At 37.1% G+C, this 72,089-nt stretch overlaps 1 non-coding gene across 1 annotated transcript; it reads right to left on the bottom strand.

The window, feature by feature from the left end:
- Positions 1-36,098: 36,098 nt before the first annotated feature.
- LOC131177058 (small nucleolar RNA R71) lies at positions 36,099-36,203 on the bottom strand. The gene has a single exon (XR_009146778.1). It is a non-coding gene; the product is annotated as a small nucleolar RNA R71 (small nucleolar RNA).
- Between the last annotated feature and the right edge of the window lie 35,886 nt (positions 36,204-72,089).

The raw sequence follows: 72,089 nt of genomic DNA, 5'->3' as shown, positions 1-72,089 counted from the left end.
ATACTGAAACATTGTAAAATTGTGTGTTTTAGTTGAAAAAAATATCAGGAAGGAACCCGAGGAACCGAGTCGAGGCTAAGGGACGACTCGCTTGAGGTTTGTGCACAATAAACCCTATTTAAGCATTTTATCCTTGAAAAATTGATTTAGTACGCATTATGAATTTATGAACTTTTGTGTTGCCACCTTGTGATCAAATTGTAACTTTGGAAATTGATTTGATTTTTGTATGCAATAGTTGAATGAAATGTTTGAAATGGATTCTTGATTCACACTTAGCATGACAGTTACTTATTATTCCTCGTCCATTTATGGGGTTGAGATCGTTTATTTTCCTCCCTCTCTGGCTTGCCAGTTGAGGTTGTAGATCGGATGAGTACTCATTAGCTAGCTAGCCACCTCCCTCATTGATTTCGATTAATGGGGTTGAGATTGCTTTGTCGTGGTGTACAACACGGCATTGATCGGAAATTTTGTGTCATTGCTTAAGTTGTGTATGACTTTGGCAACACTGTGTTTATGAAATTGTTTGACTAAACTGTGTTTAATAGATTATTTGACAAAATGATGTTATTATGAACTTTAATATTTATGAAATGTGATTGAGAAACATTTAAATTGTGTTTGGCAATGAATGATTTATTTATTGCATTTTAATTTTTTTTTTATTGTGCACCACTGAGTATTTTTATACTCAGCGATAGCTTATTTTGCTGTCGCAGATAAGAGCAAGGAGAAAGCAGCAGAGTGAGCTGCTGTTAAATCGAGGACTACTCTGATCATTTTGTACGGGTATTATTTTATACCCTTGTAGATAATCTTGATGTAAATATAGAAATGTTATTTGTATCAATGTAAGTTGAGCAGTTGTAAATAAATTGTAACAATATTATTTTGGATTCTCTTCTGTAAATTTAATATCTGTTCATATGAATTTTCTGCTTTATGCTTTGTGAATGGAAATATTAAATATTTTGAGATGATTGAGTCATTGAAGGTTGGGAGTTATGAAATATTTTTGAAAGTGCTTTTTACAGGTCTTTGAAGAACTGGTTTCTCAAAATACAGAGGGAACTCTGTCAAAATTTTTATAAAATTTGCGGCAAAATTAAAATGGACAAAAATTTTTATTAGTATTTAAACTTGAATAAATGATTTTAAATTCTTATCAAAATGCTCACCACTTCCAAAATGTAAGAAAATTGTTTTAAAATCCCTTGTAAGGTACTTAATGAGTTATCGGTAGGTGAAGTTCGATAGTTCATTAATATCATGTTATGCCTTACAGAGGGGTAAGGTGTGACATCCACCACGTCGTACTCACTTTGCTTCATTATTTGAAGCAATAGTTCCTCCTCTTCTTTTGGACTGGCAGGTTCTTCCTTCTCCGCTTTTTTAGCCTCTTCTTCCGTATTTTCCCGTGGCTCTCCCATTTTTACTTTCCCTCTCTTCTTTTCCTTTTCCTCATTCCCATAACACCTCCCACTTTGGGTTATAAACTCAACTTCCTGCTCATGTGGGGAGAACTTTGTGGTAGTGATTGGTGAGGTTAGATTGGGGAGTAGCACCGCTAGAAGGTCTAGCGTAAATCATCTTGAAGTACTCGTGAGGAGCGAAGCACGGTTTAGGAGGTATTGAAGGTGAGGCAAGGCTAGGAGCTGGTGTACTGCTTGATGCTCCTTGGGTGAAGACTTGGAAATTATAATTCCAAGGTATGGCATGGGTGTTCGTGACGGGAAGCTGAGGCGGGGTTCGGATAATTGTTACTGGTGTGACGATGCTGGGGCTGAGAAGGTGATTCTGTGTTTAGAGGTGGAGGCATTTTGGCCGAATCGGGCCGTGTTTACTCCTCCTCCATCTTCGACCTGGTTTGGCATGTTATGACTTTGAGGACAAGAACTTCAACCTCTTGCTTAAATTCTTCACAATTTTGTAGCTCGTGGTTGTCGCCCTTCCATGTTAGGGGCATTCTCGCCTTATCCTCGAGTTACGGTGCTTGAGGGTAGAGGTAACCTTCCTTCACTGCCATTCTAAAAATTTCCTCAAAGTGAGGAATCAGTTCATCTACCTCCGGGGTTGACCCTTCTCCTTCTGACTCTATTATGTTCACACCGTTGCCCGTACCATGATTGGGCAATGGGTTTGAGGTAACATTGGGGAGGGAACCATTCCCTTCAATCTTTAACCACCCATTCTCGACAGGGCGTGCACTCTCCTCCGAGTGCCCGCAATTGTCGGTCGAGTGTCCCTGTGCCCCTCCATGATACTCACACCGAGCAGTGGCATCATACCACCTGGGGTACGGCGACTGAATTGGGTCAAGGGGAATCAGCACTATTTGGTTTATACCGACGAGGTATCAGTATATTTCGCTAAGTGGCAGGGGGAGAGATGGATCAGGATTTCTTAGTGGTCTCGGGTTATTTTGAGGTGGTGCTGGTTGAGTAGGTGGAGGAGGTGGTCCGGTTGGTAGTTTATCGGTGGTGGATACTGTGGGCGTGGGTGAGGATAATTTGGGAAAGGGGGTGGAATGTTTGCAATGGTTTGGCCATGAGGGGGAGGATATGGCCGGTAGTTATTCTGATGAAGTGGGGAGTGATTGTTCTGCCGGGTGATGGAATGCACATCACCCTCCTTTTTTTTTTGCCAAAGCTGGCACTTTTCTTGGCAGGGTTCTCAGTCAACTCCTGCAGTCGTCCCATTCTTAAGTTGGCTTCTATTCTCTCACCAGCTTGGATGATGTCCGAGAAACTATTGGAAGTGTTTCCAATCATCAAATTGAAGTATGGAGCCTTCAATGTCTCAATGAACAGGGAGCAAAGCTCGTTATCGATGAATAGGAGGATATACGCCGCTTTCTCTCCATCTCTGGGCATATTCTTTGAAGCTTTCCCTGTCCCTCTGCACCAAGTTTTGGAGATCTCTCCTTATGGGGGCCACGTCGCAGTTGAACTTGTATTGCTTCAGGAAAGCATCTGCCAAATCTTTCTAGGAGCGCAATTTGCTCCTGTCCAACTGAATACACCATCTCAGGCCGGCTCCGAAGAGACTCTCATGAAAGAAGTGAACTAGGAGTCGATCGTCCTCTGTCAGGGCAGACATTTTGGCAATATAAGTGGCCAAGTGAATGCGAAGGTCTGAATTCCCAGTGTATTTGTCGAAGTCCGGGACCTTGAACTTAGGCGGCACCACCAAATCAGGCACCAATCTCAGCGACGCCACATCAACTGAACCATACATGTTCAGTCCCTCTATTACTCTTAGTCTCTCTTCTAGAGCGGATAGCTTCTCATTTTCTCTCGTCTTATTTTCTCCTCCCACTGTAAGAGATACTCCCCCAGTTGGGAAATGAGGGGTGGAATGAATTGGAGGGATCAAGACTGAAGGGTATGGTTCGGCATTCGAGATAGCCGGATAATAGGGGAAAGATGGGTCATTGTTCAGTGGGGCCGGATTGACGGTGATTATCGGATCCGGGATCGATGGCTGGAAGGTGAAAGAGGTTGAAGCATGATGAGAATCAATCATTTTAGGAGGTGGAGGAGGTAGCGGTAAGTTAGGCTCTGAAGCAGGCTTATTATGGGACATTTCCCTCATTAGTCTCATGAGCTCCGAGACTTGGTCTTTTAATTCGAAAACCTGTCCTTGTAGGTTCTGGACTTGTTCCTGGTTCCTGGTCTTCCATTAGCCTTCTTATTCGTGATCTTGTTAAGTACACTCGTCTGGGTTGAACTGCGTGTCTGGTCAGGCTTGCTTTGTTTGAAGCAATGTTGATTTTCTGCAGGAAGTAAAAAAAGGAAATTTTTCAATGAATTTTAAATTAAAAATTAAAAGGGTCCTGGTGTGGACAAAGGATACGGTGGCATCTGAGAGCCAAGAGTGAAATCTACAGAAGAATAATTGCATCAGTTTTATCATGGCATCGTTCCATAGTCCGACGGTGAATGACTGGATTGAATGCGCATTTATGGTACTTGTCCATATGGCGCATCCAATTTTTCGCATAACCCTAGCGAGGGGGTTCCTACGGGAGTCATACTATTCATTCACAATTTTGCTAAACAATGGGCCAAAGTTGTTCCATTAATCGAATAATTCATACATGGCATACTTTACATTGGCCTAGGCTCAAGAAGGTTCTTTATAATGTAATGACACTTCCTTAGATATTCATAGAGCCTTTCTTCTTGTCTGGCGAGGTCGAATATTTTCAGGGCATATTCGGATTCAGGCAAGAGTTCTTGTTTCCCTTGTGCTATCATTTTCTCCAGCTGGTTAACATTCTCTTTTAGCTCTTGATAGAGAGCGGCTTGTCTTTCTTTTTCCTTTCTTTCTTTAGCACATTCTTTCAGAATATTGTTGATAAGCTGTGCCTGCTCCTTCAGTTCAAGCTTCTTCTTTTTGCTTTCTTGTTTATACTCTTCCATGAGTATTTCCTGATATTTCATTTTCTCCTGAAGCTTGCTATTCTGTACTTCTGCTTCCTTCACTGTAGCCTGGAGAGAGCTCTTTTCCCTTTCCCATCGTATTTCTTGCTCTTCAAACCCTATCTTTTCGGTCTTTGCCTCTTCCCTGAGCCTTCTCACTTTTCTTTTGAGGATCTGCTGTTGGTCCTCTAACTGTTTTATTTGCTCTTGTAATTGCGAGTTTTCGGTATTCACCTTTTGTAGAGAATCAGCCAAATGATCACCAGCTTCTTCTGAAAGGACGTTTTGACGAGGGTTGTTGCCTTCGAATTTGGTTGGATCTGCAGTTAAGTGTTCTTGATCCCTGCCAGCCCTCCATTTAAGATAATCGCCAGTGGCACTCGGACCCTTAGGTGACCTTTCCATCATAGTGATATTTTCCCAGGATCTGCGAGCTATTTTCAGTCCTTCCTCATCATTGAGCTCATGGTAGAAATGACCTCGGTGGTATTTTTCAATGTTGATTCTGAACTGTGTTGAGCCGAACTGTCTCATTACTAATGCCGGAGTGTAACTTGTGTATCCAGTCACTCCGATTAGGGATACTGATTGATTACCCCCCGTGCTGACCAAAATGGATTGACCCGACGTCCACAATTTCCTTCAACAATAGTCATGGCTATTGAAGCTCAAAATTCGTTATTGCCACTGCGGCTCATCCTTTGGGCTGATTACTAATCTGGTCATCTTCTCGATGAGAGGCTGGTCAAGGTACCAAGTCAATCCCTTTGTCTCTATAGGACACATGTGACTGATGATCCAGAGGTATAATAATTGAGAACAGCACTTAACGGATCCTTTGCCTTGTCGTTTGCAATAGGTAAGGGTTAACAAAGTCTCTGCAAGAATTGCAAGTACCAGGTTGACTTTCTGTTTTTCTACTGCCCAGAATATTTCCGCAACGCCGCAGGTTATGATTCCCGAAGGTCCGGGGAACAAGATCAGGCCGTATATCCCCAAAGCAAGTGCCAAGGAAGCCTGCTCCCATTGTTCCTCCTGGATGTAATGATTCAACCACTTCTTGAGGTAAGTCTAATACCAACCATGAGTGTTTCCCTTGTCTTTGCTTCTTAGGAGGGATCCTAAAATATGTGCGAATTGCTTCAGTGTCCTGCCTATGCTCCGGTGTAGGTAAATCCGATTCTGTGCCGCATAAAGAATTTCGAGCAATGCCTGATATTCTTCCATAGTGGGAGTTGTATCGATGTCGTTGGAAGAGAACACCGCATACTTAGGATTCCAAACTAACAGCATGGCCTTTATTGCTGGGACTTGGACTTTGACTCGTATCAAGGTTGCAATCCTCCCATATTTCTTCTCAAATCGTGCTTTGACTTGATCTGGAAATGACTTTCAACCATTAGCGGACTCGAGATCGTTCATTCGACCTCAACTTTGCTCAGTCCAATGGAGGTAATAAGCAAGATATCCTCGATGACATTGCTTTGTGGGGGCAATCGAACTATGAGGTGGTTCGCCACGGTTTAGCATTCTGCTCGGTCTAAGAACTTCTTCTCACGATCGACTCGAGGATGCCATGTTAAAAATGATGCTTATCCTTTTACAGACCTTAATTTGGTAATGCCTGTAGGAAAAACTTATTAGCAGGGTAAATTTAGGTAATTTTGAATTATACTATTGGCTGAGCAACACCTACACATTTATCAAAGTAGGAAAGTGTGTAGGTTTTCCTAACAGTATGATTCAAGATTACCCTAAAAAATAAGAACAAAATAAAACAAACAGAATAGGGTAAGAGTAAGTATGCCCCTTTTGTCCTAAAATAGGGAGAGTCCTAGTACCGAATGGGTGCTGCCTAATTGGATAGTTCTATCTTATAAGGTAGCTTGCTACGGCTTTCAGCTATCGTGATAGTTTAGCTCAAGGTCTAATTTTCTAAAAGCCACAGGTTCCCAAATTGCCCCTACTGTAAACAGTAGAGCCCCATTCTATCACCATGATACTGATGGGAGAATTCCACGGGTATCACAGTGAATAGAACGAGTTTCAATTTGAGCAGAAGCCTTCACGGATAATAACGGGGTAAAATCCACGGGTACCGCTACATGACTCCCTCCTACTTCTTAAAAGGGTAAGAAAGCCCGGGTATAGGGCTGGAGTATGTGAGGACATCGTGTGAGTGTTCCGTGTGTGAAAGGACACCTTTACCTCTTCCCAATATGGGGGAGTTTTTCTTTTCCTTTTTTTTGTTTTTTTTTTTTTGATGAAAAATGCTGTAGGATATAAAACAAAAATAAACAAAGTGGTTAGCGAAAATAACAAACATCAATAGATTAAGGTTTTCGAATTTTGTAAATTGAACCTATCTAACTATAATTCTAGTTTATAGGAGCATAAAATTAAATCTGCTTTGGACCTCTGGGCCGGGGTTGAAGGAAAAATGATAATCCCCAGTGGAGTCGCCAAGCTGTCGCAAGGTGTTTTGCGGTCGCCTGGACGAACCCTCACCGAAGTGGGAAGGAATGAGGAGTCGCCACTTTAATTTTGAGGGAAATTAAAGGAAACCATTTATGAAAGCAAACTAACGTAAAACCACTTCAAAAACAGAGATTCTAGGTTCGGGGTCTGTAAACGGGTGGGTAAGGTGTTAGGCACCCCACCTCATCCCTCAATGAGGGTGAGCGGATTTAACTTTAAGCTCTTTATAAATTAAAATCGATAGTTAGGGGGTTCGAACGAAGATGTTAATCCTTTTGATAAAAGGGAATACTTGATTTTTCACTAATTCGGGTTACCCAGATACATAAATAAATGAGACGACCCTTAGTGAGTTGGTGTTGCTTGTCGCTTTATTTAGGGGTTATTTTGCATATTTGTTAAAATTCGATTTGAGAATCGGATAAAAACTCTCCTCCGATCTCTTTTAGATTAAAATTTCGGTTGGAGATCGAATAAGAACTCTCCTCCGATCTTTTAGATATTTATGAGAATTTTGATTGAGAATCGGATAAGGACTCTCCTCTGATCTCTTTTAAATATTTATTAGAATTTTTGATTGAGAATCGGATAAGAACTCTCCTTCGATCTCTTTTAAATATTTATTAAAATTTTGGTTAAGAATCGGATAAGAACTCTCCTCCAATCTCTTTTAAATATTTATTAAAGTTTTTTGGATTGAGAATCGGATAAGAACTCTCCTCCGATCTCTTTTAAATATTTATTAAAATTTTTGGTTGAGAATCGGATAAGAACTCTCCTTCGATTTCTTTTAGATATTTATTAAAATTTTGATAAGAACTCTCCTCCGATCTCTTTTAAATATTTATTAAAATTTCAGGTGAGAATTGGATAAGAACTCTCCTCCGATCTCTTTTAAATATTTATGAGAGTTTTTGGATTGAGAATCGGATAAGAACTCTCCTCTGATCTCTTTTACTTGAATGGGAGTTGGATAAGGACCTTTCCGACCTCTTGAAATGTAACACCCCTAAGTTCGATAGTGCGTTCAACTGTTCTGGTGACCAATGTTGTCCGGATAGCTAGAATGCCTAGAACTACACTTCGATATGAGTAAGGAGACATAAAATAATGAAATACAAGAAAAGAAAATACAATAAAAATAAAGGAAAAATAGTAGCAAAGAAATGTAACCAAGTTAAGCGGCGAGAACCCTAGCGATGGGTGACCGCACCGGGAAGTCACGGCGTGGACCGTTGACTAGCCTTGGACCGCGGGGAACCCTGAAAAATATTTTTAGGACTTAAATAGACCCCTATTGAAGTATAAATACCATTAGAAATATCAAAGAAAAATTAATTAATTAATACAAAGAAAAACGGAAAATCGAGAAAACAACAAAAATCGGTGTTACCGAAAAATTTGAAATGCAAACCAAAAAGGGGCATTTTGATCATTTGACACCTAGAGTGGACTTTTGACCTAAATGTCTATGAAAAATAAGTGGTATTACATTTTGAAAATTTAATGAAAAATGAAATTGAAGATAAAATGTAATTTAAGGAAAGTTGAGGGCAAAAGTGCAATTAAAAGAAATCTTAAATTAAACCAATTTTTAATTAACTTAATGGAGCACCACGTGGGACATTTAGTGGCCATATAAAGCCACCTTTGGACTGCACAAACTGAATCTTCTTCTTCATTTTTTTCATTAGCCGTATTACTCTCCCATAGAAACCTCCATTGATGTCCCTAAACCAAGCTCCATGCATCCATTTTCAAGCCATTTTCCACATGATTTCCTTCATTAGATTTAGTCTACACAGCTTGGGAAATGTTATGGCAGCAAAAAGAAGCACGATTGGTGAGGTTTTAGCAAGCTCCAATAAGAGGTAAGTGTCCATTTTCTTCCCTTGCCTAATTAAAACTTGTGTTGAGGTTGTGGGTAGTATTTTGGTTGAAAAATTGAAAGAATTACTTGAATAATTATTGGGTGTAACTTTTGGCAGCCATGGAAAGGAAAGGTGAGCAGATTATTCTCACTTGTAATTGATGTTAATTGATAAGAATTAGTGGGGATTAAAGAGCTTAAATGTAAAAGAGCTTAATTACCATGTGTATGTGTGAATTGTGCATTGAAATTGAGGTTAGGAAGTCAATATGGGAGATTGAAGTATATGTGTAAATTGGGCAGCCTTGATGTGCTTAGGAAGGCCTTAAATTCATGTATTTTCAATGTTGATTTAAGAACAATGAGATGTATGCTATTGATCTTGGTTAGTTGGATTAAGTTTGAGCAATTAAATTGTTGTTAGACATGGATTTGATCAATTGAGTGTGATGGAGAATTACTTGAGTTGAATTTGTATTTGGACATTGATTTAATTGCTGGATATTTGATCACATATATTGTGGCTGGATATTGGTTGTAGTATATTGATATTGGACAATTGACCTAAGTATAAAGTGCATAATGTCTATTAGAATTGCAAAAATTTGCAATGCAAAGTGTGTTAGTAAAAACAGTGTGTATTTTAGGCTCTAAATGGAATTGTGTGACTCTAATTAGTATGAGACCAATTGGAGGTGAAACTAGGCACAAAATGTGCCAACTTTCATGAAGGAAGCTTACCAAAATTCTGCTTGTAAGGTAACTTGAAAAGTGACCAAATCCGGATTAGTGCAATTGAGGTTTGAAAATTTACCATTTGGGCAGCAGTTAGTGTTTAGGCAATAACTCACTCGAAACAGGTCTAATTGACCTGAAATTTTAACCATGAATAGTTAAGACCCATATATACAAGTCTTATGAAGACACCAAAGCCCAGAAATGACCATAAGCAAGTCAAACAGCTTGCACAAATTCGGGTCCAAAAACTGGCCAAACCTAAAATGACCTAAAGTGACCTAAAATGACTAATTTTGGTGCAATTTGACCACCAATAGTAAAATGACCATAACTTGGTCTACATAACTCAGAATGACCTGAAATTTTTTCCCGCGTGCAATAAGACATACATCTACAAGTTTGTAGTTTTGACCAAAACCCAAAAACCGAGGGAACTAGGTTGTCCGGCTAGGTCAAACTAGTATCCCTAATCCAAAGAAATTGCAAGAAAATGCAGTATACACGGAACTGAAATTGGTAACATGTACCAACCCTAAAAGACTATCGAATGTGACATATTAGTAACACTAAAACCTAATTTACCTAAAACGCATCGAGAGTCGATATATTAGGTTGATTAAGCAAATAATAACATTCAGTGAATTACTTATCAAGCATTTTCGTTAGAGACAGTTTAATTAAGTACTAAAACACTTCAAATTGTTTTTCTCGATTAGCAAAGACTCGTGGAAAGGGAAGGAAACACCGAGTCAAGACCAGAGACGATTATCGAGGTTTGTGCACAATGATTATTTCTTTTGAATTTTTCAATTGAAATAAATTATGACTTTTTGTATATTATTGTTTTCAATTATGGAAATGTGTTTGAATGGATACTTATTGCTTGAAAAGCACTGTAAATGGTTTGAAACTGTGGAAAAATTGATTTAGTGTGATTTGTGAAAATTTGAAGTTAATTATGAATTGTGTTGCCATTTTGTGAATGAATTTATGACTTTAGAAATTTATTGGATTCTCACGAATCATTTGAATAAAATGTTTGGAATTGATTTTGTGTTCACACTTAGCATGACAGTATCATATCATTCCTTCTCCATTTATGGGGTTGTGATCATTTATTTTCCTTCTCCATTTACAGAGTCATGATCGTTTATTTTTCTCCCTCTCTGGTTTACCAGTTGAGGTGATCGGATGAGTACTCATTATATAGCTAGCTCCCTTCCTCATTGATTTCGATTAGTGGGGTTGTGATTGATTTGCTGTGGTGTACAACGCGGCATTGATTGGAAATTTTGTGTCATGGCTTAAGTTGTGTATGAATTGGCAACATTGTGTTCGTAAATTATTTGACTAAATTGTGTTATTATGCGATTTGATAATTTGTGAAATGGAGTTTAAATTCTTATTGACATTCACTGTCTTTTGAATTTAACTACGTTTTGATTACTGAGATTTATTGTGATATTGTATTAAATTCCTTATGACATTCATTGTCTCGAATTTAACTATGGTTTTATGTATCCATCATTTATATGATTTATGAATTGTGATTTAAAGTTGTATTTGGTTAATGTTGTGCACCACTGAGACATTGTCTTAGCGATAGCTTTCCATTGCTGTCGCAAGTAGACAGATTGACAGGGCAGCAGACTAGGCTGCTAGTACATTCAGCGAGAGATCATCGGGTATATTGAGTATACCATATTTTGCATTTTGTACTGTAATGTATGTTCACTGTATGTATATAGTGTTCTTGGTTTTGAGCAGTTGTAAATTAAAATTGTACATTGAAGTTGTAAAGTAAAGTATGAGTTATTTTGACTTGTAAAATTTGTATTATATTTCTTTTATCTTAGTCTTTGAAAAATTATTGTGGATTTGACTTGAGAAAAATATTGTGTAGTTTAACTGTTGGAGTCGAGATTGGGAAATCTATTTGAAGTGCTTTTTACAGGTTTTCTGAAGAACTGTTTTGTTCAAAATACAGATGGTACTCCGCCAAAATTTTTACAGAAATTCCTAATAATTCAAATGTGTTATCTCTTTCACTTAAGTTTAAAAAAAAATTTTAACACCTGTAAATAGTGCTCACCATTATAAAAAGAAGTAAGAAAAGTTTTAAAATCCCTTGTAGTGTATTTAATGAGTTATCAGTAGACAAAGTTAGTAATTCATTAGGTATACTACGGGATCATGTTATGCCTTACAGAGGGGTAGGGTGTGACATGAAATCTGATTACATCTACACATCATAAGAGCCTAAGACTAAGGGTTCTGGCATGCAAAGATGCCGGGGACATGAATAAGGCCTCTTTTAACTCATTGGTACCTCGTGACTAGATAGAGGATACCAGACTGAATTTTACCGACCTCCTATGTGACCGCCTTACCAATACCTTTCAGCAGGCAACATTTGTTCTATTTCATTTGCTATTCCGAAACTCAATTTTACTCCGACCTCCCCCACCTTTACCCAGTCATATTCTCGAGCTAGTCTAGTGGTGCGACTTCATAACTCTCTGATTTATTATATGATCATTTATTTAAAAAAAAAAAAACTCTTATGTAAGATACTGCTACCAATATTTTATCAAACTACCTATACGTTACCCGTAAACAGAACACCTACATTAGGAGATAATAAAAGGCCAAGAACAAATAAATAACATGAACTGACATCAAAGATAAACTCGAGAATAACCACCCACGTGGGACCTTCTAACATAAAATAAACTTTAATGAAAATTACGAGCGTAAAAAGAAGATAAAAGCGAACACTGGATAAGGCAACGGTTCAGACACTCACCTACAGGAAGTTGAACCTATTGAACTAGCGTGAGTCAAGAATGTTGCGAGTTTGGGCTAATAGTCCGAGACTGATGCTTGCCTTGAAATGACGAATGCCTAGTTAGCATGTAATCAAACCAGAATGATAATAAATGAGATTGAGCTTCAGAAAATAAAAGTGGATATAAAGGTGGTGAAAACAGAACTGAAACTTAAGAAAGGGTATCACAGGGCAATGAACAAACTGAAAATCAGAAGTTCCAGTGTCCAACACTTCTTCAAAGAAAATACTTTAGAAAACTGGTTTCTAAAGTCTTTCTAGCTTAAAAATAGCAGAGTAGCAAAACTGAATTAATTTTCAGAGCCTTTCCACTATAATCACCACCCTTTTTCTTCGTCCTCCCTTCAACTGTTTTCATGCAGGTATTTATAGGGAACGGATGTTCCTAATGAAGGGTCAGGATTCCCTTTGAAGGAAATGGAAGGTTTGGATTTTAAAGGACACGATCTAATGGTTGGGAATTAAAGAGAATCAAAACGAACGACCGAGACCCTTTTCTACATATTTGTCCTTTCTCCTTTCTAATCTGACGGCTCAGAATTTTCTTGTCAAGGGCGATCCGAAGGTTGAGAATAAAGAGCGCCGATCTTGTCGTATTGTTCTTTGATCCAAGGGCTCTAGACTTGTCCTTATAAGTAAGATCAACGGTGGAGATTGGGATGTACAGCACTGTCATGACATACTCTGGCACCTGTCAGTAATGTGGGCGATTCTGAGGCGTGCGGTGGAGATTTCGTCTGCAACGCTTTAACTACCTCGGCTCTGATTATGACGACAGTTAGCGGAAGTTGTCTTATTCTCTTTGTTTTCTGACCTCCCCTCCCTTCCGATCTTTCTAACACGATCCTTTTCCGATCTCTCATGCCGGGCTCCCCTCTTCCGACCTCTCCTACTCCGGTCTTCTCCTTTATCCGGTCCGATTCAGTCAAAGCATTTATTCCTTCGATTTCCGAGGCATCCGCTTCGTTTTCTGCTCGCAATAAATGCTCAGACTTTCCCTATATATATACCTTCAACGGGAAACCCCTCCGCATTTGATTTTCTCCTCTTTCCTTCTCACATTTCCTGTTCTAACCGCTCCGGCAATAATCCCGGCCATGATAGTTGCTTTTGATCTTTTTCCGATTGTCCTCTTTATTCCTCGACTGAAAATTTATGATCCCGGTGATCGGAGAATTATGATAACCTCATTTGATGACAGTGAGAGAACCGGACTAATTTGCCGACCTGGATCGAGGACCTCGATCGTGTCGATCTCGAATCGTTCGACCGATATAATCGGCGAACTGATTTCGGGCGAGAAGACTGCTAATATTCCTCTTAACATCGGTGACTGCCCCTTGAAGTTCATTTGGCTCCTCACCACATTGGGCGTCCCGACTACAGCTCGGTTCTGGTCGATGACAGTGGAGATGACTCTCCATCCTCATGAGAGTCATAATCACCCCATCTGAGCTGTACGTCTATCCGTTGTCTATGGCCGGACAAATCTTTTGATTCAGCCACGAGACTAGGCTTTGACATAGGCCTTTATTAGATAGGATGTTCCACCGATCTCTAAAGATCGCCCCTATGATGTAATCAGACCTTTAATGTAATCCGATCTCTAGAGATCGCCCAAATGATGTAATCCGACTTTTAATGTAATCCGATCTCTAGAGATCGCCCAAATGATGTAATCCGACTTTTCGGAAATAAAATTTTATTTTGACAACTATCATTTTATTATTATTGCATTGATTATTTTTCGATCTCTGATGTGTTTATCCGATCCGGTTCCTAACTGAACAGCCCTTAACCGATCCGCACTTCTAAACATCCGCCTTAATTCACCGATCTCTAACTAGCCGATCTCTCCTTATTATGGAATTTCTGGAATATTCGTGAGACGTGTCAGAAAAAGCTGGCGAATCCCGCGAACCGATGCGCCGCTTGGGACACCGTGAGCATTAAATGCTCAGACTAGTATAAATAGGGGATGAGTCCGCCAGTCGTCCCCTTATGTCATTTTCAGCCTTTCGCGAGCGATTCCAAAATCCTCTCATTTTTTCAAGTTCTTCCGACACCGATCACACTCCGGTAAGGATTTTGATCTTTCTTTCAGTTTAAATTTTCTCTTTTCTTTGAAAATGAGCGGCGCCGAGGGTCAGAGAGCGGCAAGCCCCCTTTCCGTTCAGATCTCGTGGTCGTCAGATGAGGTAGAAGTAGTCGGAACAAGCGGGCGATCTGAACCTCTTAGGACCTCTATTCCAGCCCGCAGTCAAGCAGCACCCTCGAGGCAAACACATTCTTCAGGGAGAGAAAACCTCCCCATGGACGAGCTGCCATCAATTCTTCAAGAAACCGACACAATGCTCACCAAGAGTATAACATTCAGCCCGATTCATACTGTCGACACCATATTTTGGCCGATCCCTGAAATCAATAAACTTTGAAGCCGATCCCCAACACATAGTCTCCCTTTGCCAACTAACCACATTTCCGATCTCTCCTCAGAAGGAATCGAATCAATACTAAGTCCCCATATCATTTAAAGCCTCACCAATCTCTCAAACCAATTGTCAAGTCCCCTGATCAGTCAATTATATTTTCGATCTTTCTTGTCAAACGAGATTGAACCAACATTAGGCCTTCGTGCCACTAGTCTTATTGCCGATCTCTCTTTTATCCGTTTCTCAACCAAAATTTTAACAAATATTTAAAAGAGATCAGAGGATAAGTCCTTATCTGATCCTCAATCCATAATTTTAATGAATATTTAAAAGAGATCATAAGAGAGTTCTTATCCGATTCTCAATCTAAAAAAAACTCTAATTTTAACCTAAAAGAGATCGGAGGAGAGTTCTTATCCGATCTCCAATCAAAATTTTAATTTAAAAGAGATCGGAGGAGAGTTCTTATTCGATTCTCAAATCAAATTCTAACAAATATGCAAAATGACCCCTTAAACTAAACTGATACGCAACAGTAACTCACTAAGGGTCGACTCATTTATTTATGTATCTGGGTAACCCGAATTGGTGAAAAATCAAATATTCCCTTTGACCAAGAGGATTAACATCTCCGTTCGAACCTCCTAACTATCAATTCTAGTTTATAAAGAGCTTGAAGTTAAATCGCTACCCTCATTGAGGGACGAGGTGGGTGCCTAACACCTTCCCCGCTACTTTTGACCCCAAACTTATAATCTGCTTTTGAAGTGGTTTCATTTTAATTTACTGCAAATGGTTTTCTTTAATTTCCTCAAAATTAAAGTGGCGACTCTCACTCTTTTCCACTTCAGTGAGTGTTCGTCCAGGCGACCGCAAAACCCCTTGCGACACATATGAACTCATTAAGTGTCACGGCGATCTTCAAGCCGATCACTTCTTCGAAGAGAATGACATGATCATGGTATACGAAGAGCAATTAAAAGCCAGGCTACGATTCCCTCTTGACGACTTCTTCAAGGAAGTTTTAAAATTTCACCAAGTGTGCATAGCCCAAGTTCACCCGAATTCATGGCGGATCCTAGTAGCCTTTAGAGGCCTTTGCCGAGCCAAAGGACTCAGTCCTACAGCTAAGGTGTTCGCCGAACTGTATAGGATAACTCGTCGAAAGGACGATGAGTATTGGTTCTTCCAGGCGAAGCCACAATGTGGGCTTTTTACCGATCTGCCCTCCTCCTTGAAGAATTGGAAGAATCATTTTTTTATTCTGAGGAGCAAAATTCTGAACGACTTTGAGGGTTTCCCACACAGCTGGCTGCATCAAGGTCCGTTAATTCTGAAGCACATCACCCTGAATAGGGAAGAAGGTCTAATGGTGATGGAATTGAAAGATCAGGGGCCCGACAGAAGTTCTCTTGTTTAGATCACCCTGAATAGGGAAGAAGGTCTAATGGTGATGGAATTGAAAGATCAGGCAGCCCAACAGAAGTTCTCTTGTTTAGATGCAGTGACGGCTGAACTGCATCATTGGACAATGGAGTTGATTACTGGCGAAGAACGCGGGCTTCAGCTCTCTAACCTCGGCCTCGGTACTTTCTATATCTCTGATCTTTGGGCCTTAACGATCTCACTGACCTTTTCTTTATGCAGGTATGGCGAGCGGCGAGGCTTCCAAGGAGAGCCGGAAGCGAAAAAGAGAGGTCTCCCAGAAAGTGCGGGAGATGAAGCGAGCCGAGGCCCTTCAGACGCCCAAGCATGATCCCGGGGAAATTCAAGGAGGCTCGTCTCAACCCTCGAGACAGCCAATCCCTGACACAGAAGTGGTCCGGTCCCCTCCTCGTCAAGAAGAGCCGCCACCACCTCCTCCGGTTGCTTCAAGCGCAGAAGGGGGTCCTTCCCAACCACCTGTGAGGACCCTTTCCCGCGACGCTCAAATCCTGATCCACTCGCTGGAGAAGAACCGCACGGTTCGAGAGAATCTGGGCTTTGCTAAGGTCTTGGGGTCCTCCATCTGCCTTCGGGAGGATCAGGATAGGCTAACCCCGAACAACCTCGATGATATCCTGACCCAAACTATGAGCCTGAGCGTGGAGAGTTTGGTGAACCAACACATTGTTCAGGAGAAGGCTCACCGCTTGAGGCAAAAGGTCGAGAAGGTGGGTTAGGAAGCTACTTCCCTCCGATCTCAACTTTCGTCCGCTCAAAACTACATATCTGAAATTGAGGGGCGGATGAAATTCTATGAGGATAAGCTGGCCGAGCAGGCTCATGTTCTTGAAGAGGTTCGGGCGCTCCGAGCTGCTGAAGTCGCTCGCTTCACTGAGGAGCTCAAAGCAAAAGAAGAAGAGGCAGTGACCAAGGAGGCTGGTGCTTATGTGAACGCTCATGGGGATTTCTTGGCCGAGCTCAGGAAGTGGTATCCCGAGGAGGACTTCTCCTGGATGGTGGATCTGGCTCCCCAAGACAAAGAGGATAGCGAGGAGGAGGCCGAAGGTGATAGAGGGGGTGAACAAAATGTAGAACAGGCTGAAGGTGATCCTCCAACCGAATGACTTGTATATATTTGAAATGAAATGAAATTCCTTTTTTTTGTTCAATGCTTGGATGAGATCGGAAAGTATCTAAGTTACATAAGCACTTGATTGTCTGAACATATTAGAACAACAGCTAAAAGTAATTATTAATCAAAGTGTAAGAGGTCGGAAAACATTGTAAGCAAGAGATCGGCAAACGCCAAATGGGACTTCATTAAAATTGGAAACTTGATTTGAACACTTAAGATCGGAATCATCCTTAAACCGGATTGGAACCTTAACTTTATCAGACGATTATCCCCAAACTTTTAAAAGGGAGATCAGCAATCAGACTGGTGGCATGAAGACCTGACGTTGGTTTGGTTTTGCTAGACAAGAGATCGGAAATGTAATTGACTGGTCAGGAGACTTGACAATTGGTTTGAGAGATCGGTGAGGCTTTAAATGATATGGGGACTTAGTATTGATTCGATTCTTTTTGAGGAGAGATCGGAAATGTGATTGGCTGGCAAAGGGAGATTCAGTGCTGGGGATCGGTTTCAAAGTTTATTGATTTCAGGGATCGACCAAAATATGGTGTCGACGCTCTTTAAAAATAATCTCTTGAATAGCAGTATCAATGATGGGAGTGGATTTCGATGTAGCAGGGACGCTCGAACCGCCTCATATTCTGATCAAAGAGCCGTTAGAACTTGATTGAGATGAAGATGATCTTCACTGATTTTGGCCTAAGATATTTGATTCCAAATGGGTTGGACCTGGGCAAGAAAATCATTCACAGATTGACCTGCCTCTTGTTTCAAATTATGAAGAGTAGTCCACAACTGATAATTGTGGGCAAGTCCAGTGGTCTGATATCGATTAGCTAAAAAATCCCAGATTTCTTTTGCAGCGTCATAATTAGCAAATTAGATGTGGATGGACGAGACAAAGGTATTGCGAAACCAGGTGATGATCTGATGATTTTTACTATCTCAATCCTCAAGACGGTCAGCAAATTTTGCATCAGTTTCATCATTCTCTCTTGTCGGTGTAGTGATATCTCCGGTAACAATACGCCAAAGCTTGCGACCTATCAAAATGTTAGTAGTATGCCCTAGAGCATATCATTTAGTATGTATCTTGTACATATTTTTAATAATAAAAGGCATTTCCACTTTTCCGTTTACATAATATATTTATGTGTAATAGAAAAGGTCCATTGATATTTTGTTAGAAATATTATTCTTAAGTTGTTAAGAATATGAGTGACAATATTTCTAGCACAAAGTATCATAAATAGGTTCACAATCGAGGATACTTCATAATAAGGACATGACTTATCCAGAAAGATTGTATTCATGTTTGTTCCCAAGTTATTTATATGAGATATAAATAAGATGGAATGGTGAGTCTCATGCCATATAACAAACATGATAGGCACTTATAAATGATAAGTAGGCCGAACCAGTGACACTTATGACAAGCACATGGAGTTTACTCTTGTCAATGTTTTGTCATAAATCATATCGCATATAATCTTTAGACTGAGATAGCACGCTTATCTTGTATATAGGTAGTTTGAGTTTGATCTGCTTTCATACTTGTACTATGTATGGGTATATGGGCATGTGTTGGCTCCGCTAGTTATATATGGAGGTAGGTGTTGATCAAGAAGGAATCTGTTCCTCTAAGTAAATAGAGATAAAATCCTATGTTCATTTAATTGTTCTTGATGTTTCAAGTTCTGGCCAGACAAATAGATTTATTCAGAAAAGAGTTTACGATGAGAAAATCTTTTAATCAAGAACTGGAATTAAAAGAGAACATAATATTCATAGCAAATGGAGTTTGACATAAACCATGACTCACTTTGAGTTGGGATTTTGTAATGTGAGAGATTCTAGTGCATGGTAACATATGATTATAGGTTCATTTAAGGTAAATCTTATTACTAATTGGGTGGCCATGGCATGCTATGCTAGGTGTTAACCATGGTCTATGAGGTTCATAAAATGATTTAGAGAAATCATTTATGGTAAGAAAGAGTTCGATGATATTAAGAGTTGATATCATGTCTCATTGCCAATTAGTGATGAGCCTAGTAAGTCACACACATACACAAGTTATCACCTATTTAAATATGATTTAATTAATTAATTAAAGAGTTTAATTGATTAATTAAATAGATTTGGTTTGCAATAAAATTGCAAAGTCCCTAGCATGACTTGAAACCAAATCTAGATTATTGGATGTGTAGTATAAATTAAATTTATATTTAAAGTGTTTAAATATGAATTTAATTGATGAGAAATTAATTAATAGAGATTAATTAATTAATTTATATTTGATATAAATTAATTAGAAGAAGAAAATAATTATTTTGGGTTAAGAACTCAAAATTAAGACACAGGGGCTTTTTGGTCATTTTTCAGTGTGACACGTGGCACCATGAGATGGTGACACATGGCATAACACATAAGCTTGCCAAATATTTTTAATCATGTAAGATGATTAAAATCAAGATTAAATATAGGTTTGACACTTGGCACAATGTGATTGGGTCACTTAAACCTAGAGCTAATCAAAAGGTGACATGTGGCTAGGGTTTAATGTGTTAACCTAGCTATTTAAGTGGGGTTATGAAAAGAAAACACAACCAGCAGCCTCTCCTCTCATATGTCACGCCACTTTGAGCCTCTCCAGCTATTTCTCTTCATCTCTCATCAATTCAAAGAGATTAGCCATCAATCTCTTGAATTAAGAACACTAGAAATTGTTTCTAGTGTCTGCTTTGCATCTCTAATCTCTTAAAAGGCAGAACTTGAATTTCTAATTAATAGAAAAGGCTTTAGAAGCTGTTCAAGGGCTGCCATAGGTGTTCTTGGTGTGGACAAGCTAGAGGGACAACATCCGGTGTCCTCAAGACGAATCTCAAAGGCGCAGACACTGCAGTTGCATCAAGAGGTTAGTGTAATCGTTCTTGATTTAATCTAGGTTCTAAAATTAATCTGATTAATTTTAAAATCTTAAATGGCAAATACAGATCCAAAAACATATTAAAAGAGTTTTAATATGTTGTTTATCATTGAAATCAAATAGATAAAAATAAATCTTGCATGGTGCTTGTGACCCTAGGTGAAAATTTTTGAATTCAATGGTATAATCTTGTGTTTTTCACGCCTGCCTCCTTCAATTGGTATCAGAGCCACTATATTTGCCATTTAGATTGTTGATTATATAATTTAATTGTGTGTTTGATCATGAGATCAAGAGATTCATTGCTGGTTGGATCATGAGATGTGGCGTCACACATGGAGAAGCCACCATTGGTGGCAGCAACAATGGTTCCATGGGTGATTCAAGGTTTGGCTTTTAATTCTGCAATTGTTGTATGATCTAAGGCCTATTCTTTGACTAATTAAAGTGTTTAATTAGTTGTTTTAATCACACAATTAAATTATGATTCAAATCAGAATTTTAAAAAAATGTTTGAATGTGATTGAAATCTGAATTTTAAAAGTTGTTTGAATGAGATTCAAATCTGAATTTTTAAAGTTGTTTGAATCATATTTAAATCTGATTTTTTAAAATTGATTCAATAAAATTCAGATCTGATTTTTTAAAAATATTTGAATGTGATTCAAATCTGATTTTTTAAAAAATGTTTGAATGTGATTCAAATCTGAATTTTTGAAGTTGTTTGAATGTGATTCAAATCTGAATTTTTAAATTTGTTTGAATGAGATTCAAATCTGAATTTTTAAATTTATTTGAATCATATTCAAATCTGGAATTTTAAGTTGAATATGAGATATTCAATTTAATTTAAGAATGTATGTTTTATTTAATTGTTAAATAGTGATATGCATGATGGATGATCATGGACTATAAAAGACCAATGTGATTGGATTTATTTCTTTTATGTTTCTTTGGGATTGTAAATTAATTAATTTATTTTAATTTATTTTGGGCATGTATTATTAAGTTTGTAATATTTTTGGGTTGTAATTTCATTTATTTAAGTTCTTGTAAATTCGCCTTGGTATGCCAAGGATTACTATGTAATATTGGATTGCAAGAAGTTCAAGGAGGTCAAGAGCATTGGTGGGACCAGTGGGAGGAATTCAATATCAAGTGTTGATTATGTACTCCTTCAGCAACTCTTGTAAAATGAATGAATGAAATGCACCTAGGAATGCCCGATTCAATTCTTGGTGGCTCGAATTGAATCCCTTAGAAAGTCCATGATCATACCATATTTATTGCTTATCCATGAATGCATGAGATGTATGGGAATGTATGCAATTATATGATATATGCATGCTAAATGGATAATGTGCAAAGTGAGACCTTAATAGTAATTAGGATGGCTATAAAATCTTCCAAACAAATGATTAAGTTGGAAATGCTATAATTAAAGTAATTATAACATAAGCCCTCCATTGGGGCAATTATTTTAAGAAATTTTAAATAGTTGCATGAGATGCAATTAATTTAAGAGATTTTCTTAAGAATAATTGTTAAGCATGAGATGTTGTAAATATGTAAATGGTTTGGTGGCCAATATTGGATGTACCTGAGGACATTAAAATTATTTGCATAATTATCGCTCAATGGGATCAACTTAACTAATGCAAGATAAGTCAATATTGGATGTACTGAGATTTTGAGCATTAGGGGCTAGTAAAGGATTGAACCTCACATGAGATGTGATGGGCAAGGAGTTGCTCACTTATAGTTTATTGTAATTCCAATAATGGATGTACTGAGGATGATCAATAGAATTATAAGAATTCAATCACCCACTAGAAATCCATCCAACTAGGATTTCCGTTTTTCTACTTTGGAAGTGTAGGATTCGCTAAGTTAGTGGGAGGACCAATTTGATTAAAAGACCATAATCATTTTGGTTAATTACATGATACATTTACTAATTAATCTGGTTATTTTCTCAGCTTAATTTTACGATAAAAATGAGCACAAAACAACCACCACCATCCAATATCCTTGCAAGCATACTTGATCACAACAGTTGACAGGACCTAACTGTCTGATTGGCTAAGAAATTTGAAACTTGTCTCGAACCTTGAACATATAGGATATGTTCTATATTCAAATGTTCCTGGTCCCTTACCTCCAGAGGCCACACAAGAGGAACATGATACTTTGGACAAGTGGAAGGAGCATGATATGAGAGCTAAGTTACATGCTTGCTTCCATGAGTAATGAGTTCTGAAGCAACATGAGAACATGCAGAGTGCTAGTGAGATCCTCCTTCACCTACAAGAGTTGTATGGTGAGCACAGCAGAATGCTAGGTATGAGATATCTAAACAGCTTATTCCGTATGAGGATGTCCGAGGGATGTAATGTTGGGGATCATGTCCACAAGATGATTCACTGATTGAGCAGCTTGGAACATCTTGACTTCAACATGGATTTCCAACTACAAACGGATTTGATCCTTCAGTCCTTCACGAGTCTTTTGGAAATTTTGTGACAAATTTCCATATGACTAAACAGAATGCACCTTAGCCGAATTACTCAACATGCTGGTTATTGCCCAAAAGAATATGCTGTGCAATAAAGGAAAAGAGGTAGCTTTGGTTGCATCTTCTTCACTGGAAAGTCCAACAAGAAGAAAGGCAATAAGAAAAAGAAACCTCGATTCTGGTCCTTCCAAGAAAATAGCTAAATGTAAAAGGAAGACTAAAGTCGATGAAGGCAAAGGAAAGTGTTTCCACCGCCAAAAGGATGGGCACCGGAAAAGGAACCGCCTGAGTATCTTGCTTCTCCAAGGACAAGAAGGATACACCTTCTAAGGTATGTCCATATCTTGTTATTTAGATTCTGATGATACTTATAGTTCATCTACAGCTTGGGTTTTAGATATCGGTGCCGCTTCTCACATTTCTAATGATATGCAGAACTAGCAAACAAGAGTACTTGCATTCTCAAGATATTAGAGTCGGATTGGCAATGGCTTAACTGTTGAAGCTTTAGCCATAGGATCTAAATCTTTTACATGTTTGGACATGTTTTGTGTTTGGATAATATTTTATATGTACTGATGCTTTTAAGAACATCATTTCTATATCTAGTTTGACTAGAAATGGCTATGAATTTCAGTTCACAGATGATGTTTGCAATATTTATTTTGGAAATAAATATGTTGGTTCGGTTATATGAATGATGGTCTTTATTATTTGGATAATAATGACAAACACAAAATGAATGCAAGTGATCTAAAAGAATACAATGCCATGGTGAAAACCAACTCAAGTTCAAAATATATTTGGCACTTAAGGTTATGTCATGTTGAGAAGATAGGATTGCAAAATTGGAGAAAATGGGGATTCTATCCTCATTGGGCTCGAGCCTACTCCAACTTGTGAATCTTGCCTTCAAGGCAAATGACTAGATCACCCTTTGTTGGACAAGGGCTAAGAGTGAAAATATTTTGGAACTAATACATAGTGATGTATGTGGTCCGTTTAAAGAAATGGCTAGAGGGGCTTTCATTATTTTATTACCTTTTGATGATAAATCAAGGTTTGGGTATTTGTATTTGATGAAATACAAACATGAATCCTTTGAAAAGTTCAAAGAATTTAAATCAAGTAGAAAATCAAACAGAAAAAATATTAAAGCTCTTCGATCGATCGTGGAGGTGAATATTTGAGTAATCGAATTTGATGAATACTTGAGAGAGCATGGCATTGTTTCTCACCGACTCCTCCAGAACGCCACACCTGAATGGTGTATCCGAAGGAGAAATCGTACTTATTGGATATGGTACGTAGTATGATGAGCTATACCGATATGCCAATCTTCTTTGGGGATTTGCGTCGAATAAGCTTTGTATATTCTGAATAGGATTCCATCAAAATCGCTTTCTTCCACACCTTATGAGATATGGCATGGAAGAAAACCAAGTCTTAAGCATGTTAAGATTTGGGGTTGTCCAAATTATATCAAAAAGTCAACACCGATAAATTGGAGACCAGATTCCAAAAGGTCGATTTGTTGGATATCCAAAAGATAGTTTTGGATATTATTTTTATTTGCCTACTTCACAAAAGGTTGTGATAAGTAGAGATGCCACATTTCTTGAACAACGCTTGTTCAAGAAGGAGGCAAAGGAAGGCAAATAGAGTTAGAATTGGAGAATTCGACCAACCAATGCATCGATGGATATAGATCCTTCTAGTCAACCTATACCCATTGATGAAACATCTACACTGTTCCTCGTAGAACAACCAGTATCTCACCCACGGTGAGAGATGGTTTTCTTCATGAAGAAGAACAAGAGTTGTCTACTCATGAAGAAGTAGATCATGGAGATGATCCACTTACCTATGAAGAAGCTATATCGATATAGACTCTTCAAAATGGATTGATGCTATGAAATCCGAGATTGATTCCATGTATAAGAATCAAGTTTGGGATCTTGTTGACCCACCTAAAGGTATTGTACCTATAGGGAACAAATGGGTTTTCAAGAAGAAAATTGGTTACGATGGAAAGGTAAAGACCTATAAGGCAAGGCTAGTAGCGAAGGGTTTCGCCAAAGGCAAGGAATAGACTATGAGGAGACTTTCTACTTTGTTGCCATGCTTAAATCAATTAGGATTTTATTAGCAATAATGCATACTATGATTATGAGATTTGGCGGATGGATGTCAAAGCGGCTTTTCTCAATGGATACATTGAAGAAAACATTTTCATGGAACAACCTAAGGGATTTGAATCCCAAGATGGTTCCAAGGTATGCAAGCTAAAGCGATCCATTTATGGGTTGAAACAAGCTTCGAGGAGTTGGAACATCCGTTTTGATGAAGCCATTAAATCTTTTGGTTTTATCAAAAATGAGGATGAGCCATGTGTATATAAGAAGGTTAGTGACAAGCTATCACTTTCCTTGTCTTATATGTGGATGACATACTGTTGATGGGTAATGATACGGTATGTTGACGACTATAAAGGTATGGTTGTCAAATACATTCTCCATGAAAGATTTAGGGGAGGCAACCTATATTCTTGGGATTCGCATCTATAGAGATAGAGCGAAAAGAATAATTGGTTTATCCCAAAGTCTATACTTGGAAAAGGTGTTAAAGAGGTTTAACATGCTTGATTCCAAGAGAGGATTGTTACAGTGAGACATGGTATCCACCTTTCTAAAGAGATGTCTCCAAAGACACCGAAGAAAGAGATAAGATGGCCAGATTCCATATGCTTCGCTATTGGAAGTTTAATGTATGCAATGTTGTGTACTAGGCCTGATATCGCATATGCTATTAGTTTGACTAGCGGTATCAATCCAATCCAGTTTGGAACACCGATAGTCACAATAATATTCTTAAGTACTTAAGAAGAACTAAGGATTTATTCTTGATTTATGGAGGTGGAGACTTGCAATTGGATGGTTATACCGATTCGATTTCCAATCGATATCGATGATAGAAAGTCTACCTCTGGATATGTGTTCATTTGTAATGGAGGTGCGATCGGTTGGAAGAGTTCCAAACAGAGCACGCATTGCAGATTCCACTCATCGAGGTCGAGTATATTCTCGCATCGATGTCGCAAAAGAAGTCGCTTTGGATAAAGAAGTTCGTGATGAACTTACGGTAATTCCTTCCATTGAGTCATAGCTCCATTACATCGTGACAACAATGGAGCGATCATATAGGCTAAGGAACCAAGGTCTCACCGTAAATCCAAACACATAGAAAGGCGCTACCACATTATCGAGAAATAGTTGGACGAGGCGATGTAGCCATGCAGAAAATAGCATCACCGAAAATCCGGTGATCCATTCACTAAGCCTATGTCACAGACTCGCTTAGACCGACATCTTGAGAAGATAGGTCTAAGATATTGTAATGAATGGCTCTAGTGCTAGTGGGAGATTGTTAGTAGTATGCCCTAGAGCATATCATTTAGTATGTATCTTGTACATATTTTTAATAATAAAGGCATTTCCACTTTTCCGTTTACATAATATATTTATGTGTAATAGAAAAGGTCCATTGATATTTTGTTAGAAATATTATTCTTAAGTTGTTAAGAATATGAGTGACAATATTTCTAGCACAAAGTATCATAAATAGGTTCACAATCGAGGATACTTCATAATAAGGACATGACTTATCCGTAAAGATTGTATTCATGTTTGTTCCCAAGTTATTTATATGAGATATAAATAAGATGGAATGGTGAGTCTCATGCCATATAACAAACATGATAGGCACTTATAAATGATAAGTAGGCGAACCGGTGACACTTATGACAAGCACATGGAGTTTACTCTTGTCAAGGTTTTGTCATAAATCATATCAGTGCATATAATCTTTAGACCGGAGATAGCACAGTTATCTTGTCTATAGGTCGTTTGATTTAGATACTGCTATCATACTTGTAATGGGTCTGGGTATATGGGAATGTGTTAGCTCGCTAGTTATATATGGAGGTAGGTGTTGATCAAGAAGGAATCTGCCTCTAAGTAAATAGAGATAAAATCCTATGTTCATTTAATTGTTCTTGATGTTTCAAGTTCCCGGCCAGACAGATAGATTTATTCGTAAAAGAGTTTCGATGAGAAAAATCTTTTAATCAAGAACTGGAATTAAAAGAGAACATAATATTCATAGCAAATGGAGTTTGACATAAACCATGACTCAAATTGAGTTGGGATTTTGTAACAGAGAGATTCTAGTGCATGGTAACATATGATTATAGGTTCATTTAAGGTAAATCTTATTACTAATTGGGTGGCCATGGCATGCTATGCTAGGTGTTAACCATGGTCTATGAGGTTCATAAAATGATTTAGAGAAATCATTTATGGTAAGAAAGAGTTCGATGATATTAAGAGTTGATATAATGTCTCATTGCCAATTAGTGATGAGCATAGTAAGTCACACAAATACACATGTTATCACATATTTAAATATGATTTAATTAATTAATTAAAGAGGTTAATTGATTAATTAAATAGATTTGGTTTGCAAAATTGCAAAGTCCCTAGCATGACTTGAAACCAAATCTAGATTATTGGATGTGTAGTATAAATTAAATTTATATTTAAAGTGTTTAAATATGAATTTAATTGATGAGAAATTAATTAATAGAGATTAATTAATTAATTTATATTTGATATAAATTAATTAGAAGAAGAAAATAATTATTTTGGGTTAAGAACTCAAAATTAAGACACGAGGGCTTTTTGGTCATTTTGCAGTGTGACACGTGGCACCATGAGATGGTGACACATGGCATAACACATAAGCTTGCCAAATATTTTTAATCATGTAAGATGATTAAAATCAAGATTAAATATAGGTTTGACACTTGGCACAATGTGATTGGGTCACTTAAACCTAGAGCTAATCAAAAGGTGACATGTGGCTAGGGTTTAATGTGTTAACCTAGCTATTTAAGTGGGGTTATGAAAAGAAAACACAACCAGCAGCCTCTCCTCTCATATGTCACGCCACTTTGAGCCTCTCCAGCTATTTCTCTTCATCTCTCATCAATTCAAAGAGATTAGCCATCAATCTCTTGAATTAAGAACACTAGAAATTGTTTCTAGTGTCCTGTTTGCATCTCTAATCTCTTAAAAGGCAGAACTTGAATTTCTAATTAATAGAAAAGGCTTTAGAAGCTGTTCAAGGGCTGCCATAGGTGTTCTTGGTGTGGACAAGCTAGAGGGACAACATCTGGTGTCCTGAAGACGAATCTCAAAGGCGCAGACACGCTGCAGTGCATCAAGAGGTTAGTGTAATCGTTCTTGATTTAATCTAGGGTTCTAAAATTAATCTGATTAATTTTAAAATCTTAAATGGCAAATACAGATCCAAAAACATATTAAAAGAGTTTTAATATGTTGTTTATCATTGAAATCAAATAGATAAAAATAAATCTTGCATGGTGCTTGTGACCCTAGGTGAAAATTTTTGAATTCAATGGTATAATCTTGTGTTTTTCACGCTTCCGTTCCTTCACAAAAAACTTTTCATTCCTTGAACCCAAAGATTATAGTTGGAACCAGTCAGAACTGTTACAATAAGTTTTGAAATATCATATTTCTCCATTGATAACAAGATGAGGAGAAAAAAAAATGGTATAATAACAAGAATGAAAGAATGAACCAGAACAGGTTGTAGAGAGAGAAGAGTGACCCCAGAAACTAGAAATAAAAGCTTTACGGTTCTGATACTATGTTATAAGAAAGAATACAAGTAATGAAGGAAATGATTGTGTATTTGTCTGTGTCTTATTTACAGAGATATTACATCTATTTATACATGAGAATATGAGCTAATTTAGACATGAATAATAATTGCTATAATTATGCTACACAAATCTCCTATAATCATGCTAATTGCTATAATTATGCTACACAAATCTTCTATAATCATGCTAATTGCTATAATTATGCTAACAAACATTATTAGTGTAACACCCCTATTGCATAGCCTGGTATATTTCACTGTTTCGATGACTGGTATCGGTCTGGACAATTAAGGGGATTAAAACCACATCTAAGACAACTAGATAAGCCCTAAACATAAATAATTAGTAATTGTCAATTAGTTAAGTATAAATAAGAAAAACAGAACATAAGAGATTAAATGAGCCAAGAGTCACAGCGATGGGTGACCTTCTCGGGAAGGACTGCAAAGTCGATTTAAACTCAAATTTCGAACTGTAAAATATGACGCTGCGGTCCTTAGGACTATTGCGAACTTATTGGAAAAGAGAAAATCACAAAAAAGAATTGTTAAGCCGGTCAAATAATTAGGTCAGGGATCCGAAAAAAATATTGAATTATTTGCAAATCGGATCGAACCGGCGAGAGGCAATTTGGTCAATTGACCCCGAGAGCTGTCTCATGATCTAATTGTGAAATAAAATCACAGAAAAGAAAATTTAGGAATCAAGAATTAAATTAAAGAACTAATGGAAAAATAAATAGAAAAAAAAAAGAAAAAGGAAAAGTGAAAAGTGATGACATCTTGCATGACATCATGCATGATGCAATAAACACTAAATTAAAAAAAAAAATTGGAGAATTAGTGGTCTTCCATAAGGATAAATACATAAAAGAAAAAGAAAAGAAAAGAAAAAAAAAAGGAGAGTCTTCTTCATTTGCCGTCCCTCTCTCTCTCACTCTCTCCCTCACCCATAAACCTCCATTAGAGCTCTTTTGTGAGCTTTAAAATAACAAAATTCCACCATAGAAAAGTAACCTACCATAGATAAAACTTGTTTGGGCAACTAGAAAGGAAGGTGCAAGGAAAAAAAAGAAAAGAAAACTTGAAGGAAAGGAAGAAGAAAATTCTGCATTCAAGGTTAGTAAGTTCACTTCAAATTTTTAGTTTAATTAAAGTATTTATAGCATAAAGAACTTATAAATATGCTTAAAATGAAATGAAAACATCCTTGGGGAACAAGAGTAAATTCCGGCCAGCTAGGGTTTGTGATGGAAATGTTTGTGTTTTGATTGAATTAATTATGTTAGGAAGCTTAATTGAGTGATGGAGTAATGTTAATATGCTTTGAATTAGTTAAATGTAACAATTAGTGTAGTTAGGGTTTTGGCACCTAGGGTTTGGAATACAAAAATTTGGAAAAGTTGTCAAATGGTGTGTTTGACCTTGTTTGAGGTGAGAAATGGTCATTTGTGACCAATTGGGGTATGTTGGAAGTGTTGGAAGTGAGTGGAGATTCGGATTGGATGTGGGCAGTATGCAGCAGCATGACCTAGGTCCCTTTCAGGGACCAAAACTGAAAATGTACAAGCCTAATTGGTGTGAGGCCAATTCGGAATGAAACTAGACACAAAATGACACATTTTTCATTTAGGAATCATGCTCAAAAAGTGACTAAAACCTAGTGAACATATTGACCAAATCCGGATTAGGCAATCTGACCTGTATAAAAATGACCAAATGAACAGTGTTTGTTCATTTGGCCATAACTTGGGCTAGGCAGGTCTAAATGACCTGAAATTTTACGAGTACAAAACTGAGATATATATCTAAAACTTTCATGAAGAACACAAACCCAAATTATGCCCTTAACCAAGTCATTTAGTCACCCAAAATTGGTGACCTAAAACTACCAGAACCCAGAAATTTGCCCAGAAATCTAGGTAAGTCTAATCCGGCAACCATGATTCAAATGGCTATAACTTGAGCTACAAAACTCCAATTAGAGTGATTTATAAAGGAGAATAAAGTTAAGACAATAAGGAACAATTTCTATTGAGAAAACTTAGCCAAACTCTAACAGCAAAATAACCAATGGAACAGTGCAACATAAGACACTAAAACTGAAAATGTGAAATTTTGCCTAAAAGAATTAAGTTTTGGGTAAACAAATAAAACCAACAAAATAGGTAACCAAAATGTGGTATGTGGGTGAAATTAGAATTCCCATACCTATTAAGCCTTAGAAAGTCAATAAATTGACTTGAATAGTATAGTGAATAGTAACCCCGAAACACAAATTTTAAATAACGTCAAGTTTAGCATATTAAAGCTAGGTAAAAGTAAATTTGAAATTATTTTTGGATTTATGATAAGTTATGATACTGAAACACTGTGAAACTGTGTGTTTCAGTGGAAAAGAATACCTGGAAAGAACCCGAGGGATCGAGTCAAGGCCAAGAGGCGACTCGTATAAGGTTTGTGCACAACATAGAATTGTGAATGAATTGAAATATTGAATTGTGATATCATTGTCTTGAAATATTTATTATGCTTTTAATTTAAATTGTTGAAAGCTTAATTGTATATATTTGAAATGGCATCAAATGTTTAGTAAATTGTTAAGATAGTTTTGAAACCACAGTGTCATGACCATATATTTAAATACCTCACTAGCATGACTAGTGGGGGAAATCGCTGATTTTGATTCCTTCTCCGTCAAGTGTTGAGGTGTGTGCCAGTAGAAGAAGAAAAAGAATGGGTTCCCATATATTTGAGCTAGCTAGCCTTGTGATGTGACTTCTCTTTAGCCTCTGGCTCCTGAGATGATATTTGTTTTGAATGGCATGATATAACTGTGTATTTTTATGAAATTTGTTTTGAGACTTTTGAAATAAAATTGTTGGATTAAATGCATCTAAATCATGTTTTGTATTTATTTCTCTTATTCAATTTAATTTTTGAATAAGTATGATTTAAATTCTGCATAAATGTTATTTTAGTATGTTGTGCACCACTGAGTCCTAGTACTCAGCGATGGCTGTTATTCCTGTTGCAGATATAGAGACTAGAGGAGCAACAGAGTGAGCTGCTGAGGATTGAGGAGCTACCTACTCTTAAGTCTATCGGGTATATTTTATACCCTAATTGTAAAAATTATTTTGATGCATGTAAATGTAGAAAATGGTCATGAGCAGTTGTATAGAGTTGTATAAAACTTGTAATAAATTTTAGTTTTGTTTTTTCTTAATGTAAATTTTTATAATGATGTCTATAAATTGTTTTATCTTTAATGAAATATGAATGGAAGTATTTTGTTTTAATTTGCAAAAATTGAATTATAGTATTTTGATGATGTTGAAGAGTAATGATGTTGAAATTAGTTGGGATGGTTGTGGAATTGATGAAGTTGTTGAGATAAATCATTAGAAGTGCTTTTTACAAGTATTTGAAGAACTGTTTTCTCAAAATACAGATGGCACTCTATCGAAATTTCTATAAAATTTGCGGAAAAATAAAATGGAACAAAAATTTTAACTAGTTTTCAAACTCTAATTAAATGTTTTAATACCTAGTAGAAAATGCTCACCACTTATGAAAGTAAGAAAATTGTTTTAAAATCCCTTGTAGGGTACTTAATGAGTTATCGGTAGGTGAAGTTCGGTAGTTCATTAGGTATTCTACGCGATCATGTTATGCCTTATAGAGGGGTAAGGTGTGACATGTTTTAGTGGTATCAGAGCAAATTTTTAAAGTATGTTTTAACTTGTGAATTTGTGTCTTTCCTTGTTAAGTACAACTGCTCAATGTCCTTATTTGTTACATACAGTGCATTACATCATAAATATGAACTGACGAAGGGAATCTCCTTGTGTTATTTGTTCAGGAGATATCCTACTCCATATTGAAATGGAAGAAGGGGATCACTCAGTTGAGCAATCTGTTGAAGCTGAGGCACAAGAGGAAGCCCCAGCTCTACAGAATGTTAGTGGGTCAGTAGCACCAGCCCCACAAATGCTGCAGTTTCCTGCACAGTTCACACTACAGATGGCGGCAATATTTCAACAAATGGCTAGGGGTATGCCTACTCAAGCTCCACCCCAGACTTTTGTGGTGCAACCTCAAGCTCCAGTCAGACAGTATGACAAGCTGTTGAAGTATGGGGCTACGGAATTCAAGGGTATAGTAGACCCTTTAGAGGCAAAGCAGTGGCTAGAGAGGATGGATCGAGTGTTCAAGAAGCTGCACTGCCCTGATGAGCTGAAATTTGAATACTCAAGATCACTACCGCAAGGATGCGTATGATTGGTGGAAGATCATCCTCACGGCTTGGTGAACCACCACTATCGACACAGGATGACTTCATCGAGAATTCGCATGTAAATACGTTCCAGATGCATACGTGGATCAGAAACTACAAGAATTTCTGAGTCTAAAACAAGGCAACAGAACAGTGGCAGAATATGAGAGGGAGCTCTCCTGCTTAAGCCACTATGCTAGGAATCTCCTTTCTATCAGCAAGGAAAGGTGCAAGAGATTTGAGATGAGTTTGAAGCCCAGCCTACGGATGCAAGTTGTGGGATTCAGACATAGTAATTTCTTAGAGCTCATCTCTCAGGCACTTGAGTTGGAAAGAATTGAATCAGAAGTGACCCCAGCAAAAGAAAAATTAGAAAAAGCTGAAAAACTAGAGAAAAACAAGGGGAAAAAGTCAATAGAGCCAAGTCTTAGTGGTACTTCTGGGAAGAGAAAGAAATTTAGGGGACCTAACAGAGGTCGAGGTGGAAGGTTTGGAAGGGGCAGATTCTCTGGACAGAGACCCCCTAGGTCTGGTCAACAGTCGAGCAGGGGTTCACAACCTCCCCGCCCCTGTGAGACTTGTGGCAAGATTCATGGGGGAGAATGCTATTGGGCAACAGGAGCCTATTTTAACTATGGAGGCAAGGGTCATATTGCAAAAGATTGCACTAGTGCTGCTAGATTCGGTCCAGCTCCTACAACTGTAGAAGGATCTATTCAGAGTCCTGCTCCCAGAGGTTCACAACCAGTTTACAGAGGAAGAGACAGAGGTAGAGGCACTACTTCCGGTAGTCAGGGTACTGTTGGTCAGTCAACACAAGTAAGTGCTTCAGCCAGAGTTTATATGATGAGACAGCGAGAAGAGGCTGAGACTTCTGATGTGGTAGCCGGTACATTCTCTATCTCTGATCAAGAAGTATTTGTGTTGTTTGATCCGGGCTCAACCCACTCATATTTTAGTGCTAGCATAGTCAGTTGACTTGCTATTCCGTGTGTCAAAATGGGTTTTTGTTACACTCATTTCATATAGGCATTTTAGGGTAGTTTTGCATCCATTTTGCCCTTATATTTTAGTATATTTTATGTTTTTAGCTTTATTTTAGCTTATTTGTTAAATTAAAATACTTTATATGTGATTTTTGTAATTTTGTTGTTTTTGATAGGATTTTGTGGCAAATCGAAGATCAATGAGTGCAATAGGAAGTGATTTGAAGAAATTTGGAGTTCTTTAAGCATGGAGGAAAGTTAAAGAAATCAAACCTTGAAAAAGCAAACCAGCCGAAATTTGCTTGAGGCTTTGCTTAAGATCATGCTTAGGGTAAAGCGGCAGTTGCTTAAGGTGCAAAGACAAGTCAAGCATTAGCGTAAAAGTCCATTTTACTCTAAGTCCGCCAAGATTTCTTGAAGGTCCGCTTAACCTTAAGCATGCGACTGTAAGTGAAATCGCTAAAAGTCGCTTAGGTTAAGCCAACCCTAAGCAGATCGCCTAACGTGAATAGTCTTTCGACTTGGATAATTTTACACCTCATTTCCTATCCACTCCTTGTCTTTTATTTGCTTTTAGGGCAACTTTTAGGGACCATATAAATTCATCATTTCCTTATTTTTGCCACAAGAGGAAGGGGAGGAAAAACAAAAAAGGAAAGAAAATTATATAGAAAGAGGGAGAGAAGACGCCATTCTCTCTAGGAAGAGGAGTCACAGACGAGTTTGGAGCTCCAGAAACCAGAGACCTTGGTTCTTCCACCTGGGTTTTCCCATTTCAGTCCTTTTATCATGTTTTTCTATATTCTTCCATCAATATTTCTTGTAAATACCATCATGAGTGAGTAATTTCTTTAGATTTCAGAGTTGGGAAATATGTCTTAGATTAATTTGTGGATTTGGACTGGGTATTTCCTTATTTTATATGAATATGAGTTTTGATTCCTTCCTTGTGTGCTTGATTTACTTGCCTAATGTTGGTACCCATTGGGTATTGTGTTAATCTTTGATTGAAGGACCGAAAGGTGAAAGTCATTGATAGGTAATCATGGATTGGAACTTAAAATCACCTAGATTTAGAAATAAACTAGGACTTTAAGAGGAATTAATTATTGGTTACAAAACTTAATGGGTTTTAAAGTAATCAAATACATACGAAAGTAGGTTTGGTTATTTTAGAATACACTTTGATTTGCTTGAAAAAGATATCAAAGGGATTTAGAATCAATTTCCTTCAAACTCTATTTTTCCCTAAAAATTGGAATGCCCAAGACAAATCCCAACAAATTTATGCATAAACCCCCAACTCTGGAATATCTTTTACCATAATTAGACTTTTGCTTAAATTACCCATTGTTAATTTTAGTTTAATTGTGAACTAGAATTAGAATTTATTTGTTTGCTCTTTACCCATTTCAATTGGATTAATCAATTTACCTTGCTCATTTACATTTACCATTTATTCATTAATCATTAGCCCAAATAATCGCTTCATTCATAGTTTAGTAATCAAACAAATCGTGGGAACGATACTTGATTCATCACTTTATTACTTGAGACGACCCATATACTTGCGGATAAGTCACATCAAGTTTTTGGCGCCGTTGCCGGGGATTTGATTTTTTGTTTGATATTAAACAATTGTTTGTTTGGTTAATTTGGGCATTTTATTTTATTTCTTTTTACCATTTTACTTTGAGAATTTGTTTATTTTTGTTTTTCAGGTGCTTTATTTTATGAGAAGGACAAAAAGTGAGGAAATCAATTTATTCTTTGACCCAGAAATAGAGAAGACAGCAAAAGCTTTAAGAGCAGAATCTAAGAGGAGAAAAGCTGAAATTAAGGATCAACAACAACAAGAAAGAGCACAAGAGCAAGAGGAATTATAAGAAGAAATGGCTAACAACAACAACAATAACAATAACAACCGCTCTGTGAAGGATCATGCCTATCCTAACATTGGAGATTTCATGCCAAGTATCACAAGACCAAGAGTAGAAGCCAATAATTTTGAACTGAAGCCTGCACTCTGTCAAATGGTACAACAAGCACAATTTGGAGGAAATCCAAGTGAAAGTCCACATGTGCATCTAGCACACTTTCTTGAGATCAGTGATATGTTGAAGATAAATGGAGTTTCTAATGATGCAATTCGGCTCAGATTATTTCCTTTTTCTCTGAAGGACCGAGCTAGAGAGTGGTTACATTCTTTGCCACCGGGTTCTATCACAACATGGGATGAACTTTCTCAAGCATTTTTAGCTCAATATTTTCCACAAGCAAGACAACTAAGCCGAGAAATGAGTGACTTCTTTTAAACCTAGAGATGATGAGAGCTTGTATGAAGCATGGGAGAGGTACAAGGATTTGCAAAGGAGATGTCCACATCATGGGATTCCTAAGTGGATGCTTGTTCAACAATTTTACAATGGAGTTTCACCAGCTATTAGAAGTACAATTGATGCATCTTCCGAGGTGACCTTATGGAGAAATCAAGATGAAGCTTTTTCCGCTCTTGATAAAATTGCTTATAACAACTACCAATGGAGTTGTGAGAGGAATGAGATCAAGAAACCACCGGTATGTTTGAGCTTGATGCCATGAATATGATTAATGCTAAGTTTGATGCTTTGACAAGGAAGATGGACAAGTCGAGCATGAAAGTAGATTCTTCACCGGAGGTTCTAGTAATTCAAGAGAAGTTGAGCCGCAAATGTCAATTGTGCAACAGATTTTTCTCGCACTTAATCAAGATTTTTCAAGTGAGCAAGTGGATTATGTGGGGAACTACAATCAAAGGCCGTGTGGTAACCCATTTTCTGCGACTTATGATCCAAAGATGGAGAAACCACCCCAATTTCTCTTGGGAGGTAGACAAGGGCAAAATCAGAATTTTCAAAGAACCTTACGGATATCAACAAAATCAATTTTCACAGAATAGAGGCCTCCCTCCTGGAATTTCTAAACCTCAAAATGCACCTGCTCCACCTCTACCACAACAAGCACAACTAGACAAGACAGCTAGATTGGAATCTATGATTGAAACTCTACTTGTGAGCCATCAAAGTCAATAAGAAATGATTTCTCAATTAGCATCTAAAGTGGATCAAATGGCAACACACAACAAGATGTTAGAGAATCAAATAGCTCAACAAGCTAGCTCTTCAAGTAACAAAGCATTTGGGAAGCTTCCTAGCCAAACTAGAAAATTCAAGGGAGCATTGCAAGGCTATTACATTGAGAAGTGGAAAATATTGAAGAATGGAGATAAAAAGATTGAAGAGGAAGTTGAAGAAAAGAAAAGCAGAGAAGGAGATGAACAAACAAGTTGAAGTTAGAATTGGAGCTGAGAAAGAAAATTCAGTGGAAGAAAAAGGAAGTAAGGAGAGGGAGAGCAAAGAGGAAGAACCTAAATATGTTGCACCTAAAGCCTACATGCCACCTTTACCATTCCCACAAAGGTTTCAGAAAGCGAAATTGGATAAACAATTTGGGAAGTTTTTGGAGGTATTGAAGTCTTTGCATGTGACTATTCCTTTCACTGATGCCTTAGCACAAATGCCTTCATATGCCAAATTTTTGAAGGAAATTTTATCTAACAAGAAGAAATTGGAGGAATTTGAGACTGTAGCTCTCACTAAGAAAGCAAAGGCTATTTTGCAAAATAAGCTTCCACCCAAACTGAAGGATCCTGGAAGTTTCTCCATACCATGTCACATTGGGGATATCAGTATAGATAAGGCTTTATGCAATCTTGGAGCCAGTGTTAGTCTGATGCCATTGTCTATCTATGAGAAAATGAAGATTGGACAAATGAAGTCTACTACCATATCACTACAGTTAGCAGATAGGTCTATTAAATTTCTAATTGGGATAGTTGAGAATGTTCCTCTGAAAGTTGGAAAATTTTTCATACCAGTGGATTTTGTGGTATTGGAGATGGAGGAGGATGTACACATTCCTATTATTCTTGGTAGACCTTTCCTTGCTACTGCTGGAGCTGTGATTGATGTAAAAAATGGGAGACTTACATTAGAAGTTGGGGAAGAGAAAGTTGAATTTAATTTGTTTCAAGCAATGAAAAAGAAAGATGATTCAAACTCATGCTTGAGAGTTGATGTGATAGATGAAGAGGTTAGAGAAGTGCTTAAAAAGCAACATCCTAAAGATCCCTTAGAAGCTTGTTTGGTTCATAACATCAAAAAAGGGGATGAGATTGAGGAAGCTGCAGAATATGCTACAATTTTGGAAGGAAATCCACCATTGCCTATGGTTGATATTGAAAAAATTGGGGACTTGAAGCAAGAAACAACTTCATCATCAAAGCTTGAGAAAAGTGAAGCACCAAAGGTAGAGTTGAAACCTCTTCCAACAAATCTCAGGTATGCTTTTCTAGATCAAAATTCTACATATCTTGTGATTGTTAGTGCTAAATTGACTGATTGTGAAGTTGAAAAATTATTGAGAGTTCTTAGGAAGCATAGAAGGATAATTGGTTATACCATTGATGATATTAAAGGAATACATCCTTCTGTGTGCATGCATAGAATTTTGTTGGAAAATGACCATAAAGCCTCTCGAGAATCACAAAGGAGATTGAATCCAAACATGAAAGAGGTTGTGAAAAGGAGATCTTGAAATTGCTTGATGCAGTATCATTTACCCTGCTTCGACAAAGAATTGGGTAAGTCCATTCATGTTGTACCTAAGAAAGGGGGCATCACAAGAGTGAAAATGAAAATGATGAACTAATACCTACAAGAATCAGAATCGGATGGAGAATGTGTATAGACTATAGAAAATTGAATAAGGCAACTAGAAAGGACCATTTTCCATTACCATTTATAGATCAAATGCTTGAGAGAGTAGCTCATCATTCTTATTTTTGCTATTTGATGGCTATTCAGTGGTTCTTTCGATCCCTATTCACCTGCATGATCAGGATAAAACTACCTTCACATGTCCTTATGGTACCTTTGCATACCGAAGGATGCCATTTGGACTATGTAATGCCCCTGCTACATTTCAACGATGTATGATGTCCATATTTTCTGACATGATTAAGGATATTATGGAAGTGTTCATGGATGATTTTTCTGTGTATGGTAAATCTTTTGATGAATGCTTATCTAATTTGTCTAAGGTTTTGCAGAGATGTGAAGAGTTCAATTTAGTTTTGAATTGGGAAAAGTGCCATTTTATGGTGCAAGAAGGAATTGTTTTGGGACATCTTGTGTCAAACAGGGGTATTGAGGTGGACAAAGCAAAGGTAGAAATTATTGAGAAAATGCCACCCCCAACATCTGTGAAGGGAGTGAGGAGTTTCTTGGGTCATGCTGGATTTTATAGGAGATTTATCAAGGATTTCTCTAAGATTTCTAAACCTCTTACCAATTTATTGAGTAAAGATGTGGAATTTAATTTTGATATTAATTGTATGAATGCTTTTTGCAGGATAAAGGAAGCTTTGATATCTGCTCCTATTATGCACCACCCGATTGGTCATTACCTTTGAGTTAATGTGCGATGCTAGTGATTATGCCATTGGGGCTGTTTTGGGACAAAGGAAAGATAAGAAAGTGTATGCAATATACTATGCAAGTAGGACCTTAGATGATGCTCAAATAAATTACTCTACTACAGAGAAAGAGTTTTTGGCAGTAGTATTTGCAGTAGACAAATTCAGTGTCCTATCTTGTGGATCTAAGGTCATAGTATACACAGATCATGCAGCTATCAAGTATCTCCTTCAAAAAGAGGCTAAACCTAGATTGATAAGGTGGGTGTTACTCCTTCAAGAGTTTGACTTGGAAATTAAAGATAAGAAAGGAGTAGAAAATGTGGTAGCGATCATCTATCTAGATTGAGGCAAGAACAAGGAGACAATTTGGGAAAAGAGCCCCAATAGATGATTATTTTCCGATGAGCAAATCGTTAGTAATCATGAATGCAAAAACACATTGGTATGCAGATTTTGTGAACTATCTAGTGTGTGGAATCCTTCCACTTAATTTAACATGGCAAAGAAAAGAAGAAATTTCTTTTGATGTGAAGGATTATGATTGGGAGGAACCATTTTTATTCAAGAGATGTGGAGATGGGCTGATTAGAAGATGTTTAGCTGATGAGGAGATAGGGAATGTTATCAAAGATTGCCATTCTTCACTTTATGGGGTTCATATGAGTGTGACAAAGATCGCAGAAAAAGTTCTTCAAGCAGTGGTTCTTTGGCCACACATGTTTAAGGATGTGAGGAAGTTTGTAAATGCATGTGATAGGTGTCAAAGGATGGGTAATATCTCAAAGAGAGATGAAATGCCCTCCAAAATATATTGGAAGTGGAATTATTTGATGTGTGGGCATTGATTTCATGGGACCTTTTCCATCGTCCTTGGGACACAAATACATTTTAGTTGGAGTAGATTATGTGAGCAAATGGGTTGAAGCTATACCATCTCCAACTAATGATGTAAGAGTTGTGATTAAATTCCTTAAAAAGTTCATTTTTACATGATTTGGAACTCCACGTGCCATTATAAGTGATGGAGGTTCTCATTTTTGCAACCATCAATTTGAAAGATTATTGCAAAAATATGGAGTGAAGCATAAGGTTGCAACACCCTACCATCCACAAACTAGTGGTCAAGTGGAGATCTCCAATAGAGAGTCAAAAGAATTCTTGAGAAAACAAAGGAATTGTTCAAGGAAAGATTGGTCACTAAAGTTAGATGATGCTCTTTGGGCCTATAGAAGCCTTTTAAAACTCCTATCTGAACTACCCCATTTAGATTGGTTTATGGGAAAGCTTGTCATTTACCTTTGGAGTTGGAGCATAGAGCATATTGGGCCATAAGGACACCGAACTTTGACTTAAAACTGCAGGAGAAAAAGAATGTCGCAACTAAATGAACTTGAGGAGCTTAGATTGGATGCTTATGAAAATGCCAAGCTTTACAAGGAAAGAACTAAGAGATGGCATGATAAGCATATTAGGAGGAAAGAATTTCAAGAAGGTGATGTTGTTCTCCTATATAACTCTAGGTTAAGGTTATTTCCAGGAAAATTGAAGTCAAGATGGTCAGGGCCCTACACTGTTATAAAAGTATACCCCTATGGAGCTGTTGAGTTAGGCAATGAGACCTCAGGGACTTTCAAAGTTAATGGGCAGAGATTAAAACACTATATTGTTAGAGAACCCATGCAAAAGTTTGTAGAGGTTTCATGGCTTGGTTCTCCAGTCAGGGATACTTAGGAGAATTGGAGTGGAAGGTCAAGCTTAAGACCTTAAACAAGCGCTTCTTGGGAGGCAACCCAAGCGTATCCTTTTATAGTAATTAATTTCCATTTAATTTCATTTCAGTTTTCACCCCCATTAATCTCAAAAGTGACATTTGTTTATCTTTTGTAGGTCATTCATGAAGATGGGGCAAGTTTACACTTGTGGCAAAAACAAAGAATTGAAGGGAAGCAAGTATAAGCAAAATTCTGCACTTTATGCAGTGCCTATGAACAGTAACACCTTTAAACTTATGCTAAATTGCTGATATTGCAATCTACTTGATAGCACATGTTTGATTTTGTGTTTTGTGTAAATTCTGTGAAATGCAACTTGAATGAGGATCAATTTTGATATTTAGGACTGATGAGAGCTTTATTGAAGTGCAAAAATAATGTTTGTTAAGTTTCACCTTTTAGTGTATATATAATTTTGTAGTCTGATAGGAATTTGCATGCTTTTGTTTGGAATTGCTGCTAATTTTTGAATTCTGCAGATTTTGGTTACTGTATACGCTACTGTTCATGCTGTTAAAAAGGTCAATTTCTACATCTTTTCTGCAATTCTTGATTGATTGGAACTTGTCCAAAATGCTGCTGAAAATGTGCTTTTGGTATAAGTAAAGAAAGGAGACCATTTCATTAAATGTGTACAAAGGTAGTTAAAATAGATGCCTAAATTGAAAAAAAAATGCTTGCATGAGGTAAATGAAAATATATGGTGTTTGATGAGTTCTAAGAGATTATGAACTTAAATCCCTCAATTTTATGGTGTTTGTGTGTATTTGGTAATTGCTGAGGGTCACAATAGCATTCCATAGCTCTTGGACTGATTTTGGTAAGCAAAACCACGATTTTTCCCAAAACCTGCCGAAACTTGCTGATGACATTGCTTGTCAAGCAAAGTCTTAAGCAAATTCTGCTGAACCTTATGCCTAACCCTAAGCATGGCCCAGAATACCACATGCCTACCCCACATTTTAAAAGGCCCAAGACTTCCGCCAATTTTCCAAAAGCTTCACCCACACTCCCGATAACCTCATCGACTCCTTTCTCACGCCATTTCTTCCGGCAATTTTTACAAGAAGCCGAAAGGTTTCTTCCTTTTCATTAAAATGGTAAGAACTAAAATGTGGTCTTCCCACAAACCCAAACTCAGTGGACTTCGACATTCTGTCAAATCAAAAATGGGTATTCCATCCTCATTACCCACAAACCCTAAGCCCAGCCCAGTCCGCCGCTCCCTCAGTCACCGCCACCACAAATGCCACCATTACCTCAATCGCCACCACCTCAGTCACCGCCACCACCCCCAAGCCAAATACCACCTTTCATTCCGCCGACTCCCCTCTCGCCGCAATCCGAGCCACAAAATGCAACACCAATTCCCGACACCCATTCCCGTAACTAGCGCTGAACTCGTGCCTACTCAAACGAGAACCCAAGGCAAAACAAAAAAGTCAAGTAAACTTAAGAAAACCCCTCGTTTGAAACTAAACGAGTACCCTCTATTCCTTTCGACTGAATTCTCCACCTCACCGCCCTCTCGAACCAATTAGCAAAAGGACTGTGTCTTCCTCACAAACTCCAAAGACCAAAGGACCCAAACACCAAGATCTCGCCTTCCTTGCAAACTCCAAAGACTGGCTCATCTGCAGATACTATAGAGGAGGTAATTTCTCCATTACCTTGGGCTTTTAGGGATATGGATATGAAAAAGGCCTATGAGAAATTAGTTTCTAAAACTATTTTGGCAAACAAGTATATGGATGAGCAGATTTTGAAAGAATTAGGCATTTATGACTCAGATTTGCCTATTTGAATGTCAAGAATGGATCGACTTTGCTAAAATTAGGGAACCAAAGGTACAAGGATCTAACCTCGAATTTTTGAGTTCCCTAAGGTTGAGTTTCAAACCAACAAAGGTTCGAACATAAAGATATGATATATTTTCGATGTGCCGGAATTGATAGGGAATTAGACATGGCGCTATGAATGCAATTTTTGGTTTTCGTGATTCGTGATATAAAAACATTGAGTGGCAAAGAAACTGCTTATGACTGTTCAATTCGGAAGGATATTGCACCTTTTGGGGTTATTATACACGAGGATTGCAAAAGCCTCTAGGATAGTTGACCATGTATTGAAATACCTCCATAGGTTCATTACTTACACTGCTTTTAGGAAGGGGACACAAGAATGATTGTGGGTGCTAGGATTTGTTTCTCTTGTGGTGCATGAAGGAGAGAAAACAAGTAAGCACACCCATTTCATAGCTACTCATTGGCACCAAATTGTCACAAAGCATACTAAAGGTAGTATTGTTTTTGGGGGTATATAATCGCTATAGCAAACTCATTTAGCTTTGATGCTAGTCTATATAAATTGCTGCCGCTACTGGGAATCATATATAGACAAAGACAATGTTGTCAGATATGGATGTTTGTGAGAAAGTAGGCCATACCTATACTGCTACAATAGCATCCTCGATACCACTGCATCGCAGACCCCACCACTTTTGCACCAAAGAGTAACCACAACCAACCTCTACCCCACAGCTTTCAAGCAGACATTTTATCCTCTTAAGATCCTTGGAATCCGAATAGCAAGTTTCACTGTCCCAACCATCTGCTCTCACCGACACCACGTAAATTCTTGCTACCTTGAAGAGCTTAGAAATCAAAATTGAAACCATGGGTCGAGCAAAGTTAACCAAAAGAAGAAGCTAGAAAAGAAACTTAAAAGAGACTTTTATCTCTTAAAAATAAATGTATAACATCAACTTCAAATGCTAGAGCTTTACAACAACCGCCCAATCCTACAACAATTTATATCATTGGGGCCAAGCCATGTTTCAAGAAATGAAAGGCTTAACAGAAAACTTGGAACCGTCAAGCTTCTGATCACAATGAACTCATCAGAACATGAAGCACACCGGTGCAAAGAAGAAAGCCTTGACAAAGAAAGCCTTGACAAAGAAAGCTTGATCAAGAGCAATAGTTCTAATTTCTATTTTAGGTTTATTTTGTAACTGTTTATTTTAATTTTCAAACTTTGGTCATGGTTGTAATACTTTGGTAATTAGTTTTATGATTATACCTACACTTACTTCTTTTAGTTTAATCTATTTTATTTTCTGATATGGACATAGATACACTGTGAATGCTTTTTGGTTTAATTTTTGATTTAACTATTAGATTTTATTTCTTTACACTCTTTCATTTTCTTGCACATTATTTTTGCACTTTATCTTTTCTTCAATCCTAATTTTGTTGACATTGATGAGTTGCACAAATTTTCTTTGAGCCGAATCGCTCCACATCGCTTGGAGGTAACAGCTTTCCTTACACCAGTTAAGCCTATGGTATGTTGCCAATGCTTATGCTTTCGCTTTACCCTACGCAACAGGTTAAGCAACATCTTAAGCAATGTAAATTCATACATTTGGGATACTTTTTCACATTTTTCTCTCTAAAGCTTCATTGTTAATATCATTTTGAGCTAATTTTGAAATACTTGAGCTTATATTGATTTAATCCCCAATTGTATATATTTCATTAATTGATTAGTTCACACAATTTTGCCCATCTTTGCATTCATTTTAGACATTGAGGACAATGTTTCATTTGAGTTTGGGGGTGAGGGCAAAATTTTTGCAAAATTTTTAAAATTTTCATTCATTCATTTATTGCATTTCATTCATTCATATATAGATAATCCATACACTTTTACATATACCACACACATGTCTATACTCATACACATACATTTGCATATAGTTTTCATATAGATTACACTTAGTTTTAATTTGATTTATGCATTCATTTTAGGATCATGCATATCATAAAAATAAATTTTTACCTTGTCCTTAAAGGATTGAGAGTTGCTTTGAAGAGCAATTAAGCTTATTTTTAGAAAGGTTTGATGGATTGAAAATTCTGGATAGGTGCAAAGTTATTAGATTCTTGCTTTAGTTTATATCTTCTTAGCCAAGGGCCACCCAATCAATTGCATTGACTTTGAGTGCTTAGAGAAAACTCTAAGGTGAGAAGTAGCTAATTGATGTCTCACCAATCCTAGAACAATCTTCCTAAACCTTTCAAGGCGAAATCATAGCATACACTTGAAAAAGAAATGATCTAGGCATTCTTTGAATTTTAAACCCATATTTTAGCCTTAGCCAACCTCACTTAAAAATTTCCCTTTGGAACCAATTTGAGCCTACATTTATCCTTCTTATTCCTTTGGAACCCACATTACTACCTAGCCATAAACCCAAACACTTACCTACCCTCCATGAGAATAATCCTTTAAGTGATAGATACACATAAAAAAAAAAAAAATATATATATATATATATATATATGTATAACAATTAGTTGGGAGAAGTGACTAAAGTAAAAAGGCTAGCAAATTCAATTATGGTATGTAAAGTAATTCACCACTCAAGCATACAAAGAAATGAGTTTGGGGGTGAATTGAAAGGGACAATTGTAATTCAAAGTCAATATTATTTATATAGTCCCTCTAAAAGCTTCAAAATTATATGCTAGCATTGGTGAATAGTTGTAAAGTTCCTTCTCCCAAATGATTCAAAAAAAAAAAAAATTGTGTGTCTTGATCTTTTAATAATTTGATTATTCTCATATTTTGTTACCCTTATCCCTTTTTTGTTAGCCACATTATCACCCCCTTAGCCCCATTACGACCCTTGAAAGTCCTTTTGATCTTTTGATGGTGTTTTGCTACATTAGTGGAGATTGGAATAGGAGAATTGCCTATGGGATTGGGATATCATTAAATCCATCCATTTACTTCCATCATTATTTGAGACACTTTAGTTTATGGATTACCCTATAGTCTATTTAGGCATGATTATTCTTTGTGATTGATTGGTTTGGGCTTGATGATATGGATAATTGACCCAAGGCTAAGCGGTGATAACTTTGGTAAGGATTGAATTCTTTGCATCTTGAAAGTGGGTATATGGTTTGTTGGTGGCTAAAAGTAAGCTTGAGAGTTTGGATAAGTAATTTTCATAAATTTAAGGTAAGGTACCCCAAATTGTATTAATTGTTTTAATTTGCTTGAGGACAAGCAAATGTTTGAGTTTGGGGGAATTTGTTACACTCATTTCATATAGGCATTTTAGAGTAGTTTTGCATCCATTTTGCCCTTATATTTTAGTATATTTTATGTTTTTAGCTTTATTTTAGCTTATTTGTTAAATTTAAATACTTTATATGTGATTTTTGTAATTTTGTTGTTTTTGATAGGATTTTGTGGCAAATCAAAGATCAATGAGTGCAATAGGAAGTGATTTGAAGAAATTTGGAGTTCTTTAAGCATGGAGGAAAGTTAAAGAAATCAAACCTTGAAAAAGCAAACCACCAAAATTTGCTTGAGGCTTTGCTTAAGATCATGCTTAGGTAAAGCGGCATGCTTAAGGTGCAAAGACAAGTCAAGCATTAGCAAAAGTCCATTTTACTCTAAGTCCGCCGAGATTTGTCAAGGTCCGCTAACCTTATGCATAAAGGCGACTAAGTTGAAATCGCTAAAAGTCGCTTAGGGTTAAGCCAACCCTGCAGCATCGCCTAACGTGAATAGTGCTGCTGACTTGGATAATTTTACACCTCATTTCCTATCCACTCCTTGTCTTTTATTTGCTTTTAGGGGAACTTTTAGGGACCATATAAATTCATCATTTCCTTATTTTTGCCACAAGAGGAAGGGGAGGAAAAACAAAAAAGGAAAGAAAATTATATAGAAAGAGGGAGAGAAGACGCCATTCTCTCTAGGAAGAGGAGTCACAGACGAGTTTGGAGCTCCAGAAACCAGAGACCTTGGTTCTTCCACCTGGGTTTTCCCATTTCAGTCATTTTATCATGTTTTTCTATATTCTTCCATCAATATTTCTTGTAAATACCATCATGAGTGAGTAATTTCTTTATATTTCAGAGTTGGGAAATATGTCTTAGATTAATTTGTGGATTTGGACTGGGTATTTCCTTATTTTATATGAATATGAGTTTTGATTCCTTCCTTGTGTGCTTGATTACTTGCCTAATGTTGGTACCCATTGGGTATTGTGTTAATCTTTGATTGAAGGACCGAAAGGTGAAAGTCATTGATGGGTAATCATGGATTGGAACTTAAAATCACCTAGATTTAGAAATAAACTAGGACTTTAAGAGGAATTAATTATTGGTTACAAAACTTAATGGGTTTTAAAGTAATCAAATATATACGAAAGTAGGTTTGGTTATTTTAGAATACACTTTGATTTGCTTGAAAAAGATATCAAAGGGATTTAGAATCAATTTCCTTCAAACTCTATTTTTCCCTAAAAATTGGAATGCCCAAGACAAATCCCAACAAATTTATGCATAAACCCCCAACTCTGGAATCACTTTTACCATAATTAGACTTTTGCTTAAATTACCCATTGTTAATTTTAGTTTAATTGCGAACTAGAATTAGAATTTATTTGTTTGCTCTTTACCCATTTCAATTGGATTAATCAATTTACCTTGCTCATTTACATTTACCATTTATTCATTAATCATTAGCCCAAATAATCGCTTCATTCATAGTTTAGTAATCAAACAGCAAATCCTCGTGGGAACGATACTTGATTCATCACTTTATTACTTGAGACGACCCGTATACTTGCGGATAAGTCACATCAGTTTTGAAGTACTAGTAACTAGTCCATTAGGACAAGAGGTTTGGGTCAACAGAATCTATAGAGACTGTCCTTTGGTGATCCAAGGACATATTTTTCTGTCACATTTGATTGAAATGCCCTTCAGAGATTATGATATCATCTTGGGCATGGATTGGTTAGCCAGGCATCATGCCATGATTGACTGTAGACTGAAGACAGTCACTCTAGCCAGAAGGATGATCAGAAAGGGGTGTGAAGCATACTTGGCACATGTGATAGACACCCAAGTGGGAGTCCAACACTGAGGGACATTCCTACTGTATGTGACTTTCCGGATGTGTTTCCTGATGAATTGCCAGGATTACCTCCAGAAAAAGAGGTGCAGATTGAGATTGATGCTATGCCTAGTGTGGACACAATCTCTATAACACCATATAGAATGGCACCTACAGAATTGAAAGAGTTGAAAGTGCAGTTGCAAGAGCTGCTTGACAAGGGCTTTATCCGCCCTAGTGTGTCACCTTGGGGAGCGCCAGTGTTATTTGTAAAGAAGAAAGATGGCACTCTCCGGTTATGTATTTATTATCGGCAGTTGAATAAGGTGACAATAAAGAATAGATATCCATTGCCTCGCATTGATGACTTGTTTGATCAGTTGAGGGGTGCAGCTGTGTTCTCCAAAATTGACCTGAGATCAGGTTATTACCAGCTGAAAGTACAAGAGCAGAGTATTCCTAAAACTGCCTTCAGAACCCGCTATGGCCATTATGAGTTCTTGGTCATGCCATTCGGGTTAACTAATGCTCCGGCTGCTTTTATGGATCTGATGAACACTATCTTCAGACCATACCTTGACCAGTTTATTGTGGTATTCATAGATGATATATTGGTCTATTCGAGGAGTGCAGAAGAGCATGATAGACATCTGCGGATTGTATTGCAGACTTTGAGGGAGAAACAGCTATACGCTAAATTGTCAAAATGTGAATTTTGGCTAAAAAAAATATCTTTCTTGGGGCATGTAGTATCAGCAGAAGGTATTAAGGTAGATCCAAGTAAGATAGAAGCTGTCCTTAATTGGAGGCCATCCAGAAATATCATGGAGATTCGCAGTTTTCTGGGTTTAACTGGATACTACCGTCGTTTTGTGAAGGGATTCTCCATGTTGGCATCTCCATTGACCAAATGTCAGACAAATGTGAAATTTCAGTGGACAGACAAATGTCAGCAGAGTTTTGATGAATTAAAGAGGTGTTTGACTTAAGCTCCAGTCCTGACTTTACCTACTCCGGGTAAAGAATACACAGTTTACAGTGATGCTCAATGGGTTAGGCTGTGTATTGATGCAAGATCGAAATGTCATTGCCTATGCATCATGCCAGCTGAAACCGCATGAAAAGAACTATCCGACACATGACTTGGAGCTTGCAGCTATTGTGTTTGCTCTTAAGATTTGGAGACACTATTTGTATGGGGAGAAGTGCTACATCTATACAGATCATAAGAGTTTGAAGTATTTGGGCACTCAGAAAGAGTTGAATTTGAGACAAAGGAGATGGTTAGAGTTGATAAAAGACTATGATTGTCTAATAGACTATCAGCCAAGGAAAGCTAATGTAGTGGCTAAAGCCTTATGTCGCAAGACTATGGTAAGTCTACGGGTTACTCCTTTGTCTATGGTACATGAATTGAGAGTATTGCATGCCAGCTTAGAGATTAATGATGAGGGGCAGACAGCAGTTGCATGGCATATAACCAGTGTTGATTGATCAGATCAGAATGGCTACTCAGAATGATGAAAGGTATCAAAAGCTGTTGGAAGAAGTCTGGCAGGGCAAGAAACCAGAATTCTCAATTAGAAATGATGGTCTACTACTACACCAAGGCAGAATATGTGTTCCTAATGATGTTGATTTGAGGCAAATCATTTTGAAGGAAGCACATGAGTCTCCTTTTGCCATGCATCCTGGTGGCATAAAAATGTATAGAGGGCTAAAAGGGCATTACTAGTGGATGGGTATGAAAAGAGATGCGGCAGAGTTTGTTTCCAAATGCCTAACTTGTCAGCAAGTGAAGGCAGAGCATCAAGTACCTGCTGGTTTGTTACATCCACTACCAGTATCAGAATGGAAATGGGAGAGAATAACGATGGATTTTGTGATGGGACTTCCGAGGACACAGAAGAGTCATGATGCAGTATGGGTCATTGTTGATAGACTAACCAAGTCTGCTCATTTTTTGCCAGTTCAGATGGACTACAGTTTAGAAAGATTGGCTAAATTGTACATTGATGAGATAGTAAGACTGCATGGAGTGCCAGTATCCATTATATCAGACAGAGATCCTAGGTTCACTTCTAGATCCTGGGGTAGTCTTTAGAGAGCCCTAGGAACTAGATTGAACATTAGTACGGCATTTCACCCACAGAGATGGTTAGTCTGAGAGGGTAATTCAGATCTTGAAGGACATGCTATGGGCTTGTGTGACTGAATTTGAGGGCAGTTGGGACACACACTTGCCTTTGATTGAGTTTGCTTGCAACAACAGCTACCAATCAAGCATTGGGATGCCTCCATATAAAGCTTTGTATGGCAGAAAGTGCAGAACTCCCCTGTGTTAGGATGAAGTAGGTGAAAGGAAGATGATTGGGCCTGAAATTGTTCAGCAAACTAAAGAGAAGATCAGGTTGATCAGAGATTGACTTAAGACTGTATCAGACCGTCAGAAGTCCTATATTGATTTAAAGAGAAGGGATATTGAGTATGCAGTGGGTGACAAAGTATTCCTCAAGGTTTCCCCTTGGAAGAAAATTATGAGATTCGGCAGAAAGGGGAAATTGAGTCCTCGTTTCATTGGGCCATATGAGGTTCTAGAAAGAGTGGGTCCTTTGACATATCGTTTGGCACTACCTCCAGAGTTAAAGAAGATACATAACATCTTTCCTGTGTCTATGTTGAGGAGGTATCGATCAGACCCATCTCATGTACTACCAGTAGAAGAAATTGAAGTGAATCCAGACCTCACATATGAAGAAGAACCCATAGAGATTCTAGCTTATGAGATAAAGCAGCTACAAAATAAGCAGATACCGTTAGTGAAAGTGCTGTGGAACCATCATTCGGGCCAAAAAGCTACTTGGGAATGAGAGGAAGACATGAGGAGACAGCACCCACAACTGTTTAGAGACTGATACTAGGTAAAATTTTGAGACGAAATTTATTTTAAGGGGGGAAGAATTGTAACACCCTTATTGCATAGCCTGGTATATTTCACTATTCCGGTGACCGGTGTCGGTCTGGATAATTAAGGAGATTAGAATCACATCTAAGACAACTAGATAAGCCTTAAACATAAATAATTAGTAATTGTCAATTAGTTAAGCATAAGTAAGAAAAACAGAACATAAGAGGTTAAATGAACCGAGAGTCACAGCGATAGGTGACCTTCTCGAGAAGGACTGCGAAGTCAATTTAAACTCAAATTTCGAACCGTAAAATGTGACCTTGCGGTCATCAGGACTATTGCGAACATAGTGGAAAAGAGAAAATCACAAAAAGAATTGTTAAGCCGGTCAAATAATTAGGTCAAAGATCTGAAAGAAATATTAAATTATTTGCAAATCGAATCGAACCGGCGAGGGGCAATTTGGTCAATTGACCCTGATAGCTGACTCCTGACCTAACTATCAAATAAAATCGGAGAAAAGAAAATTTCAAAATCGAAAATTAAATTAAAGAACTAATAGAAAAATAAATAGAAAAAAAAAAGAAAAAGAAAAAGTGAAAAGTGATGACATAATGCATGATGCAATAAACACTAAATTAAAAAAAATAAAATTTGGAGAATTAGTGGTCTTCCATAAGGATAAATACATAAAAGAAAAGGAAAAGAAAAAAAAAAGGAGAGTCTTCTTCATTTGTCGTCCCTCTCTCTCTCACTCTCTCCCTCACCCATAAACCTTCATTAGAGCTCTTTTGTGAGCTTAAAAAATAACAAAATTCCACCATAGAAAAGTAACCTACCATAGATAAAACTTGTTTGGGCAACTAGAAAGGAAGGTGCAAGGAAAAAAAAAAAGAAAAGAAAACTTGAAGGAAAGGAAGAAGAAAATTCTGCATTCAAGGTTAGTAAGTTCACTTCAAATTTTTAGTTTAATTAAAGTATTTATAGCATAAAGAACTTATAAAATGCTTAAAATGAAATGAAAACATCCTTGGGGAACAAGAGTAAATTTCTGCCAACTAGGGTTTGTGATGGAAATGTTTGTGCTTTGATTGAATTAATTATGTTAAGAAGCTTAATTGAGTGATGGAGTAATGTTAGTATGCTTTGAATTAGTTAAATGTAACAATTAGTGTAGTTAGGGTTTTGGCACCTAGGGTTTGGAAGACAAAAATTTGGAAAAGTGGTCAAATGGTGTGTTTGACCTTGTTTGAGGAGGGAAATGGTCATTTGTGACCAATTGGGGTATGTTGGAAGTGAGTGGAGATTCAGATTGGATGCGGGCAGTATGCAGGCAGCATGACCTAGGTCCCTTTCAGGGACCAAAACTGAAAATTTACAAGCCCAATTGGTGTAAGGCCAATTGGGAATGAAATTAGACACAAAATGACACATTTTTCATTCAGGAATCATGCTCAAAAAGTGACTAAAACCTAGTGAACAAATTGACCAAATCCGAATTAGGCAATCTAACCTGTACAAAAATGACCAAATGTTTGTTCATTTGGCCATAACTTGGCCTAGGCAGGTCTAAATGACCTAAAATTTTACCAGTATAAAACTGAGATATAGACCTAAAACTTTTGTGAAGAATATAAACCCAAATTATGCCCTTAACTAAGTCATTTAGTCACCCAAATTTGGTGACCTAAAATTGCCAGAACCCAAAAATTTGCCCAGAAATCTAGGTAAGCCCTATCTAGCAGCCATGATTCAAATGGCTATAACTTGAGCTAAAAAAATTCTAATTGGAGTGATTCAAAAAGAAGAATAAAATTAAGACAATAAGGAACAATTTCTATGAAGAAAACTTAGCCAAATTCTAATAGCAAAATGACCAATGGAACAGTGCAACATAAGACACTAAAACAGAAAATTTGAAATTTTGCCTAAAGACTTAAGTTTTGAGTAAACAACCAAAACCAACAAATTAGGTAACCAAAATGTGGTATGTGGGTGAAATTAGAATTCCTATACCTATTAAGCCTTAGAAAGTCAACAAATTGACTTGAATAGTAACCCCGAAACACAAATTTTAAAGAACGTTAAGTTTAGCATATTAAAGCTAGGTAAAAGTAAATTTGAAATTATTTTTAGATTTATACTAAGTTATGATACTGAAACACTGTAAAACTGTGTGTTTCAGTGGAAAAGAATACCGGGAAAGAACCCGAGGGATCGAGTTAAGGCCAAGAGGCGACTCGTATAAGGTTTGTGCACAACATAGAATTTCTGTAAACTTTCTTCTGCACATCGTTTTGAATGAATTGAAATATTGAATTGTGATATCATTGTCTTGAAATATTTATTATGCTTTTAATTTAAATTGTTGAAAATTTAATTGTATATATTTGAAATGGCATCAAATGTTTAGTAAATTGTTAAGATAGTTTTGAAACCACAGTGTGATGACCATATATTTGAATGCCTCACCAGCATGACTAGTGGGGGAAATCAGTTTCGAATTTTGATTCCTTCTCTGGCTGAAGTGTTAAGGTGTGCGACAGTAGAAGAAGAAAAATAATGGGTTCCCATATATTTGAGCTAGCTAGCCTTGTGATGTGACTTCTCCTTAGCCTCTGGCTACTGAGATAATATTTGTTTCGAATGGTATGATATAGCTGTGTTTTTATGAAATTTATTTTGAGACTTTCGAAATGAAATTGTTGGATTAAATGCATCTAAATCATATTTTGTATTTATTTCTCTTATTCAGTTTAATTTTTGAATAAGTATGATTTAAATTCTGCATAATTGTTATTTTAGTATGTTATGCACCACTGAGTCCTAGTACTCAGCGGTGGCTGTTATTGCTATCGCAGATATAGAGACTAGAGGAGCAGCAGAGTGAGCTACTGAGGATTGAGGAGCTACCTACTCTGAAGTTTATCGGGTATATTTTATATCCTGATTGTAAAAATTATTTTGATGTATGTAAATGTAGAAAATGGTCATGAGCAGTTGTATAGAGTTGTATAAAACTTGTAATAAATTTTAGTTTTGATTTTTCTTAATGTAAATTTTTGTAATGATGCCTATAAATTATTTTATCTTTAATTAAATATGAATGGAAGTATTTTGTTTTAATTTGTAAAAATTGAATTATAGTATTTTGATGATGTTGAATTTTGAAAATTGAGTAATGATGTTGAAATTGGTTGGGATGGTTGTGGAATTGATGAAGTTGTTCAAATAAATCATTAGAAGTGCTTTTTACAAGTATTTGAAGAATTATTTTCTCAAAATACAGATGGCAATCTGCCGAAATTTCTATAAAATTTGCAAAAAAATAAAATGGAACAAAAATTTTAACTAGTTTTCAAACTCTAATTAAATGTTTTAATACCTAGTAGAAAATGCTCACCACTTATGAAAGTAAGAAAATTGTTTTAAAATCCCTTGTAGGGTACTTAATGAGTTATCGGTAGGTAAAGTTCGGTAGTTTATTAGATATTCTACGGAATCATGTTACACCTTACAGAGGGGTAAGGTGTGACAATTAGAAAGATGCCAGACATGCAGAAGTCTACCAACATAGGAAAGGTGTAATTGATGAACTGAACTTGTATATTTTTCTGTATTGTATTGGCTGCTGTTTATATACAATTTTTACAGAGGCATATCTCAATTGTTGCACAAAATATGGCAGTAGTTACAATATATCTGTTGAGATATTTGAATTCAATTTACACTGAGTTGGCTTATCATGTTTGAAACTGATACTGCTATTATATCATGTTTCAAATTGATACTACTGTTACACGCCCCTCAAGTTGAGACAGATTGGGTCGAATTGTAAGCTGTTGTGTGAGCTGCTGATGATGACATTTTGATAAACCTTTCGTGAAGACATTTGCAATTTGGTCCTTGCTGGAAATGTAATGAACAGCAAGGGAGCCCTTAGCCACCATCTCTCTGATAAAGTGATATTCAACCTCTATGTGTTTCATCCGATTGTGAAATATCAGATTTGCTGCGAGGTATGTGGCTCCGACATTGTCGCATCACAGGATTGGAGCTTCTGAAGGAGTCATGGATATTTCTCTGAGTAAAGACAGTAACCATGTCACCTCTATTGTAGCTGCACCGATGGCTCTATATTCAGGTTCAGTAGAGCTTCGAGCAACTGTTCGTTGCTTATGAGAGGTCCACAAAATGAGATTGGGGCTAAGAAAAATAGCATAACCAGTGATGGAGCGCTGATCATCTTTGTCACATCCTAGTCGAAGTCTGAATATATATGCAGTTGTTGATTAGTGCTGCGTTGAATCAGAAGACCATGAGTTTGAGTGGACTTTATATATCGTAATATCCGTTTGAGTGCTTTCCAGTGCTCAGTGGTCGGTGAGTGCAAGAATTGCCACACTTGATTGACTGAGAAGGAGATGTCTGGCCTGGTTAACATGAGATATTGAAGCCCTCCGACCAGAGTGTGACACCCTCCCTGTAGCAACTCCATACATTCTACTGTTCTGGTGACCAGTGTCGGTCCGGACAGCTAAAACATTCGAAAAAATATTTAAACTAAAGTGAGGAACCATAATTAACTTAAATATTAATAAGAAAAATTTAGGAAAAATTTTAAAAATAAAATACAACCAAGTTAAATGAGTCGGTGCCCTAGCGATGGGTAACTTAGTGGGAAGTTACAGTTCTCACAATTAGGAGTCCTAGACTCAGGAAAAAATTCATAAAATAATTTTTAGCACTCCAGAGAAGGGTCATTGAGGTTCCTATGGCATTAGAATGCCAAGAAAATGCTTAGAAAATTTTTTCAATTGGTACAGACAATTTTAGTCTGTTAAGCCAACGGAGAGCATTTTAGTCATTTTGCCTTCATAGGTGATTTTTGGCTGACTTGTCCAGTTAAGTAAATAATTATCATGACACAAAATATGAATAAATATTACTAAAAATTGAATTGAAATTAAGTAGAAAAGAAAAGAAAAGAAAAATGAAAAAAATGGGACTTTTGACATCACATGAGGTAATTAAATAACTCTCCACCAATCACAATTAAGCAAACTCATTAAAATGGGATAAATGAGATAAAAATGAACAAAAGAAATCTGCATCCCTTACCCATCTTCTTCCTTAGCGTGACCATTCACCAAAGAGACTCCACCATTTCCATCCTAACCAAGCTTCCTTTCCCACCATTTTACACCATAAAATCCCTTGCTCCTTTCATTAAAAATTTTCCTTACAACTAGAGCAAGCCTTGGGCAGCAATTTAAAAGGAAGAAAGTGAAGTTTTGAAGCCTTGGAAAGTGCCTAAGTCAAGGTTAATGCCAATTTCTTCTAAAAATTTTGTGTATGGCTGTCATTGAACATGATTTAGGTGTTGAAATTCATGGATTGTATGTGTATAAAAATTTTAGTTGTTGGAGTTAGGGTTTGGGACACAAAACTTAGACTTTGTTCATGTGTTAGTGAATGAAAGTTTAAATGGTCAATTAGTGACCATTTGGCTATGTATGATGAAGAAATGAAGTGAGTTGTGGCTTGGTATTTGAATTTGGGTGAGCTGCCTTGGCTGCCCTGCAGGTCTGGATGTGAGTCCAGCAAATTTGGGCAGCTATAAATGGAGTTGTAGAGCTTCAATTGGTGCAAGGCTAATTGAACATGAAACTAGACACATAATGACACCACTTTGGTGAAGAAACCCTGCTCAGAAAACCAAACCAAGTTCGCCTAAAAATTGCCCTAATCCGGGTGACTTGCATTCTGCCTAGGCAAAATGACCAAATGAACAATGTCTATTCATTTGGTCATAACTCAGTGTAGAAAGGTCCAATTGACCTGAAATTTTACCCGCACAAAACTGAGACATACACCTACAACTTTTATGAATAACATAAATCCAAATTCTGACCATAACCTAGTCAAATTGCCAACCAAACTTAGATTACCAAATCTAGTAGAACCAGTTTTGCCCAGAATTTTGGATTCTGTCTAATCCGGTCAGTTATGGTGTTTAGGCCATAACTTGAGCTACAAAACTCCAAATGGAGTGATTCAAAAATGGAAATGTAACTAGACAAAATAAGGAACAACTTTCATGAAGACAACTTTACCAAATTCCTACTGTATAAATGACCAATGGAACAATAAACATAAGGCTTGAAATCTGAAAATTGTAAATAATTAATACTAGCTTAGAAATGGTATTGACAACCAATAGCCACAACTTTAGAATGCAAAATGGGGTATGTTGAGATTATTAGAACCAATGTACCTATTGTCTATGCAAAAGTTAACATTTTAGTTGACTAAGAAAATGAATAGTAACACCTAAACCTAAATTTCAAGAATTGTAAAATTTAAAAGTGAAACATGCTCTAGTACACCTAGCAAGATTGGCTTGGATAGGTTGGCATGCCAATAGGGTTCAGTTAGCAGTACTGCATATGGCATTATGCCATTTTGTGATTTTATGGCCTTTAGCCATTTTGACATTATAATGATACTTGGCCTTGTGCCTAATATTTATCACAGCTTATTATCTGTTCTGTTGCACACCGGGAGATACATATGTGACCGATGGTGTGACGGCCCGAGGTACTTGATACCCAGTGCCAATTTACCCGTTTATCCAGTCTAGTCATCCAATATAGGTTACTTGGACAACTGAAAATGAAAGTGGATAAATTTAATGAAATAATGAATATAACTAGTACAAAATTAATAAGACTACAAATAATTATCGAAAATTTGTCTGCATAAGATATCAATAAATTCACTGCATATTTATTTTCTGTTATTTCTTTTTATTCTATTATTAGCACCACTAAGCATTATTGCTTAGCACGTTACTTTTGTCATGCGTAGGTTCTAGAGAGACCGATAGAGAGCCAAGTAGATCACAGACTGGGTGAGATCATCTGCAGCTCTGCATAGTGTCCGTGTCACCTCACCGACATTAGTGCATTGGTAGGACACTAGGTTTCATTTTGGGTGTTTTGTAATTAACTTTTATTTTCTCATATGAAATTGAGACTCATGTAATGTATTTTGTTATCAATGTAAATAGTGAAAATTATGTTTATGAATGAAAAAGTGAATGTTTATTTATGACTTGTACATGAATATCCTACGAAATGAATGATTGAGAAATGGGAGTATATTTGAGAAATATTGAGATTTTGATGATAAAATGGAGTTTGGGATTGATTGAGAATTTTTGGAAGTGTTTTTCTCAGGTTCCGAAGAACTGTTTTCTCCATTTTTATCCCAGATCACTAGGATTTTCTATAAAATTTGCGGAACCTCAAATAAATTATAATTTCAATAAATGACTTAAATGAATTAAATTTCACAAATTGTACTTCATAACTATGATAAAAATAAATAAGGGAGGATAAAAAGAATTAAAATAAAATAGGGTGTTCCAGTACACCGTGTGACATATCTTACTTAGCTATACTGTAGACGGGTAAGAGGTATCACATTTAGTGGTGTCAGAGCACGGTTTAGGCATTTCTGGGCCTATATCGAGTCCATACAATGCATTGTATTTGTAAGAGTTGAGGTGACACTAATGCAGATCTGTTTGTCTTTGTTATTTTGAATAGGATATGGACCCCACATCTCAAAGGACAATTGAGAAGGAAGTGGAGAGTCATGCTCTACCTGCAGTAGTTGAGACTGGGGGTAGGGGAGAACCTGCTCCACCAGCTCCAGCAGAGCCTGCTCAGCCTCCATAGGCCATGTTCCAGCAAATGGCTGAATTCTTCAGACAAATGGCTAAGGTAATGCCTGCACCACCACCACCTCCACAGCATAAATCACACCTGGAAAGACTGAGAAATTTTGGAGCAGTGGATTTCTTTGGCAAGAGAGAATATGATTCTGTTGCAGCCGAAAATTGGTTGAACAGAACAGGAAGGGTTTTAAAACAACTCCACTGCACTCCAGAGCAAAACCTAGAAACTGCTGTATCTCTGTTGCAAGATGATGCATATGAATGGTGGGATATGGTGTCTAGTGAAGTGTAGCTAGAAGTAATAACTTGAGACTTCTTCCTCTCAAAATTCAAGAAGAAATATATGGGTAGTGTATACCTAGAAGACAGAAGAAGAGAATTCATTGACCTAAGGCAGAGACAGCTGACAATGGCAGAGTATGAAAAGGAATTTGTCAAACTGAGTCGATATGGAAGGGAGATAGTCCCTAATGAAACCGAGAGGTGTAAAAGATTTGAAGAGAGATTAAATGACAACATAAAGATCATGATTACTGCCTTGGGAATCACAGACTTCACCAAGTTAGTGGAAGCTGCAATAAAAGTTGAAAAGGTTAGAATAAGTGAGCAGAATAGAAGAGAAAGACAGTAGAAGAGGGGCCCGGGTCAGTCTAGGTCATCTCCTGCACCAGGGAAGAAGTTTAAAGGTCCACCTACACAGAGTTCAGGTCAACCACAAGGTCAGGGTCAGTCTTAGGGGCCCAGGCTACAGTTCACCCCTAGGAGAGGTCAGTCCACACCATCAGTGGGCAGCACTCCAGGGATGGGGTTCAAGGGACTAGCCCCAGCATCTTTTGCATATCCACATTGCCTGAAGTGACATAAGGGGGAGTGTTGGAGAGTGATGGGTGCCTGCTTAAGGTGTGGGTCGACAGAGTATCAGCTGAGGAACTGTCCATGCAGAACTACCATAGCTGTTCCAACATAAGCAGACAGACCTGCTCCTGCACCACAAAGGGGTAGGAAATCTGGCAAATCTGAGGCAGTGGGACCATCACAGAGGCCTGCATCGAGCAGCCAGAGAGGCACGAGGTAGACCACCTGCCAGAGCCTAAGCCATGAGAGCTCAGGAGGAGCAAGATGCCCTGGATGTCATCAGGGGTACGTTCTCCCTCTACAATACATCTGTGCATGCATTGGTGGATCCAGGATCCACTCATTCATACATCTGCATCAACCTACCCATAGAAAGGGGGATATTAGTAAGGGAGAGTGACCAAGACATTCTGGTCACTAATCCATTGGGCCACAGTGTAGTGGTGAATAAAGTGTACAAGGGTTGCCTGTTAAGGATTCAGGGGTATGAATTCTTGGCAGACTTGATTGAGTTGCCTTTCCATGAGTTTGACATGATTTTGGGAATGGACTGGTTATCACGTCATCAGGCAATGGTTAATTATAAACTAAAGAGGATTTCTTTAAAAACTCATGAGGGTAATGAGATCACAGTTGTGGGGGAAAGGACAGATTTCTTGTCCAATGTCATCTTAGCCACAGTTGCAAGAAAACTGATGAGAAAAGGCTGTGAAGCCTACCTAGCACATGTGGTGAATACTAGGCAGGCTAAGCCAGATCTGTGTGACATATCCACAGTAAAAGACTTCCCAGATGTGTTCCCTGAAGAATTGTCTGGCTTGTCACCAGAATGAGAAGTCAAATTTGCTACTGAGATACTGCCAGGTACAGCACCAATCTCTATCGCTCCTTATAGGATGGCACCCACAGAATTAGAGGAACTGAAAATCCAGTTATAGGAGTTACTGGATAAAGGGTTCATACGCCCTAGTGTGTCACCATGGGGAGCTCCAGTGCTGTTTGTAAAGAAGAAGGATGGGACTTTGAGGTTATGTATTGATTACCGGCAGTTGAATAAAATAACTGTGAAGAACAAATATCCGTTACCTAGAATTGACGATCTGTTTGATCAGTTGAAGGGAGCAGGAGTATTTTTCAAAATTGATCTCAGATCAGGGTATCATCAGTTGAGGGTGAAGGATGCAGATGTACCAAAGACTGCATTCAGGACCCGATATGGGTATTATGAGTTCCTAGTGATGCCCTTTGGCCTAACAAATGCACCAGCAGCATTCATGGATCTTATGAACCGTATCTTCAATCCATACTTAGATCGGTTTGTAGTGGTCTTTATTGATGATATTTTGGTGTATTCCAAGACCAAAGAAAAACATGATGAGCATTTGAGGATTGTTCTGCAAACCTTGAGAGAAAAGAAGCTGTATGCTAAGTTATCCAAGTGTGACTTCTAGTTGAATGAGATTGCATTCCTTGGACACATCGTGTCAGCTGATAGGATTAGAGTGGATCCCAAGAAAATAGAAGCGGTGATGGAATGGAAGCCTCATAGAAATACAACTGAGGTCAGAAGTTTCTTGGGGCTAGCTGGGTATTACAGAAGATTTGTGAAGGGATTTTCTTTAATAGCTGCTCCAATGACCAAGTTGTTACACAAGAATGTCAGATTTGACTGGAATGACAAGCGTCAGGCTAGTTTTAAGAAGTTGAAGGCTATGTTGGCAGAGGCACCAGTGTTAACACAGTTAGTGTCGAGAAAAGACTTCGTGGTCTATAGTGATGCCTCTCATAATGGGTTAGGCTGTGTATTGATGCAAGAGGGGAAGGTGGTCGCCTATGCTTCCAGGCAGCTAAGGCTATATGAACAGAATTACCCTACCCATGATCTAGAGCTTGCAGCAATTATCTTTGCACTGAAGATATGGAGGCACTACTTGTATGGTGAAAAATGCTACATTTACACAGACCACAAAAGTCTGAAATACTTGCCAACCCAGAAGGAGCTCAACCTTAGACAGAGGCGATGGATTGAGTTCCTGAAGGACTATGATTGTGTAATTGACTACCATCCTGAAAAGGCAAATGTAGTTGCAGATGCTTTGAGCAGAAAATCCATCATAACTTTGAGATCATTGAATGCCCGTCTATCCTTGGCTCGAGATGGAGCTATTTTGGCCGAGTTGCAAGTGAGGCCAAACCTGCTACAGCAGATTTTAGATGGGCAGAAGGTAGATGAGAAATTAATGACTACTATGAGTAAAATCTCAGAGGGGAAAGTAATTGACTATGAGGTAAAAGCAGATGGGTGTTGTACTACAAAGGAAGAGTATGTGTACCAGATGATGGGGAATTGAAAGCCAGTATCTTGAAACAGGCACACACCAGTGTTTATGCTATGCACCCAGGAAGTACAAAAATGTATCATGACTTGAAGCTTCATTATTGGTGGCCTGGTATGAAGAAGGACATAGCTGACTATGTGACTAAATGCTTGACATGTCAACAAGTCAAGGCAGAATATCAAGTTCCATTGGGTTTGCTAAAGCCTATACGCATACCTGAATGGAAATGGGATCGGGTCACCATGGATTTTGTAAGTGGTCTACCTCTCACCCAGAAGAAGCATGATGCGGTATGGGTGATAGTAGATAGATTAACGAAGTCAGCACATTTTTTGCCAGTTAGGACTGACTACTCACTGGAGAAGTTAGCAGAATTATATATCAGTGAGATAGTTAGACTACATGGAATTCCACTTTCCATCATATCTGATAAAGACCCAAGGTTTACATCGAGATTCTGGAAGAAGTTGCATGAATCCTTGGGTACATAACTCCACTTCAGCACAGTTTTCCATCCTCAGACGGATGGGCAATCAGAAAGAGTAATCCAGGTAAACAATTAAAATTAATTGAACTAATGCAAATATTGAACTGAAATAATAATAATAACATGAAATATATGTCAGGTCCTTGAGGATATGCTGAGAAGTTGTGTCATTAAGTTTGAGGGAAGTTGGGGTAGATACCTCCCACTGGTAGAATTTGCATACAACAATAGCTACCAAGCTAGTATCCAAATGGCCCCGTATGAAGCACTGTATGGAAAGAAATGTAGAACTCCAGTATGCTAGACTGAATTGGGTGAAGATAAACTAGTAGGGCCAGACTTGGTGAAACAGACTGAGGAGAAGGTAAAGCTGATCAAGGCCAATCTGAAGGTTGCCTCAGACAGACAAAAATCCTATGCTGACCTGAAGAGAAAAGAAATAGAATATGCGATTGGCGACAAAGTGTTCCTCAAGGTGTCACTGTGTAAGAAGTTACTAAGGTTTAGAAGAAAAGGTAAGTTGAGCCCTAGGTTCATTGGCCCATATGAAGTCATTAAACGTGTGGGACCAGTAGCCTACAGGCTAGCTTTACCATCAGAGCTGGACAAGATCCACAATGTGTTCCACGTATCTATGCTAAGAAGATACTGCTCAGATCCTTCACATGTCATCTCCATGGAAGAAATTGAAGTATAACAGGATTTGACATATGAAGAATAAGCCATACGGATCCTAGCTCAGGAAGTGAAAGAGTTGAGGAATAAGCAGATTCCACTGGTGAAAGTGCTTTGGAGGCACCACAATACTGAGGAGGTAACTTGGGAAAGTGAAGAGACGATGAGGCAGCAGTTCCCTCAACTGTTTGCATCAGGTAAATTTCGAGGACGAAATTTAAATTAGAGGGGAAGAGTTGTAACACCCTTCCTGTAGCAACTCCGTACATTCTCTTGTTTGGTGACGATTATGCATGCGGACAGCTAGAACGTCCGGAAAAATATTTCAACTAAAGTGAGGAACCATAATTAACTCAAATATTAATAAGAAAAATTTAGAAAAAATTTTAGAAATAAAATACAATCAAGTTAAATGAGTCGGTGCCCTAGCGATGGGTAACCTAGTGAAAAGTTGCGGTTCTCGCAATTAGGAGCCCTAGACCGGGGGGAAATTCATAAAATAATTTTTAGTACTCCAAAGAAGGGTCATTGAGGTTCCTATGGCATTAGAATGCCAAGAAAATACTTAAAAAAAAAATTTCAATCGGTACAAATAATTTTAGTCTGTTAAGCCAAACGAAGGGTATTTTGGTCATTTCGCCTTCAGAGGTGATTTTTGGCCGACTTGTCCAGTTAAGTAAATAATTATCATGACACAAAATATGAATAAATATTGCTAAAAATTGAATTGAAATTAAGTAGAAAAGAAAAGAAAAGAAAATGAAAAAAATGGGACTTTTGACATCATATGAGGTAATTAAATAACTCTCCACCAACCATAATTAAGCAAACTCATTAAAATGGGATAAATGAGACAAAAATGAACAAAAGAAATCTGCATCCCTTACCCATCTTCTTCCTTGGAGTGACCATTCACCAAAGAGACTCCACCATTCCATCCTAACCAAGCTTCCTTTCCCACCATTTTACACCATAAAATCCCTTGTTCCTTTCATTAAAAATTTTCCTTACAACTAGAGCAAGCCTTGGGCAGTAATTTGAAAGGAAGAAAGTTAAGTTTTGAAGCTTGGGAAAGTGCCTAAGTCAAAGTTAGTGCCAATTTCTTCTAAAAATTTTGTGCATGAATGCCATTGAACATGATTTAGGTGTTGAAATTCATGGATTATATGTGTATAAAATTTTAGTTGTTGGAGTTAGGGTTTGGGGCACAAAACTTGGACTTTGTTCATGTGTTGGTGAATGAAAGTTTAAATGGTCAATTAGTGACCATTTGGCTGTGTATGATGAAGAAATGAAGTGAGTTGTGGCTTGGTATTTGAATTTGGGTGAGCTACCTTGGCTGCCCTGTAGGTTTGGATGTGAGTCCAGCAGGTTTGGGCAGCTATAAATGGAGTTGTAGAGCTTCAATTGGTGCAAGGCCAATTGGACATGAACTAGACACATAATGGCACCACTTTGGTGAAGAAACCCTGCCTAGAAAACCAAACCAAGTTCGTCTAAAAATTGCCCTAATCCGAGTGACTTGCATTCTGCCTAGGCAAAATGACTAAATGAACAATGTCTATTCATTTGGTCATAACTTAGTGTAGAAAGGTCCAATTGACCTGAAATTTCACCAGCACAAAACTGAGATATACACCTACAACTTTTATGAATAACATAAATCTAAATTCTGACCATAACCTAGTTAAATTTCCAATCAAACTTAGGTTACCAAATCTGGCAGCACCAGTTTTGCCCAGAATTTTGGATTCTGTCTAATCTGGTCAGTTATGGTGTTTAGGCCATAACTTGAGCTACAAAACTCCAAATGGAGTGATTCAAAAATGGAAATGTAACTAGACAAAATAAGGAACAACTTTCATGAAGACAACTTTGCCAAATTCCTACTGTATAAATGACCAATGAAATAGTAAACATAAGGCTAGAAATATGAAAATTGTGAATAATTAACACTACGCTCAGAAATGGTATTGGCAACCAATACCCACAACTTTAGAATGCAAAATGTGGTATGTTGAGAGTATTAGAACCAATGTACCTATTGTCTATGCAAAAGTCAATATTTTAGTTGACTAAGGAAATGAATAGTAACACCTAAACCTAAATTTCAAGAATTGTAAAATTTAAAAGTGAAACATGCCCTAGTACACCTAGCAAGATTGGCTTGGATAGGTTGGCATGCCAATAGGGTTTAGTTAGTAGTACTGCACATGGCATTATGCCATTCTGTGATTTTATGACCTTTAGCCATTCTGACATTATGATGATACTTGGCCTTGTGCCTAATATTTATCACAGCTTATTATCTGTTCTGTTGCACACCGGGAGATACATATGTGACCGATGGTGTGACGGCCCAAGGTACTTGATACCCAGTGCCAGTTTACCCGTTTATCCAGTCCAGTCATCCAGTATAGGTTACTTGGGCAACCAAAAATGAAAGTGGATAAATTTAATGAAATAATGAATATAACTAGTACAAAATTAACAAGACTACAAATAATTATCAAAAATTTATCTGCATAAGACATCAATACATTCACTGCATATTTATTTTATGTTATTTCTTTTTATTCTATTATTGGCACCACTAAGCATTATTACTTAGCGTGTTTCTTTTGCCACGCGTAGGTTCTGGAGAGACCGATAGAGAGCCCAGTAGACCACAGACTAGGCAAGATCATCTGCAGCTCTGCATATTGTCCGTGTCACCTCACCGACATTAGTGCATTGGTAGGACACTAGGTTTCATTTTGGGTATTTTGTAATTAACTTTTATTTTCTTATATGAAATTGAGACTCATGTAATGTATTTTGTTATCAATGTAAATAGTGAAAATTATGTTTATGAATGAAAAAATGAATATTTATATATGACTTGTACATGAATATCCTATAAAATGAATGATTGAGAAATGGGAGTATATTTGAGAAATATTGAGATTTTGATGATGAAATGGAATTTGGGATTGATTGAGAATTTTTGGAAGTGTTTTTCTTAGGTTCCAAAGAACTATTTTCTCCATTTTTATTTGGCACTCTGTCGGATTTTCTATAAAATTTACAGAACCTCAAATAAATTATAATTTCAATAAATGACTTAAATGAATTATATTTCACAAATTATACTTCATAACTTTGATAAAAATAAATAAGGGAGTATAAAAAGGATTAAAATAAAATAGGCTATTCCGGTATACTGTGTGACATATCTTACTCGGCTATACTATAGACAGATAAGGGATGTCACACAGAACACGGTACAAAGTGGGATATGTGAAGGGTTCATCGTTGTCGCGTTGGAGTTTTTCCAATGGCACTATTGGAGTTGAAATGGGATTACAAGTGGCCATTTGGGCCTTAGCCAATAGCTCTCCTATGTATTTGGTTTAAGAGAGGTGTAGGCCTGTCTTTGTGTGAAGGACTTCTAGCCCCAAAAAATAGTCTGGGGGACCAAGATCTTTAATCATGATTTGCTGACCCAAGGACTGAATGAGTTGCTACAAATGTTGATCATTGGACCTAGTGATAATTAAGTCATCCACATACACTAGACAGAACATCTGTACGCCGGCATGATTATAATAAAATAAGGAGGAATCTGTGGTGGAGATTTTAAATCCAGCACTCACTAATAAAGTGGTCAATTTTTTATACCATTGTCTCAATGTCTGCCGCAAACCCCATAGGGACTGTTGTAATTTACACATGTAAGTTGGCTTCTCCTTGTCAATAAATCCCGGTGGTTGCTCCATGTATACTGATATGTCTAAATCTCCATGCAAAAAAGCATTGGACACTTCTAATTGACGTATTGTCCAATTGTTTGACACTGCCAAGGATAATATTAGCCGTATTGTTGCCAACTTTACAACAGGTGAAAAAGTTTCATTAAAGTCTATGCCAAGGCATTGAGTGAACCCTTTTGCAACCAACCCAGCTTTGAATTTATTAATGGAGCCATCTGTTTTCTATTTTATTCTGAATATCCATTTGCAACCTATGACATTCTGGCTTGATGTCTAGGCACTAGATCCTATGTTCGATCTGAGCAATGCATTTATTTCATTTTCCATTGCTTCATGCCACTCTCTTAAAGCAATGGCTTTGGAATAACGACTTGGTACTTTGGGTAATTGTGTGTGGGCTATGTCTACTTTGGGTTTCAAGCTGCAGGTTTGTGCTCATGTTATCATACGATGGGTGTGGATGGGCTCTTGTAGTGCGTCTGGAGATGGGTCCAGTTGATGATAGGTGAAGTAGCATTTGGTGGATTGGGGCTCATGTGGTCGTTTAATGGGAGGACTTTGACTCTACGTTTTCTTGTTGGTGAAGTGGAGGGTGGTGAAGTGGGCTGTATGAGTGGAATAGTGGGTTGAGGATAGTTGCTGGTCTTTGAAGTATACTGGGATGTGGGCCTAGTAATCTAGCTTTAGTGTTTAGAGCAGGTGGTGGTAGCAATCCAATAGAATGGAGTGGTAGACCAATGGATTGTGGAGCTTCGGTTCCTTGGGTGGCAAATGGAAATATCTGCTCAAAAAACAAAACATGGTGTGAGATTATTTGCTTTTTGGTTGCAAGTTCTAAGCATATATAACCTTTGTGAATTTTGCTATATTCCAAAAATACACATTGAGCAGAATTTGTATCCAACTTATGCTTATAATGAGGTTTTAACCAAGGATAACATAGAGACCCAAACACCCTTAAAGCATTATAATTTGGTGGACTTTTAAATAAAATTTCATAAGGGGTCATAGGCTTAGTGTGTATTGAAGGGAGACGGTTAATGGTATACACTGTTGTGTCAAAGGCATATGTCCAGTATTTTAATGGAATACTAGCATGATGCAAATGGGCTCAACCACTCTCAACTATTTGTCTGTGCTTTCTTTCTACACAACCATTTTGTTCTGGTATATAAGGGCATGACACTTTGTGAGAAATCTCATTTTCCCTTAGATATTGGGTTAAGGCCTAAAACTCCCCAAGTTTGATTGGAAAGTTTTAATTGGCAATGAAAAATACTTCTCAACTAAAGTGAGAAATTTAATAAAGACAGACAAAACATCGGACTTACGTTTCAAAAAATAAATCCGTTTGTAATGACTATAATGATCATAAAAGATGACATAAAAATGAAAACCATCAATTGATGGAACTGGTGATGGTCCCCATACATCTAAACCAATCAATTCTAATGGTTGGGAAACACAAGTTGTAGCATTAGAAAATAGTAACTTATGACTTTTGCTAACACTGCAAGCAGAACAATGAAGTTTATCATTTTTATTTAAAAAAGACAAATTATTAGAAGCTAAAACATGAGAAACAGTGCGATTATTTATGTGGCCCAATCTTTCATGCCAGATTTTAAATTCGACAGAATGAGCTTGAGGAGACACTGGTGAAGTGATTTGGAGAGGTAGATAGTATAAGCCATCTTTACTTTGGCCGCAGCATAGGATTTGACTCGTGCGAGAATCCTTGATAAGAAAAGAATTAGTAAAAAATTCAACAGAAACATGATTAGCAGAACACAAGGAATGGACAGAAAATAAATTTTTAGGAATTTTAGGAGCTAAAAGAATGTTATACAACTGAAAAAAAATAGTATCAATAGATGCACGAGTGGCCAGATTAGTTATTGAAATATTTTTACCATTGACAATCATAATTGTGTCAATGCCTTGCAAGTTGGTTGGATGAGTAATATTTTCATTGGCCGAGGTGATGTGATAGTTTGCTTCATTGTCCATGGTCCACAACTAAGGGGCAGAGGTAGCTAAATATGTTTGAGGTCCATCGGTTTGTGACTGGCAATTTTGAGGAGTGAAGAATTTGTTTCTTGGGCTAGGGCATTGACGGGCCAAATGGCCTTGGCTCTTGCAATTGTGGCAGATAATGGGTCCACCAGAAGCAGAAGCTTTGTTGTTGAAGTGTGATTTCCCACACGATTGGGAATTATTGCGTTCCTGTGCTGGACAAAAAAATGGTTTCTAATTTGCTCCATGCTGTAGACCCTTATTTTTTGATGAGTATGTGCATTAAAGCTGTGGGAAATCCGATGATGAAAAATTATATGACTGTAAGATGTAATTGGAGGCATGGAGCTGAATTATTAATTCCATGGCATGATCTTAAAAGAAAAATAATATTATGTTTTTTTGGGGAAGCGAATTTAATTAAATTTAAATAAAATTTTGTTTTCTTTAAATTTAATATGGGTAATTTTTAAATGTAACTAATTAAGTTTAATTGGGCCCCATATGCCTAAGAAAGCCTAGTTAGGAATTTTAAATAATACTCATTTAATTTATTTTTTGAAATTAAAATAAGAAAATATCTTTTTCTCTATCCCTTTCTTCCTATTGGTTGGAACACTTCACCCATATCTCAGTCTCACCCAAATTCCTCAATCCCAGTTGTTTAAGTTATCTGAACCTTATCACACTAGGACTTCAAACCCTACCACACCTCTTTCTCACTCCCTATTGGTGCCTTCCCCTTCCCCTCTCTTCCCATTGGTTAAAACACCTCATCTATATCTTAGTCTCACCCAAATTCTGCAATCCTAGTTATTTAAGTTATCTGAACTTTATCACCCTAGGACTTTAAACCCTATCACACCTCTCTCCCAAAACCCTATAAATACCCCAAAAAAAAAAAGAAGAGGTGGGGGGAAAAAGGGAGAGAAAATTCAAAGTTTTTTAGAGATATTTTAGAGCTATAGGAAATTTAGATATATTCAAGACTCTTTGAGTTCTTCCCTTTTTTTTTTCTTTTCTTCAAAAAGATTTTCATACAAGATTTCTGGAAGGTCAGTTTTTATTATTTTCTTTTCAAGATCTATGTTATGAAATATTTTAATTCTACGTTCTTTGTCTTCAATTTATCTTGTATGTTCATATAGATCATGTAATCATGTTTAATTTGAGGGGATCAACAACTCTACACATATCATTTTTTAGTCTCTCATGTTTTTATTATTTTTTGTTATTTTCTGAATCTGTAAAAATTTTAGGAAAATTATATTCCTAATCTTCACGAAATTCTATTAATTTTAGGCTCAAGAATCACTGTAAAAGCTTTTGTATTTTGTAAGTTATGGCCATTTGAAGTTAGGGTTCCTGTAAAATTCGATTTGCAGAATAGTCGACTTGTGAAGCCCATATCTCCCTTGTTTCTTAATATTTTTGTGAAAATCTAGTGTCTAAAATTAATTTCAGAATGTTATGAATCCTTTTCAATTGGTTTTTCATTCATATCTATTATGGTTAATGAGTTATGAATTTTACAAAAAAGTAGTACGATTCTGTCACTTAGAAAAATTACGATTTATGCAGACCATTCGGCTAGGGTTTTGTTTGATTTATAAATTTTATAATCTTGTATGATATGTAGGCTGTCTTCTGTAAATTTTTTATGATTTTTAGGCATGTCTAACTATTTTTAAAAAATTGGATTTCTTGATATCGTCAATCTACTAGAATTTGGAAATTGCATATTTATGCATGTTCTTGTATTTTCTTGGATTTTAATTGATATTTGATCTATTTTTCTGTATTCTTTTAATTCAAGAAGTATTATGAAGTATTTGGATCATGTTAGAAGACTTAGACCATTAGGTAGTTGTAACTAATTAGGAATCTTAACCCTTTAGGAGACTAGGGTTAGAATCCAATGTAAATTGTTATTAATATTTTCTTATTTTCTTTATTTCTTTTATTTTCTTTAGTTTCTTTTTTTTTTTATTACAAAGAAAATTAGTAAGTAGCCCTAAGGTAAGTACCAAAGAGGGCATTTGCATAGAGCTTATGTGGAGCTAAACGGGAGTAAGCCAAGGATATCATTGCCATACTAAAAGAGTAGATCCTTTTTTAAGGGTAGCTTACTCCAATGGCAACTGTATTTACTAACAGGTAAATAGCCCTAAACTCCTCAAATAACTATTGGTATGAAATTATAGTAATAATAGAATTTTTATTTGGTAAATTAAAATTAACTTTATTTTTAATTTAACTGACTTTTGCATGCAATTAATTTAAATAAATACTTTGTAATTTAAAATTAATCTTGTTTGTAAATTAAACTAACATTGGCATATAAAATAAATTTAATTTAATACTTGATAATTGTAAAATAAATTTGCAAGTTAGAAATCTTTATTAGGTTGTGATTGTTTGGGCCTTGTGTGATATTAGAATAAATTATACATGTACATAATTAACTTAGTTCAATTATCCTGAGGGTAACTTGGTGAAAATTAATTAATTAGGTTAAATAGAAACTTAGGGTTATTTGAAATTGAATTTGTTTGTAACTTAAATTCTCAATAATAAATTAATTTTAGTCATCTAGTAAACATCATTTAAATAATTAGCAACCCCATAGATAGGAATTACTTGTGCATAAAAATTGTTTGTAAACAACAACCCTTTTATGAATTACTTACATGTGTAGGATTAGAATTGCATTTTTTAGGATGAAGTTTAATAAAGGAATAATAAACAAGACTTTTAGAAACATTAGTAGAGGACTGACACTCGAATTAACGAGGTTAGACCAGGCATAAGAGGTGTCTAACACCTTCCCCTTACGTACCCACTATCTTGAACCTAGACATTAGGCTATGGTAATGACGATTGTGGAAACTTTGCAAGGAGTAAGTTACCATCCATGACCCTCGGAAGAAACACTGAATATGTTCCAGTTATTACCCGGGTGGCTACTCCTGTCTATATATGCCTTCGTGGCATAAATCCTTAGTACCGTGGTAGTATTATGGGAAGACGGTACTTACCAGTGGTTTGATTTTATTAGGATTGTATGAAATGCATGTCTAGGAAATGTTGTCTAAGGAGGTGGTACTTAAGTGAGACCATCGTGACTCCACTATCTTTCCTGGGCATTACCTGGTTCATTTTATATAATTCTAATGGATGATATTTCGCCTCACGCCCCCCTCCTACAGTTTGGCGACTCCACTGGGGATTAAATGGATGGTTACTCCAACATATTTCTATTAGTATAATATTATTTCTTTGTTAAACT

This window comes from Hevea brasiliensis, unplaced genomic scaffold (assembly GCF_030052815.1).
Source record: "Hevea brasiliensis isolate MT/VB/25A 57/8 unplaced genomic scaffold, ASM3005281v1 Scaf315, whole genome shotgun sequence".
NCBI lineage: Eukaryota > Viridiplantae > Streptophyta > Magnoliopsida > Malpighiales > Euphorbiaceae > Hevea > Hevea brasiliensis.
This window is presented reverse-complemented; position numbering and strand designations above follow the sequence as displayed.